At 34.7% G+C, this 72,089-nt stretch overlaps 1 pseudogene; it reads left to right on the top strand.

Moving 5' to 3' along the window:
- Positions 1-12,414: 12,414 nt before the first annotated feature.
- On the top strand, positions 12,415-30,455 carry LOC101154426 (pescadillo homolog; annotated as a pseudogene).
- The last annotated feature ends 41,634 nt before the right edge of the window (positions 30,456-72,089 follow it).

Raw genomic sequence — 72,089 nt, forward strand, 5'->3', positions numbered from 1 at the left:
AAAATTTGTATAGGGACTTGTTTATAAGCACAATAAACTATTCTGCGTGTGAATTATGGGGTAATAATTCACACCTTGTGCATTAAATGGAGCTCAGTATGATCTTATGTCTACCCATGCAAAGGATGTGAATTATTACATCATCATTCACATCCTGTTGTGTTGTGCTTCTTAAATATCATCTTTTTGCAGAAAAAAATGCTTTATGTGTTTTATTCTTAAATTTGTGTTTGGGTATATGGCTTTGGAAACTGTACAAAAATGCAAGGCAAACAATACCTTAATGCTGTATTAGAGGCATTGTTTATTTTACATTTGAAATGTTGTTGGCTAAGTTTAATCAAGCTATATCATCATACTAGCAAAGGCACTGCATAGGTATTACACATTTCTTTTACAGAGCAGACGTATTCATCTGTTTGACTACCTTGATTATCGTCTTTAAAGTTAAATTTGTCTGTTTGCCTCTTATCTTGTAAATTGAGGCAAGAGTTGTAAATTAATTATTTAATGTTATCCAGATGGTAGAGATTCTTTCACATTTAAGGTTGCATCTAGGCAAATACTTCAAAAATTTCTTTTACTTGTTATTTCTAGAAGTAGAAGTACACAAATTTGGTAATTCTACCAATTTTGTTAAATATTTTTATCTAAATATTTAGTAATGAAATTAAAAAGTGAAGATTAATTTTGTTGTAGAAATTCTTATTTATATGTGTCCATGTTTATCTTAAACAGAAATATAGGATTTCAAAATTGAGGCTTGTTAGATGTTTCATTTTATTAGAATCTACAGAAAGCAGCAGACCTAGAATTTGCTTGGACTCACCTGTTTTTTGTCTAATTATTTACTTGTTTAACAAACTAACTTAATCCTAGGGAGATTAAGCTTATCAAATTTGATAATAGAAGATTTAAATATTTCAATTTTTCAATTGTAAGTTTTGTAAGATTTTGTAACAGTGAAACAGCAAAATAACTAACTCCACTTTTGTCTAAGGGGCCTTTACTCATTCCTGCAGGTAGGCTAGTATAATTTTAGAGCACTAAGATAATATGTCAAAACAGCCATTATGTAATTTTTAAAACTAACTCTGAGATTAAAGGAGAAGTATGTAAACAACTATGTTTTGGGAAAGGCTTATAGGAGCATTGTGACCTGACCAAGGGCAAAAATGTTCCCAGCCTCCTCAGACCCTCCCTGGTGCCCAGATGTCTGTGTTTGTCAATCACCTCTTGATCCCAACCCCCTCTTCTTCCCCCTGCCCTTAACATTAAAAAAGCCTAAAATTTGTTCTGACTTAAGATGGTATTTTAGGATACTAGTCCACCATCTTCGTGGTTTGCTGGCTTTCCGGATAAAAATGCTTTTATTTTCTCACTAATTCTCTTCTCTTGTGTTTGGCTTTTGAGTGGTGAGCAGCTGAACCTGGACTTGCCTTATTCTGTTGTAACATGAACCTGTGATTATACTGTTTAATATCATTAAATAAATATACATATATATGCACATATACATATAAGCATATACCCATACATTATATATAAAATACCAACATAAATTTAGATTATATATGTACATTTTATACATAATTACATATATAATACCAATTTATAGACAAGTTTTGCTCTCCAATATGATATTCACTAACTCATCTGTTATTTAAATTCAAATTTTGATTGATTTAAATTAAATTAAAATTTCAGTTACTCAGCTACACTAGGCACATTTTAAGTGCTCAATAGTCCTCATCATAGAAAGTCCTATTGAACTGCACTTAATATATATGTACACACACATATACACACACGATATATATATACACACACATACAAGCTTATATATATGCTGTTTAAATTTAAATATAATCCATACATATACATGCACACTACATAAATATAAGTTTTATAGCAGATTCTTCTATTTATTAACCAAGTTGAGTAGGTCACAAGAAATTACTAGAAGCTCTACCAAAAAAAAGCGAAAGCTCTCTTGAAGGCAAATTTTATTAAAAAAAAATTATTAAAGAATTTATCTCATTTGCCAGTATGTTTCTTTTGTATGTTTGTTTCCTTGTTTGTGTTTGAACACTTCTTTTTAACCCAAACTACCATTGAAAATTGTTACTGTAAACTGCAAATTATTTACTTTTAGAAAAATAAACTGAAAAATATTTGGTGGATAGTTCTCTCTCCTAATTTATGTCAAATGTAACCATTCTCCTTGTCTTTATGTTGTCTAAAATATTTCTATGCTATTATTATATAAACTTATTTTTGTTAATTTGTAAATATGTGTTATAGTTTTGATTCCATCACTTAAGTAGGCTATAATTGAATTTGACTGCAGTTGTGTTTTTATAATTAATTTTCATGTTTATTTGCAGAATGTATTATGTACACTTTTGAACAGTGTGCCACATGCAATTAATTGCAGAAGATTTGACTTGGTATGCTCTTTTTCATTTAATTAAAACTCCAACTCATTGCTATGATGAAGACTGGCACAATGGGAAAGGCAAATAATCTAGAAAAGAGTGAAAAGTAACAAACTTCAATGAAACATATGCACAGTGTGGAAATAAGTGAGAAAATGTTAATATATTTTATCTTGTGCTCTAGTTTATGAAAATTGCCATGGCATATATTCATTCAAGTACCCATTCATTAGTCACTTATTTAATACCTACTATGCATGAGGTACCATGTTAGATGAATGCAAAACTAGAAAATCGTGGTGCCGGAAGAAATCCAGAGAAGCACAAAGTTATTAGAAGAGAACTCTTTCCACGCCATTTTCAAGTAGATATGTTTTGCTTAATCAAAGGAAAACTAAAAAGAGGCAAATTTTTAAGTGTATGCTCAGTGACTGTTCTCCAATTGTTGATTCCTGCTACACAGTCTTTTTCTCATGTACAGGCTTGAATGCAGCTGATTGAGAGTTGCAGAGAGGTCACTGTTGTAAAACGGTATGTGTATAAACATCTAATGAACAAAAAGCATTTGTTATGTTGTGTATTCATTTTCTAGGGCTGCCATAAAAAGTACTGCACCACTGAGGAGCTTTTATCTCACAGTTCTACAGGCTAGAAGTCCAAGATCAAGATGTCAGTAGGGTTAGTTTCTTCTGAAGACCTGTCTCCTTGTAAATAGTTATATTTTCCAGGTATCTTCACATGATCTTTCCTCTGTGTGTGTGTATCCTAATCTCTTCTTCTTATAAGGACACTAGTCCTATTGGATTAGGGCTCACACCAGTGACCTAATTTAACCTTAATTACCTCTCTAAATACATTATCTTCAAATAAGAGTCACATTCTGAGGTATTGAATGTTAAGATTTTAACACATACATTTCAGGGCACACAATTTAGCCCATAGCACACTGCCAGACAATATACATATATATTATTAGATTCTTCCTAGTCTTACCACCAAGCCCCTGTTCCATGGTTACCTTAGTCCTGCATCCTTATTACCCTTACTTTGTGGGACTTTTACCTTCAGACTTTAACTTAAATCTGATTCTCCCTGGAACAGAGTGCTTTTCCTGTATCCCTCAAAGTGGAGGGTGTTTGGGCTATCTGACTAAAGCCTCTCTCTCACCTTAGGCACTCTTCATTTCACTAGTGAAGCGGCATGTAACTGGCAATGTTCCCTTTCAATATAAGTCTCATCTCATTCTTGCTAACTGTGCTGCCCATGTGGGCAAGATATCTAATGATTTATTTCTTATTCATTGAACTCTGCAACTCCAAAGACCTCATCTACTTCAGCTACAAACTCCCATGGACTTTCATCACCAAAATTACTCTGTCTTAAAGTTACAAATTATGTTTGTATTCCCCCTGTATCTTTCTCAGTAGGTATTCACTCAACAAATTAAGAGTGAAATATCAAGGTTAGGCTTTATTCCAGGGTCTTAAAAACATTAAAGGACATACTTATATCTTAAAAAAGTAAACTGCACTATAAAATACTAAACTACACTATGCTAAATGAAATGTAGTACTTTACAAACAAGAAATTTATGAAACAGTGACTATTCACCTTTCTAGTGTTTCACATCAAGGGGAGATAAGCATATTAAGAATGAGCAAAACTAAAACTCCAGATATTATAAAATTTACATGAGGCTATTAATTTCTGAAACTTATTTATTTATTTATTTTTTGAGATGGAGTTTCACTCACTCTGTTGCTCAAGCTCCAGTGCAGTGGCATGATTCATGTTCAAGTGATTCTCCTGCTTTCAGTCTTCCAAGTAGTTGGCATTACAGGCACATGCCATCACACCCAGCTAATTTTTGTATTTTTAGTAGAGATGGGGTTTTGCCATGTTGGCCTGGCTGGTCTCAAACTCCTGGCCTCAAGCAATCCTCCTGCCTTGGCCTCCCAAAGTTCTGGGATTACAGTCGTGAGCCACCATGCCCAGCCAGACTTTTTTATCTCAGTGGCTTTAAAGGTACAAGTGATTTTTGGTTACATGGATAAAATACGGGATTTTAGTGTACCCGTCACCTGAAGCATGTACATTGTACCCAATAGGTGGTTTTTCATCCCTCACCACCCCCCCAATCCTCCATGCTTTTGAGTCTCCAATGTCCTTTACACCACTCTTTAAAATAGAATCTTGCAATAGTTGGTGAGCCTTGTTCTTCCAAGGCAGTGCGGAATTAGGTTACTTATTTACGTGCCAGTCCATTTGCAAAATTTACCCCTTTCTGCTGTGCATGTTTTTTGCTACCACCCTTGGCAGATGGATGACTGTGAGAGCCACAAATGCCTCCCTGCTCCCTATTTTGTACCCCAGCTGACTCCCATTCTTTCTCTACATAGCAGGAGTTTGGTCTCGCTAAATGTCATATATTTGATTGTTTCCCCACACTACTTACAGAAGTTCAATAACTTTCAGTGGCCTTCGCTTATGAAAATGTATTCTATAAAATGAAAGGGATGTGTTACACAACACCTAAATGTGTCTCTTTTTTAACTTTTATTTTAGGTTTGGGGCTACATGTGAAACTTTGTTATATAAGTAAACTCATGTCACACAGGTTTGGTGTACAGATTATTTTGTTAACCAGGTACCAAGCCTAATATGCAGTAGTTGTTTTTTTCTGCTCCTCTCCCTCCTCCCAATCTCCACCGTCCAAAAGGCCCCAGTGTCTGTTGTTCTGTTCTTTGTGTTCATGCGTTCTCATCATTTAGCTCCCACTTATAAGTGAAAACATGCAGTATTTGGGCTTTTGTTCTCTTGTTAGTTTGCTAAGGATAATGGCCTCTAGCTCCATCCATGCTCCTGCTAAAGACATGATCTTGTTATTTTATATGGCTGGATAGTATTCCATGGTGTATATGTACCACATTTTCTTTATTGAATCTGTCATTGATGGAGATTTAGACTGGTTCCATGTCTTTGCTATTGTGAATAGTGCTGCAGTGAACTTTTGCTTGCATATGTCTTTATAATAGAATAATTTATATTCCTCTGGGTATATACCTAGTAATGGGATTGCTGAGCTGAATGGTGGTTCGTTTTTAGCTCTTTGAGGAATCACCATAGTGCTTTCCACAATGGTTGAACTAATTTACACTCCCACTGACAGTGTATAAGTGTTCCCTTTTCTCCACAACCTTGCCAGCATCTGTTATTTTTTTGCTTGTTAATAATAGCCATTTTGACTGGTGTGAGATGGTATCTCATTGTGGTTTTTGATTTGCATTTCCCTAATGTTGAGTGATATTGAGCTTTTTTCATATGCTTGTTAGCCACTTGTATGCCATTTTTAGAAAAGTCTCTGTTCATGTCTTTTGCCCACTTTTTAATAGGGTTGTTCATTTTTTTCTTGTACATTTGTTTAAGTTCCTTACAGATTCTAGACACTACACCTTTGACAGATGCATAGTTTGCAAAAAATTTGCTCCCATTCTGTAGGTCTGTTTATTTTGTTAATAGTTTATTTTGCTATGCAGAAACTCCTAAGTTTAATTAGATCCCATTTGTCAATTTTTGTTTTTGTTATGATTGCTTTTGGCATCTTTGTCATGAAATATTTGCCCGTTCCTATGTCCAATATAGTATTTCCTAGGTTGTCTTTCAGAATTTTTACCCTGTTGGGTTTTATATTTAAGTCTTTAATCCATCTTGAATTTATTTTTGTATATGGTATAAGGAAGGGGTTCAGCTTCAGTATTTTACATATGGTTAGCCAGTTATCTCAGCACCATTTATTGAATAGGGAATCATTTTCCTATTGTTTGTTTTGGTCAGCTTCCTTGAAGACCCGGAGGTTGTAGGTGTGCAGCTTTATTTCTGGGCACTCTATTCTCACCACTGCTATTCAACATAATTATGAAAGTTCTTGCCAGAACAGCCAGGCAAGAGAAAGAAATAAAGTGTATCCAAATAGGAAGAGAAGAAGTCAATCTATCCCTCTTTGTAGATAACAAGTTTCTATATCTGGGAAATCCCATAGTCTTGGCCCAACAGCTTCTTAAGCTGATAAACAACCCCAGCAAGTTTCAGGATACAAAATCAATGTGCAAAAATCACTAGTATTCCTATACACCAACAATAGCCAAGAGACAAATCAGGAATGCACTGCCGTTCATAGTAGCCAAAAAAAGAATTAAATACCCAGAAATAATGCAAAAGATATCTACAATGTGAATTACAAAACACTGCTGAAAGAAAACAGAGATAACACAAATGGAAAAACATCCCGTGCTTATGGATAAGTAAAATCAATATCATTAAAATGGCTACACTACCCAAAGCAATTTATACATTTAATGTTATTCCTATCAAACTATCAATTACATTCTTCACAGAACTAGGAAAAAAAAACTATTTTACAATGCATATGGAACCATAAAAGAGCCCAAATATCTAAGGCTATTCTATGCAAAAAGTACAAAGTTGGAGGCATCACATTACCCAACTTCAAACTATACTACAGGGCTACAGTAACAAAAACAGCATGGTACTGGTACAGAAACAGACACACAGACCAAAGGAAAAGGTGTTTTAAATTACTATATTTGTTGATCTGTATATATGAATTTTTGTTATGTACTATGATTTTCAATTTTGATTTGTAAATACCAGATATTTATTACTTGAATAAAGTACTCGATTTCAATTAACTTGGTTAGTTGTTGCTTTGTAATTTGTAGAAAACCAGTTTATATAGAACATGGAAATATACATACTTTCACTTACGTCATTCTCACAACAATTCCATGAACTAGGTATTATTATACCATTTACAAATGGAGGCACAGAAAGTCTCAGCAACTTATTCAAAACCATACTGCTTAGGATGGAGTATTATCCAAATGAGGCTAGCCCACTTTTGGGGCCCATAACTTAACCTTCATCCAAAGATCATGGAAGAAGGTATAAGAGCAGTTTGTTTCCTCTCCTCAGTTTTTCTCTTTTTCCAAAAGAAAACTTTAGTATTCTTAAGGAAAGTATTGACTTCCAAAATTACTACAAGAACATTACTGTAAGAACAAAATAGAAAGAATAACATAAAATATTGTCTACTTTATATAATTAAATTGAAATAACTATGCTTCTTTAAGGCCACATACATCTTAACCCGCTCAAACTCATGTTTTCAAAGGTGCATTTATCCCATATTGCTATTTATGTTCGTTTATACATTTCTTAATTATGTGGACTCCCTAAACATAGTGCACTTAGTTTATTAATATAAAATGAGAGCTGTTACAATTTACTGCTTACTTGTCTTCTCATATAGCAACCTATCATTCAGGCAAAGAAAACATGTCTAAGATTAATGAAGGTCACCCTAACCCAAGTATTTTGATATTTTTGGAGCAAACAGAACCAAAAAGTAAACAGGCAAAAAGTCAGTCTTCAAGCCAACAATGATAACAGGATATGTGTAAATAAATGGTTATTATAACTTTTTTTTAATACCAAAACAGGCAAAATAAAAATTTCAAACCCTTTCATAAGGCCATGGGGCAGATAAAGACAGGAGAAGTCTAATTGCAATATATCCTGTAATGGAATCACCATCTGTGTAGAAGCTGATTAAGGTTAATTTGAATCACATCAATTTGAATTAATGTGGCCTTTGCAGAATGAACAACACCTTAGCGCCAACATGATCAATTAGTACTTTTAACTCCATACATCCGCCTAGAAAGGTTAGATTTATTAGTTTTCAAGATAACATATTAGAATGCAAATCCATGTTACTTCATTTTTCTCCAGCCCACCTTACCTGAACACCTGGAATTTCTCAGGACAGATGTGTCTTAGAGTGAATTCATTTATAATGTAAAGCAAAAAAGGATGTACGGAGAAAAACAGCCAGATAGTTTTGCCTGTCTTCCAATGCTGGACAAACAAGTTCAAGTTACCCAATTAAGTCAGAGATCATAGTTTAGAAAAAAAATAACTGGTTATATTAGGTATAGAGTCATGTGTTACCCATATGGATTCCAAATCTTAGAGCTCAAAGATCCTTTATGGTTTTATGGACAATTTATTTTAGTTCCCTTATTTTATGGACTAAAACATACTGCAGACCAGCAAATTTAAGTAACTTGCTTATAGTCACACAACAAACTGGACCAGAAGTTTAGTCTTTAGGCCACACTTTACACTTTATAATCCCTGCTGAATTGGATGTTTTACATTATTTGCACACACATGCAAAAACGTGTCACTGGCAAGATACAGTATTTCTATCAATTGTTGTGGTATCAGCAACAATCTTAGCAATTAAATTTTCAGAGATGAGATGTCATCTCTTTACTCCTAGAAAATTTACTTTAAAAAAAAAAAAACCTTTTCAAGTTAATCATCTTATCACTAGCCACTTTGACTAATAGGCTACTGGAATGTATTCAGGCATACACAGTAGTTTCATGCTTGTATGCCTTTATTTCCACTCTTCCCTCTGGAATGAATGCCCTTTATCATTGTATCTTAACTGTCTACTCGCTTTATTCCTACATGGAATACTCACATTTTCACTGGTTTATTGTTACATAACAAATCATCACAATCAATTCCTTCAGATGGCAAAAATATATTTGCTCATGATTTTGCAGCTTAGGCAGATAAGCATAGTTCATGCATGTCTGCTTCACATGGTGAAATCTGAGACAACTCACCTAAAGCTAAAGGATCCAAGATGCTTCATTGGCAGGTCTGTTGCTTTACCTGGTATTAATGAAATAGTTGTGGGACTGGCTGGGCTTGTCTTCCTTACTTCTTAGTCTGTTATTATACAGGGCCTCTCTGTTTCCAAAGTCTAGCTCTCAACCAAGATATTCAGACTTCTTTATGATGACTGCCTTCCAAGAGAAAAGAATAGCTGTTAGGCCTCTTAACTTCTAAGCCTAAAGGTCATACAGTATGACCTCTGCCACTTTCTATTGGTCAAAGAAAGACTCAGAACTATACTGGATCCAAGGGATGGGAAATCAACTCCCTCTCTGGCTGGAATGAGTGGCGTATACTTATTGGAATGGGAGCATTTGATGATGGCTTCCTTCTGATCAGTTGACATCAGCTAGACTAAGCCGAGTCCTTTTCCAGAAGCACCCCTAGCATACCCATAGTCAACTGAAGCTAAGCCAAGAGTTCCCATTTTGTACCTTTTAATCCCTTATCATTTTACTTATCACATTCTTATATGATTTAAATAATATAATTTATATAATATAATGATATATTTATATAATGATTTGAGACTGCTTCCTTGCAAAATAATAAGAAACCAGAACATGATCAGTTATTAATCATTCTTAAGTCATTGGTATTTAGAGTATGTCTGGCAAAGAAAGAGCTCAATAAAAGATTGCCAAACATAACTCAAAGTTTTAAAAGTACTGAAAGGGGAAGAAGCATGTTTTTCCAATATATTCACATGGCTGAGGAAAGTTGAATTTGAGAATAGGGACACTTAAAAAGATGTAACTATGTAGCTAGAATATTTTATGGGAAAAAATTCATAATAAAATGAAACAATGAGATAAAAGGTGCCCAGAAGTTTGTTTCATAATAGTTTACTGCCCTATGTGGCGATAAACAAGACATTTGGTTCTATTTATTTTATTTGTATCTTCTTTTTTTATCTTTTTGTTGTTGTTGTTGAGACGGAGTCTCGCTCCATCACCCAGGCTGGAGTGCAGTGGTGTGATGTGATCTCGGCTCACTGCAACCTCCGCCTGCCGGGTTCAAGCGACTCTCCTGCCTCAGCCTCCTGAGTAGCTGGAATTACAGCTACTCAGTGGCATGGCACCACCACGCCCAGCTAATTTTTGTATTTTTAGTAAAGATGGGGTTTCACCATGTTGGTCAGGCTGGTCTGCAACTCCTGACCTCCTGATCTGCCTGCCTAGGCCTCCCAAAGTGCTGGGATTACAGGCATAAGCCACCTTGCGTGGCCTATTTGTATCTTCTTTAAATGAAATAATTCATATTGGTTCATTAAATATGTCTATCTGCATGTGGCATTTGTTTGTAAGTATTTATTCTTATACTGGTAAATTTTCACAAATCTAAAAATTTTGGGAAATCCAAGAAAGGCAAATATTGCATAGAGTGAAATTTTCCTGAGGGCAAAATTCCAGCATGAAATCTTTAAGGGAAAATTATTTATCAAAATCCACAGTCTGAATTAGTGTATTTGAAAGATGTGGAGGCTTCCTCTCCCTCTAACATTTCCATCTGTCTCTTATTTCCTATCCCCACTTTGGTAATAGCTGTGAACTTGCTGAAACAATCCAAATGGACTATTTCAAAGCAGTAAGCTGACTCTGCATAAAGCCATTTCTTGAAAATGCTCAATAAACACCAACGCTTTTATTTCCCTTTTTTAAAAGGCAGTAGAGGACTTGCTAGAACCTAGCGATGGCTTTCTTATTCCTTGTCAAACCACACGAGAAAGAGAAATAGAGATCTGGGCATGACACCATCTCTAGTCCTGAATAAAACTTTTGTCAATGAATGCACTACCTGTGAGCTCATACAATGTTTTTACTCTGGAAAACCATGATAATAACGGATATTATATGAGCACATTTAAAGAATCTTTTATGTGTCAAAATTGCTTAGATAAAATAGAAATTTTGTTTTCAACTAGGAATCACAATGAAAAATAGATAAGTCATTACTCTCCTTCAATGGTAGCTTTATTTATACTCACAAGGATTTAAGTTGTTAGTTTGTCAATTAATTTCATTAGCTTTGTATTTCTGTTCATTATGTTGAAGGCTTTGAGAAAGGTCTATTTGAAATGTGTCTCCAGAGATATCTTTTTTTACTAGAAAATTAATGTGACATTTATCTGCTAGACAAAGAACCATGAACACAGTAAATAAACTTAAAATTTTCTTTCAAATATTCCTATGTCTAAATCACATGGTTAGAAACTATAGCAGACATAGGACAAAAATGGAAAGCAGGAAAATGTGCGTCCACAGATTTTATTAGTAAGGCAGGAATTGTTAAGCAGGCTAAAAGTAGAACAGCAGGGAAGCTAGGTAGGCCCTTCCCACACAGTTGGTACAAAGGTTGAGATAAATGAAGAAGCTAAAAGCACAGGCTTATTTTTCAAAACTACTCACTAAAAGCAAAGTGGGAAATGAGAGAGACTTGCCTATAAGGAGGCTATTTTCTGAGACTCACTCCTGTGGTTGATACAGGAGAAAAATACAGGGCTACACAATAATATGGGTAATACTACTCCCTCTCAAACACAGCTTTTCTAGTGTTGGTCATTACAATCAGTTTCAGTGGACAAATGCCCATCTTTGGAAGCATCTAAGCATATAATTACTTAATAAAAAATAAAACAAGTTACATGATTATAACTGTCTTTTACTAACATTACATGTTTTATTACATTGTCTAGCAGTGAATGTGAGTGCTATAAAAAATATCACAAAAATATCTTTTAGCAAACATTGGTCTGTGAATTTAAAATATTGACATCTAGTGTTAAAATATGTTGACATAAACTTACTAAAATTAAAAATGCAACAGATATTCATCTGCATTTTCTTTAGCTGAATATGTCTGTTTTCTTTTTAACTTGTGTCCAAATAAATTCTGGAGGGTTTTAAAAAATCTATTTCCTGTCATTTCCATTTAATAATTATGTTTTGTGTTTGTTCCTCTTAGCACATTTCATATTCATCAATTCAAATAGCCTGTTTTTATTTATGGAATTCTAAACAATGTTAGAGTAAACTATTGGATGCTCCATTCCATTTAATAAAAGATTGCTGTGCATATGTCTGCAGTTGATATCCTATTTGAACATGTACAATTTATATGTGTGTATATGCATATTGAGTCATGTGTCATTTCACAACAGATATGTTCCAAGAAATACATCGTTAGGTGATGTTTTTGTGCGAACATGATAAGGTGTGTTTATACAAACCCCCAAATTATATTACTACACACCTAGGCTACATGGTATAGCCTATTGCTCCTAGGCTACAAACCTGTACAGCATGTTACTGTACTGAATGCTGTAGACAATTGCAACACAGTATTAAGTATTTGTGTATCTAAACATAAAAAAAGAGTAAGAATGCAGTATTATAATGCTATGGGACCACGAGGACATATGTGTTCCACTGTTACTGAAAAGTTATTATGCAGCACATGACTGTATATACATATATATTTGTGCGTATATATATATATATAAACACACATATATACATTTTAATGTATTTGTGTTATGTTTTCACAATTTGCATTTAATATATACTATTTGGTATAATATGATTTGATATAGCAATACTATAATAGTAATGTGAAATATTTGGAAGATTTAGGATGAAATGAGAAAAGATTTGACCTTATACAAAAATTTTAAAATTAGCCTGGAAAAAATAATAAAATTGAGAAAGACAACAAACTGTGGTGTTCAAGGCAGTTGTTAAATTTGTCAATTGTGTTAGCTTAAAAAGTGATTTAAACTCTTGAGTCTAAACAATCTTTAGATTCGAGAATATAAAATTGTCTCACATGCTTCTGTGATTAAATTCATAAGAAAGTTCTGGCAGATAGGAGATGCTCAATAAGTAGCGGCTTCTTTCCTCAGCAATTTTTCAAAATTGATGCAAGGCTTTGCTCATTCTTTTTAATCTAGGAAGAGAATAAAATCCAGAGGAAAGGAACAAGAGTTTCTATGTTTGGGAAATATAAATCGAAATCTCAGTCTGTGCTTAGGATTTAACGTGAATGATTTAGATGGTTAAAACTGAGTGTCAACTTGATTGGATTGAAGGATACACAGTATTGATCCTGGGTGTGTCTGTGAGGTTGTTGCCAAGGGAGATTAACATTTGAGTGAGTCGGCTGGGAAACGCAGATCCACCCTTTATCTGGGTTAATCTGGGTGGGCACAATCTAATCAACTGCCAGCTAAGCTAGAATATAAACAGGCAGAAAAATGTGAAAGGGAGACTGGCATAGCCTCCCAGCCTACATCTTTCTATCGTGCTCCCAGCCCTTGAATATCAGACTCCATGTTCATCAGTTTTGGAACTCAGACTGTCTCTCCTTGCTCCTCAGCATCCAGATGGCCTATTGCGGGACTTCGTGATCATTTGAGTTAATACTTAATAAACTCTCATATGTGTATGTGTATATATATATATATATATATATATGTGGGTGTGTAGATACATACACACACACACGTATATGTATACATATATATATTCCATTAGTTCTGTCCCTCTAGAGAACGTTGACTAATACAATGATCTTTTCATGTCTAATTTCTGTATCTGCAAAATGCATTTCAAGTTTTCTGTTATATAAAAATGCAATGATGGTCGATGGGGAAATATATATCACTCATCCAAAATATTATTTGACATATAATTGGCAATAAACATATATATTATATATACATATATATACATATATACAGCTTTTGCTTTCTAACGAACACTACACTAAGTACTTTAAATGCATCATCTAGTTTACTACTCAATAATTTAATCATTATTATCTTTATTAGTTTCTCAAATTTTAAAAAAATATTTAAGCAAGTTCAATAGAACTTTCTTCAGTAATAGAAGTTTGGTGGTTTTTTTTTTTTATCTTCTGATACAGTAGCTACTAGTTATATGTGGAATATAAAATACGACTAGTACAACCAAAAATTTGTTTTTACATCTAATTTTATTTAATCTGAAACTAACTTTAAATAGCTTCCTGTGGCTGATACATATTGGACAACATGAACATAATCTATATAGATATAACACTAAGTTTATAAATAAAAATTAAATTTAACTTGGAGCTGACAGGATCTCACTCTATTCCCCAGGCTGGAGTGCAGTGGCATGATCACAGCTCACTGCAGTCTTGATCTCCCAGGCTGAAGTGATCCTCCTTCCTCAGCCTCCCAAGCAGCTGGGAGGACAGGTGCACATTACAGGACCTGGCTTTTTTTATTATTATTACTTATTTTGTAGAATTGGGCTTTCACTATGTTGCCTAGGCTGATCTTGAACTCCTGGGCTCAAGCAATCCTCCTGCTTCAGCCTCCCAAAGTGCTAGGACTACAGGCATAAGTCACCATAACTGGCCTTGGAGTTATTTTCTAACATGAAAAATACTTAAAGTTTGTACCGTACAATTCACCACCTCATCTTACATTATTCTGTTCAATATTTTTTAGTGTATGTTAGTGTTATCTCCCCAGATTGTGTGGTGAATTCCTTGAGAGTAATAGCTATGCTTCTTATTTTTTCTTTTTTTCCTGCTACATGCCTATGCCAGAAAGCCTTTGCACAATCCTGCCCAGTTAGGCTGAAGGCGCTTCCTTGTCCATTTGCCATATGACAATGTTTCCCTCATCCGTGAACATCTGGACTGGTAAAACTACCATGGTTTAGGCTATTGATTCGCAAGAGGTAATTTATAACAAAGGAGATCAATTGTGTGATTTTTTTTATATAATGACATAAAAATATTAACAGAATTTTTACCTTTTTTGTTTACTTTGTAACACTTTTTTCAAGAAATACATATATATATAAAAAAACCAAAAACCCTGACACTCAGTGGCCCAAATAAGAAAAACAATTAAAAAGTTAAAACTGGGTGGCATCACTGTTCAGCGTTTCATGTTTGAAGGATCATGATATCCTAGGAAAGAGAAAATTGAGGAAAAAAATATTGGTCCAGAGAGCTTGTCTGGGATCAGATCCCCTTTTTGTTTATCAAAGTTGGGAAAGGTATCAAATATCTTTGATTCCATTAAAGAAGAGTGAATTTATGAACAGAGCAAATAAAATACAATAGGAACTATATCTTGTATAGCAGGTCACGATTATAATGGTGTTTTGCTACAGAGCCATTCTAATTGATGCCTTCCTCTTAAGACATTACTCACTGTCCACTCATAGTTTTAAAAATAACCCACTAGCTTAGGGGAGAGAATTGTCTAGCCAAGAAAAGTACTTATCCCTTCATCTTAGACCAAAATTTACCTAAGATATTTTAACTTTTACTTAATGTTTAGAAAAGCTTACAGAAAAATAAATTTTTAGAATAGGAAGACGGTAGGAATTATTCAGTCCAAACTCTCTTCTATTATACAAAATAAACTATGATCCAGAAAATACAGACTTGTTTAATGTAAACAAAATGCTTAGCATCAGAGTCAGAATAATACTTTTTTTCTTTGTCTGATGTTCTAAGTAATAGTGAATATTAAGATTACACTTGAGGCCAGGTGCAGTGGCTCACGCCTGTAATCCCAGCACTTTGGGAGGCCGAGGAGGGCTGATCACAAGGTCTGGAGATCGAGACCATCCTGGCTAACACGGTGAAACCCCGTCTCTACAAAAAATACAAAAAAATTAGCCGGGCGTGGTGGCGGGCGCCTGTAGTCCCAGCTACTGGAGAGGCTGAGGCGGGAGAATGACGTGAACCTGGGAGGCGGAGCTTGCAGTGAGCCGAGATCGCACCACTGCCCTCCAGCCTGGGCATCAGAGTGAGATTACGTCTCAAAAAAAAAAAAAAAAAATTACACTTGAAACAATACTAAATATCTGAAGAGTATAGAACTTTTAAAACATTCATACAATAAATAAGCAAGATGTATTGGATAAACAGAAAGTGATTGCTGCAAGTTATTTGAAAAACCTATCAACTTTATTCTCATTCAAGATGGCTATGTGCTCTAAATATAGAACATTGCAATCCTCTGACCTTAAAGTTATTATAAGACACGGTATGTGTCACTATGGAAGTGTTTAGTCAAGCGTATAAAACTCTTAGAAAATCCAACTTAATTTTACCAGCAAATTATTAGGCCTACTAAAATAGGTTTTTACTTTTTTCAAGAGCAATCAAATCAAACAGCATATATCAAACTTTGATCAACACATTTTTTTCATCTACAATACTGCCAATAGATAGAAAAATGGAGACTGACTTCTCTACCATTCTGAAAGCTTCTTGCCTCTGCTCTCCACACTGTATTATTAGGTATCACAGAAACACATAAAAACCATGCTAATAGGTGTCATGGAGACACAGAGTAAAAAGTAGATCGATTGCTCAAATGACACTTCACAGCTGCTTAAAGAAGCTTTAAGGCCTCCCAGGCTATGCAGGTGAAACAACTCATTTTGCCAAGCAGTTTCCTTTTAGGGTCCTCAGCCTTGTGTGACCATCTAATCTGATTTTATCTTCAGCAGAAGTTATTGATTCAAATCAGACAAACCTTCATATATGGAACATGGGCCAGGGAACACCTGCATCTGGCTAGATAGCACATTTAAACTTCATTCTTGGCAGCTAGAATCCAGGATTTTTTAATATGATTTTTATAAATTTATAAGGTGTGACCACACATAATATTTTGTATTATGGAAAAAAAAATCTGGAAAACAGCCATGTTTTTAAAGCCCATAGGGACATGATGCTGTGACATTTATAACTCTCATTTAGATATAAATAATCAAGTATCTATTTAATAATGTAAATAGAATAATTTTAAAAAACTAAAAGTTCCTTTTTGTTTTATTTTCATAATTTCTACCAATTATGGTTGTTACTCTAGGGAGAGTCCGCAGAGCTCCTGCTACCACCATTCCAAAATACTGTCTTTCTCTATCAATACTGTATACCAAAATGTAATTGGTATACATTTATTTCTTAACATGTTTCAAGCTGAATTTATTCTATGCTCTAATTTAGGGTCACCCTTTTACCTTGTGCTCTTTCTTTAATATCATTACTTGATAAAATATTATTTATTTTCTAGATGAAGTTTAAGCATTGTTTTCTTTAAGGCAGGTTCGTGATTTCTCAACTTGGTGTGTTCTTAATATCTTAATCCATGAGCCTTTTATTTCAAATATGTCCAGTCACTTACCTTTGCCTTAGTTTGGAGTTGTTCTTTTTTATTCTTTTCCCTGCCTTTGATTTTAAGTTCCTCCAGGAAATAAATTATGTTTTATCTATCTTTGTATTTCTTATCTTTTTTTTCACATTTTAGCATCTATAACAAGTAACATGTAAATAGTTGTCAATACATACTTGGTTGTAGAAATAAATTAATGAATGAACAAAATGAAAATAGCTCACAATATGAAATATCATATCATAAAACCACACAGATCAAACTGCATCTCACAAGGTTCCATAACATATTATTTTAGACTTCTTTTGTCCTAATGTCAGCTTAGCAACATTCCATATTCATTTAAAAAGTGAGTTGAGAGAAAAATATTACTACTATAATGTATTTAGCTTAGCCTTAATGTAGGAGGGGATTATTAAGCTATTAGGAAAACATAAAATGTAAAATTTATATTTAATAATTCAAGTGAAAATCAAGAAGCTTAATAAGATTTGTCAGAAAAAGATATTAAATGGTACAACAGTGCTAAATGTTTTTAAGTGAGGTCTGCAAACACATATTTTAAGTTATATTAGAATATTTTAAATTTGTCACTGAATGTTTCCCTCAGTTTTATTTATCATCTTGGAAATCACTCAAAACTTTAATCTCACAAAGGGAAGGAGAAGGCAGACAAGGAGGAAGAGAGGAAAGACTAACTTTTTTATTAAGTCTGATATTATGAAAAAGATTAACTGAGATATTGTGATTTCAGATTCAGACCACCACAATAAAACAAATATCACAATTGAGTCACAGAATTTTTTTGATTTCCAATTACATATAAAAGTTATGTTGGCCAGGCACAGTGGCTCAGGTCTGTAATCCCAGCACTTTGTGGGGGCCGAGGCAGGCAGATCACGAGGTCAGGTGATCGAGACCATTCTGGTTAACATGGTGAAACCCCGTCTCTACTAAAAATACAAAAAATTAGCTAGGCGTGGTGGTGAGTGCCTGTAGTCCCAGCTACTTGGCAGGCTGAGGCAGGAGAATGTCATGAACCCAGGAGGCAGAGCTAGCAGTGAGCCGAGATCGTGCCACTGCACTCCAGCCTGGGCGACAGAGTGAGAATCCATCTCAAAAAAAAAAAAGTTATGTTTACATTATACTTTATAATAACTGTGCAATAGCAGTATGTCTTAAAAAATACATACCTTAATTAAAGTGTATTTTATTATTGAAAACACTAATAATCCCCTGACCCTTAGGCCAAGCATAATATTTCTGCTGGTGGAGGATCTTGCCTCGATGTTGATGGCTGCTGGCTAATCACCATGTTGGTTGCTGAAGGCTGGAGTGGCTGTGAGAATTTCTTAAAATAAGACAGTGAGGTTGCCACATCAACTGACTTTTTCTTTCATGAAAGATTTTTCTGTAGCATATCATGCTGTTTGACAGAATTTACCCACAGAACTTACCTCAAAGTTGGAGTAAATTCTCTCAAACTCTGCCACTGTTTTATTAACAAAGTTTATGCACTATTCTAAATCATTTGCTGTGATTTTAACAAGGTTCATAGTGTCTTAACCAGTAGTAAATTCCACTCATGAGATCATTTTATTTGGTCATCCATAAAAAGCAACTCTTTATCCATTAAAGTTTTATCACAAGATTTTAGGAATTCAGTCACATCTTCTAGTTCTTTTGCTCTTCCCACCACATCTATAGTTATTAACATATCCTCTACTGAAGTTTTGAACACCAAAGTCAACTCTGAGGGTTGGAATCAACTTCTTCCAAATTACTGTTAATGTTAATATTTTGTCCTTCTCCCATGAATCATGAATGCTCCTAATGGCTTCTACAATGGTGAATCTTTTTCTGTAGGTTTTCAATTTACTCTTCCCAGATCCATCAGAAGAATCACTCTCTATGGCAGGGATAACCTGAATAAAGGGCATTTCTTGAATAATAGGAGTTGAAAATCAAAATTATGGCTTAATACATGGACTGAAGGATTGGTGTTGTGTTAGAAAGCATGAAATCATATATGTATCTTCTTATACATCCCCACCAGAGCTCTTGGATGACCAGATGCAGTGTTGGTTAGCAGTAATATTTTGGAAGAAATCTTTTTTCTGAGCAGTAGGTCTTGACATTGGATTTAATACATGTGCTGTCTTTCAGGTTTTGTTATTCCATTTCTAGAGCACAGGGTAGATTTAACATGATTCTTAAGGGCCCTAAGATTTTCAGAATGGTAAATGAATATTGGTTTCAACTTAAAGTCAACAGCTGTAGTAACCTGTAAGAAAAGAGTCAACCTGTCCCTGGAAACTTTGAAGACATACACTGACTTTTCCTCTCTAGCTATGAAAGTCCTCAATGACATCTTCTTCCACTATAAGGCTGTTACATTCACATTGAAAATTTGTGGATAAGTGTATCCACCTTCATTAATTATCTTAGGTATGTTTTCTGAATAACTTGATACAGCTTCTACATCAGCATTTGCTGCTTCACCTGCACTTTTTTGTTATAGAGATGATTTCCTTAAACTCATGAACCAACCTCTCCTAGCTTCCAACTTTTCTTCTGCAGTTCTCACACCTCTCTTAATTTTCATAGATTTTAAGAGAGTTAGGGTTTTGCTCTGGTTTACGACTTGGCTTAAGAATTTAACACTAAAACTTTCTTCATATCAGCAATAAGGTTATTTCACTTTGTTATCATTTGTGTGTTCACTGGAGTAGCACTTTTAATTTCCCTCATGAGCTTTCCCTTTTCATTTACAACATGGATAATTGTTTGGTGCAGGAGGCCTACCTTTTGGTCTGTCTTGGCTTTCAACATGCCTTCCTCATTAAGCTTAATCATTTCTAGCTTTTGAATTAAAGTGAGAGACATGAGACTCTGCCTTTCACTTTAACGCTTACAGGCCATTGTAGGGTTATTAATTGCTTTAATTTCAATGCTGTTGTGACTCCGGGAATAGAGACGTCTGAGAAGAGTGAGAGAGATGGGGAGAACATCTGATCAGTGGAGCAGTCAGAACACATGTAACATTTATCGATTATTTTTCCTGTCTTATATGGGCATAGTTTGTGGCTTTCCAAAACAATTACAATAGTAACATCAAAGATCACCGATCGAAGATCATCATAGCAGATATAATAAAAACTTTTGAAACATTCCAAGAATTACTAAAATGTTATACAGAGATACATAATGAACATATACAGTTGAAAAAAATGATGCCAATAGACTTGCTTGACACAAGTTTGTCACAAATCTTCAATTTGTGAAAAATACAATATCTTCATAGGGCAATAAAATGAGGTATGTCTGCATTCCCTACAATCAAGTGGAGCAGAGAAAAATAAGCATTCTTTGTTCAGTTGTAATATCACATATAAATTAAACTATTCATAAATTTTAATGTAGTATCAGCAATATGAATGGGATAGATGCTACCTGTTTATGAGGGTGGTGTCATAGAAATTCAAGTAAGAAAAAGAAACAATAGTGTAAGGAATAATTCTATAGCCACTATTTACTTACACCATTCATCATTTTCTATATGTATTATCTAAGGCTCTCTTCACACAAAGATAGCAGAGTTGTGTAGCTGTGACTAAGATTTTATGGTCTATAAAGCCAACAACATATACTACTTGACCTTTACACAAAAAATATTGATGACCCCATCACAGAACATGTGCTCAGTGAGTCAGATAAGTAGGGCTTTATGAGGACTCTTCACAGCATCAAACCAAGAGAGAACACAAGAGAAGGTCTGAGAAAGGGCTCTGTGCTAATATGCTGTATATTCTGTTTGATGACAAAAAATATGCATGTTGCTTACTTCAGGAAGTAATAACATGTATCTTAGATTAGGATATCTAAAAGCAGAGGCTGAGACAGAGATTTGGGTAGTAGTTATATACTGAAGGATAGCTTTTAATAAAAAAAAATATAGTCTGAAGTGAGTGAAAGGAAAAGGGAAGGGTCAAGCAAGACTATTAATCCTGGTAAAGTATACCCTGGGCTGAATCCACATTGGAGGATGAGGCCTCTGAAATAGAAATCTTACTGTAGTGTGTTGCCCCTTTGAGGGAAAGTTGCCCCTGTATCAATAGTTCATGAATGGACACTGCCTCAGTATGAGTAGGTGTGTACATAACATTCCAACAAAGTTGGCTTCTGCTAGCTGAAGCAATTATCTAGGAACTGGGGTAGCTGTGAGCCATTAGCAGGCAGCACTTACAATAGCTGGGGGATAAGCACATCATCCTGCTAACAGGAGATCCAGTGGAGAACAAACAGCACCTACTACAGAATCTTACTCAAATAACAGTCAACTAAATGTCTACTGGATTTCAGTCTTGATTACTACCAAATGATGCATCCAGAATGATCTTTCCACAGTGAAAACCTCAGCAGCTATTTGATTAGAAACCTTTGAGAGTCCTGTTAGGATATCTGTTGAGTCGCCACCCATGGGCTGGCCTTTCTAGATACTCATTACTTATTCATGGACCCAGCAGCATTTTCTATGAATAAACCCTAATCTTACTTCCTTTACTAGTACAGTATAAAAATATTTGAATTTCCCTAAAAATGTTATGTTGCCTTATTCCTTACAACTCTGCCCATGCTAAAACCTGTGTCTTACGTCAATATGTTGACATATACATTGAAGAATTCAGTGCCCCTCCTATCCTCAAGTGACCACTTCAATATAGGAACTCCTGAGACTTAAATATTAAATTCCTAGTGGCTTTATTCAAAGGGAATATGGTAGATTGGGGAAAAAAAAGATAAATGCTCTGCAGCTCCAGTTATCAAGAGGTCAAGTTTACATTAAAATCTCTTGAAAGTTGGCAAGGCTTATGACTTGCTTAGGCCAGTGGAACAGGAGAAAACCTGACGCAAGTGGATATTTAAAGTGCTGGCACAATGAGGCTTTGGAACTCTAGGGCTACCATGGGAATGAGTTTAGGCAAGGCTAATGTAGGATAAAAGAACACATAGAGAGAAGAGCAAGTTGGTCCCAGATGTCCCACCCATCATAACCAACCAGTCACAGCTGGCCCACCATTTAACTGCAGATGCATGAGAATGAGATAATCCATGTCTGGTTCAAATCAGAACTGCCTAGTAAATCCAGCCCAAATTATCTACCTACAGAATCATAAAGTCAATTTTTTAGCCTCTAAATTTTTTTGGCAGTTACTCCTATAGAGAGAGTTGTCCAATAGAAGATGCTCCACTCCTTTATCAGGCTCTATCAAGTATAACTAAAATATTGAGAAGCCCTTAAAACTGGAGAGAAAAACAAGTTAAAGTGAAAAATTAGGAAAAAATATTCTTAGAGACTAAATGAGTGAGTTACATTATTCCTCTGAGAAGGTTTATACCCAAAAGATTATAAATCATTCTACTATAAAGACGCATGCACATGTATGTTTATTGCAGCACTATTCCCAATAGCAAAGACTTGGAACCAACCCAAATGTTCATCAATAATAGACTGGGTTAAGAAAATGTGGCACATATACACTGTGGAATACTATGCAGCCATAAAAAAGGATGAGTTCATGTCCTTTGCAGGGACATGGATGAAGATGGAAATCATCATTCTCAGCAAACTACCACAAGAACAGAAAAACAAACACCGCATGTTGTCACTCATAAGAGGGAGTTGAACAATGAGAACACATGGACATAGGGAGGGGACTATCACACACTGGGGCCTCTTGGGGGGTTGGGGGATTAGGGGAGGGATAACATTAGGAGAAATACCTAATGTAGGTGATGGGTTGATGGGTGCAGCAAACCACCATGGCACATGTATACCTATGTAACAAAACTGCACGTTCTGCACATGTACCCCAGAACTTAAAGTATAATAATAAAAGAGATAATGCAAGAATATTGACTCCAAAATGTGTACATCTGTTTTCAGATAACCTATTTTCAACATTGTCCCCATTGTGTTCCATTCCTAAATTCTATTATCATTCACTCAATCAAATCTGGGGACTGAAATTCCATCAATCTCATTAATTCCATTGGGTCCTCGCAAACAGTATGTTAAAGAATCACACCAAATGTCAGAGCTCTTCCAAAAGAGTTGAGTTTTTTTGTTCCAATGAATATGGTTCATATGAGAAATACGGTTCATACGAGAAAAAAATAATTTAAGAATAGAAGGCTTCTAAGCTCTATGAAACTGTTTATAAGAAACATTTGCAGGTAATCATCATTATTGCTACATAATAGGCATTGGGTGTTTACCATATAAATTAGTTTATCATCATCAGATAAGTGAAGTTACTTTATTGCCTCTATAATTAAGTAGAAAGATGGCAGGATGAGAAAGTAACTCTTGCTTCTTTGGTTTGCAAAATTCGAAATGTTGAACTTGATCAATTTGCTTGCAATGACCAAAAACTTTAGTTGCAATAACATTCATAAAACCTATCCCTGCCAATGCTACAGTAATGCAAGTATAATATTTCTTTTATCTTGTTTACACTTGGAAAGTAAAAGAGATAAAAATTGTCAGAAAATCTCAGCAGTTCAAATAAATTTATGTCTTCTCAAACATCTTTTCCTACAACATAACAAAAGCACAGGGAATCATGCTGTATTTTATTGACATTGTAAATAGTGATTTTTAAAGATTTCTGGCTTCATGATTTCCTCTTTCCTGTTGCTTTCCACAAGTTTCAGGAATAACGTAAGAATATATACAGTCAAATATTTATTCCTTCCACACCCTGGACCATACGATATGTCTTCAATGTTAACACTGTGTTAGACTGTGAACAGAGATGACAGCCTAAAACGAAACAAACAACCCCCACCCCCAAAAAACCAAATATACCTAAAGCAAGGATTTATAAAGTCATTGCAAAGAGTCCAAAATTGCCATTATTGGATAATATGGGAGTCTGGTGCATGGATTTTAAAGCAATATACAGACATTCACTACATATGTCTTCAAATGTGCATAGTTTTTCTTTAGTTGTGACAGCAGTCACTTGATATTGATGAACTCTGAATGATGCCCAAATACAGAAAGATGCTCTTAAATGTGGCCAACTGAAGACAAAGTATCTTGGTCACTATGGTGCTTATTATAATATTTGCTATTACCTATATATTTTAGTACAAACAGAAAATATCAGAACATGAAATGTTTTCTATGCCATGCTAGAATTTAAGTTTCACATATGTACAAACTGTTGTTTAGCTCACCAATGTATTTAGCTCACCAATATATCCCAAGGATATAGCCTGATATGTAACAGGTGTTAAATTAGTGACTGGATGAATATATGATGAGATAGATTCTGGTTATTTTCTGTACTGCTGAAGTGTTAGGGGTTCTTTTCTCCTTGAGTTCTTCAAATTATTTGCTGTTCTGTATATTTTGTCATAAACATAACAGAGGTCAGCTTAAAATATCTATTGAGATGTATTTTATAGGCATTAAGAGGAGCAGGACAAATACTTGAGGAAACTTTGCAGCACAGGACGGGAGTCTGAACAGCTATCAGAGTATAATTTTAGGTAGAATGCAAATCAGTAATGCTGTGGTCGGGGCCTACTCTTGCTTTTAGGTTTTCCTGTAATGCTAATCATTCACATTCAGAGTCCTCTTCAAGAAGAGTGAATTCTCTGTGTCAATTTTAGACAACCAGAGAGGCTTAAAACAAAAATGATTGACTCTTTATCCTTTCTTTATTCCAAGAATGCATTGTTCCTTTTATTTTACTGTCCATTATCCTTAACATATTCAGCATTAGAATTTCAGTTACGAATCTCCAGTGCGTATTTTAAAAATTCAAATAACTGATACTTTGATCAAATCTTCAACTTGTATATCAGAGCATTAAGGATGTTAGCTGAAGTCTGTTCTCTCTCTAACCTCATATAATACACACACACATGCACACACACACACACATATAAATATACATAAATGTAAAAAATCTCATACATAAATATATAAAATAGGTGTGTGTATATACATAAATATATAAAATGTGTGTATATGTAAATATATCAAATGTGTGTATATATATAAATATATAAAATGTGTCTGTGTGCTTAACACTTTAGGAAAAAACATAAGGCTGTCTTTTCAAAAGGAGACTCAGATTTTTAAATACAAATTCCATTCCTTTGAAGAAGGGTCAGTTGTATTTCCTATTTAAAATTTAAAGTGAAATCACCTATTAAGAAGAAAAATACTTTTTCTTCAAATAAAATACAGTTCTTACTAAAATATTCTTGATGAAATCTAAATGAATAAAACTGTAAATGAACCAATTACCTTGTTCTTTTATTAAAGATTAGTAGACGTCCCAGGGAGCATTAAGCTTAAATTTGAACAAATTATTGAAACTTGACCAGCAATTTGAATGGAAACTGTATGTGTGGAAAATTATACAATGTAAAAAGCTAGTATTTTTTGTACCTTTTGGGGAACTATGTGGCAGTTTTTATTACATATATTTTTGCATTATTACCCTGCAACAAGTCAGAGGGATATAATGCTTCATGGAGGGTGATGACACTGTGAGACAGCAGTCATAAATAACAGAAGTGAAAGCACACTTTTGACTTTTGAATAAAATGTCTTTCCACTGATTCAGAGTAAGCATCAAAGCTCTGCTTTGAGAAATCCTATCTTTGAACTACTCTATATGGAGTAGAGTAAATATGGCCTTATCTGGGTTCAGTTTTCAAATAAAAGTTAAAAATGAAATCATCCATGCATTTCTAAATCGTTATGTAATATTATCCCCTCACCTTTCTTCCTTTTCATCAATGTACCATGAATTGAAGGTTATTTTTGTTGTCATAAAGTCATATTTATGAAATGCAAAATACCAAAGAAGGAACTCCATAAGGTGGGCTAAAGCTTATTTTAAAAACACAGCAAATAAAAATAAACGCCAAAACTTTATATTTTAATTTTCTTTGTCAAAAATTCAGACATGCTAAAATAGTACTTTAACATTCTCTAATTGTTTTTATATAGACTTTTTGACAATTACTTATCTGTGGAAAGTTTTAGAAGGAACCATAGTTTCACAACTGTATGGATAATTTTGTTCATACTGCTAATCCTTCTCCATTAATTATTGTTGTATATTTCAGTTTTTGCTATTTCTTGAAGCTAGAGTTTTCAAACTCCTCTCATGCATATGAAAACCTACTTAATTTGAGATCAGTGTATACAACTACTTATTAAGTATCTACAACTTGGATTCCTTAAAGGAACCCAAAACCCAACTACATATCTGGGCTCATTATCTTTTCAATCAAACCAATCTTTGTTCTGTCATCTATTCAGATATTAAAGCCAAAATTTAAAAAGGTGCAGGCTATCCTTGCCAAATTCTCTTTCCTTGATAGCCCCCTATTTAGTCTCATATCAAGTCCTGCCAATATTACCAATGTATTTAAGAACTTATCTCCATCTCCATTCTTACTACTTGTATCCAAACTATCATCCCATTTTTTTTTCTGTATTGATGCAACATCCTCCTACATTCCTACATTTGTTTTTACCCTTTTCAGCTTCTTTTATATATTACAGCTGGAGTTATATTTTCAAAATGACAACCCGAACATGTCCCCTCAGTGTATAAAAACATTAAACTGATCTCAATGTTATTACCATAACCCCCCCAAATTTTTACATACAAGGTTTTGCACAATATGGTAACGGACAAATTATGTCTCCTTGTTATAGGTTACTATAATGCTCCAGTTTTTCTTCATAAAATATATGGACATTTACACATACATACCTATGTTTTTATTTGTCTCTCATCTCTTACACTTAAGATTATGAGGACAGAGAGTTTGCAGTTCTGACCCTAGCCTGCTTTCTCCAGCTTCTAGTCCAATTGGTTCTGAATGAATAAATGAATTTCAAAAACACAGAGGAGAAAATTACCAGGCTATGCATAAAGGAAAAAGTAAAAATAAGATAGCAATGGTTAATTTTGACAGCCTTAACTAAGAGAAAATGAATAAAATAATTTGACAACTGAACAAAAGTAACTTGGCAATGAGAAATTCATTTATTCATTTACCCTTGAACTCAAAATACATTTCCTGAGAGTAGACAGTGTTTTGGAAACTCAGTTGCCAAAAAACAACTCATTCAATACAGCAGCATATAAACTTATAAATATATCATTGAATTGAAGTGAGAGATGTTTTAATGGAGAAATTCAGAAGAAACATTGAAAGCATAAATGAGAATAAGGGAATCCTACATAGGATTTGAGAAATGTTTAAGAATTTGACCATATAAATTTTTCTAGTTAATATTGTATAAAAAATCCTGAATGTTTGGTATAGAAAATAAATATTTATAAGTAGAGAAATGATTCAATAAAGTATGCTCTGGTCATAGCAAGAAATACTCTGGAACCATTATACACAGCAAGGTAGATGGGTAGTACTGACCTGGAAATATATCAGTGGCATTTTGCTTAACAAAAAAGAGAAAGTTGCAAAATAAAATATATGAGCATATGTGTACAGAAATCGTGTGAATGCAATTTAAATGGTCTAAAAGGTAAACATTACATGCACCAAAATGCTAACAATGGTTAAATCTGAGGAGAAGATTTACATGGCAAATGAGATGTCTAAAGGGAACTTTCTAATTATTGCATGCTATATATTATTTTCTTGTTTGTGTTTCAGTATATGCATTGTTTTTGCTTTTGTATTTGCGAAATAATTGTTCTAAAAATAAGTTAAAGGTGCTCACCTATTGGGTTGGATATAAAGGGAAGAGTTCATCATTTGTAGATTTGACTTTTGCCCACATTTGTTCTGTACTGTCCTATGGCTGTCTAGTTATCTCTTTATGTGCCCAGTGGGATAGAAAACAAAAACAAAAACAAAAACTTCTTGCAGTTTCAGAAAGACCATGATATTGAATAACACGTTGTTTGAACTTTATAGGAATGAGACCATTAAATAATTTTTTTCAATAAAGTAATAGTTACTTGAACCATAATAGAGTAGCCTATAGGTCATTAAAAGGCAATGTAAACATTTTTTGTAATACATTTTTATCCCCGAAGTTGAAATATATATTTAAATGTTAAAACTGAAGACTGAAGTTGAAATATATATTTAAATGTTAAAACTGAAGACTGAATGTTACGAAATTAATTAATATAAAGTTTGGTTTATATTTAGAGAGTAAAAGATTTTTACCAGAGGACAAATACAGACTCGCGGAGGAAGTGTCACTGTCAGTCCGCGGCACTCGTGGGCTCCTCAACATGGAGCTACAGGAGGCCTTGAGAAGCAGCAGCAGGAACGAGGCTCGCCAGCCAACCACATCACCGGAAGCAAAGCCCGAAAGAAGCTCCCCCTGACCATGGCTGACTCGAGGCGGCCGTGCACCCTGATGGGCATTTATCCCCATGAACCCAAACACGAGAAGAAGGTTAATAAAGGTGCTACTGCGGCCCAAACTTCTTACCTCATCGAAGATATCAGGTTTCTCCTCCAAGAATTCATCGTCAACAAGGTCCGGGAATGCAAGGTGTCTGTCCGGAAGCCCCGGGAGGCCTATGAGAAGAGAGAGCGGAACACCGTGGAACATCTAAAGGACAATAAGGCCGACTACAAACATGACCACATCATCAAGGAACGGTACCCCACATTCATTGACGCCCGGGGGGACCTGGACGGCGCCGCCTTCTCCATGTGCTTCCTCTTTTCCACCTTCCCCCGGACTGACAAGTGCCATGTGCAGATCGTTCCGCTGTGCTGCAGGCTCGCGGCGGAGTTCATGTATTACATCATCGCTGCCTGTGCCCCGAGCAAGGTCTTCCTGTCCATCAAAGGCATTTACTACCAGGCTGAGGTGCTGGCACAGCCCATCGTGTGGATAACCCCCGTGCTTTCTACCACGACCACCGGACAGACGTGGACTACAGAGTCATGGCCACCTTCACCTAGTTCTACAGCACCCTACTGGGCTTCATCGATGAACTTCAGCCTCTGCCAGTCGCTCAACGTTCACTATCCCCTCAAGCTGAGGGTCAGGCCCAAGCAGAGGTGAAAGCCAGTGAGGGCACCTACGCGCTGGACTCAGAGAGCCCAGTGGAGAAACTGGAGGCCCTCAGTGCCAGCCTGGCCCGCGCGGTGGTGCCTACCACAGAGGAAGAGGCCGAGGTGGATGAGTTTCCCGCCAATGGGGAGTTGGCGGTGCAGGAGGAGGACCACAGGAAGGAGCTGGAGGCGCAGGAGAAGCACAAGAAGCTTTTTGAGGGCTTGAAGTTCTTCGTTAACTGACAGGTGTCCCCTGAAGCCCTAGCCTTCGTCATCAGGAGTTTTGGCGGGGACATATCCTAGGAAAAGCCTTTGTGCATGGGTCCCACCTATGCAGCACCCACCAGATTGTCGACTGGCCTGGGCAGCAGACCTCAGTTATTGGCAGACACTACGTGGAGCCCCAGTGGTTGTTTGACTCGATGAACGCTAGACTGCACTTCCCTGGAGCAGAGTACTTCCCTGCAATGCAGCTACCCCTACATTCTTCACCCTTTGTGACTGAGGAGGAAGGAGATTACATCCCATCTGAGAAGCTGAAGCTTCTGGCTCTGCAGCGGGGAGAGGACCCAGGAAACTTGAATGAGTCAGAAGAGGAGGCGGAGGAAGACAACCAAGGTGATGGTGATGAAGGAGGAGAAAATGAAGGGGAGAGTGGTTCGGAAACGGAGGAAAAGGCGTGGCTGGCAGCACCGAAGGAGCAGAGAACGGAGGGGAAGAAGCCCAGGGTGATAGCAGGACACGAGAAGCTGGAGAAGAAGCAGCAGCTGGCCCAGGAGGAGGAGAGCGAGGCCAGGCGCCTGGCCATTATGATGATGAAGAAGCCGGAGAAGTACCTGTACCAGAAGATCATGTTTGACAAAAGGCGAAAAAGCCAAGAGGCCAAAAAGCTACCAGAGTAGCAGAAAGCCCATGATGAGGCAGTGAGATCTGAGAAGAAGGCCGAAAAATCAAGGCCGATATGAGTGCCAGTGGCCCCTCAGAGGGCCGAGGCCAGCTCCCCAGCAGCTGGATGTGGCAGAGGCAGGCCAGAGCACCGAAGTGTGGTGACAGATCAGAGTCGCTTCTTTTCTCCTCTTCCTTCCTCCAGCCAGGCCTGGCGCCTCATGCTCCTTGGCTAGCCTGGTGGGGAGCTCTGGCTTCCTTTGGATGGAGCTCCCCTGCTGGTGCCTGGGTGGAGAAGAGGGCTCTGTGCCCAGCCTGATTCTGTGCTCCCAGAAGCCAGTGACACGAGGTGCAGGTGCCTGACCAGGCCCTCACATGCTGTCCCTGTTCATCCTGGCTTTCCACGGCTCTCTCCCACGCAGTGTGTCCCATGATTCTCAGGCTGTGATGGGTTAAGGGTGTGGATAGCAATTGTTATTAAACGACTGGACTTTTGCAGCCAATTGTGAAGAAAAGAAATAGATTCACTAAAAGTAAGTCATTTAATTTATTCACCCAATTAATTTAATTAATTCATTTCCCTGTTATTGAAGTATAACAAACCTGTAGCATATTGTATATTTTTAAAGAATAGAGTACAATAAAAGTTTAAAAAATCTAAGGACTTATATAACCATGATGGAGGTTAAGGTAAAAAAAAATCTATATTAGATGAATAGGAAAAAATATTATGTGTGTGTGTATGTGAGTCCATTGGGTGCAATAGTAAGATAACTAAATTTTACCTTAGCCCCCAAATAGTTGATTTTCTATCTGTCAAACTCTGCAGTGAACTCAAAAAAGTTATTAAATATATTATTTAAATATGTTGGAAGAAATTGTCTGGACATACAAATTTGCATGGCGAATGGAGTAGCCATGTGAAATTTTTGGACTAAAATGTATGAATATACATTTGTTTAACAAATTTAAATTTTAAATTAAAATACAAGCAATGCATATTTGTAGTTTGTAATAAAAATACAAAAATATTAGGTATGGTGATGAAGTATATTTAAAAGATTAAAAAATAGGAAATATTTAGTAAAAAACTAGCTTGTCTTGGCACATATACCCACCAAAAGAATCATTTTTGAAATGCATAAATTACTAAGGTAATCCCAAAAGTGCATTTAGAATCTAAAGAATAAATTAGATAAAAATAAATACATTTAAAAAAATAAGATTGTCTTTGAATTGACAGTGTTGTAAAGACCAAATGATTCTAAAAAATAAGATATTATGAATATTACAAGGATATAAGTTTGACATAATTATTAATTTTATGGCTATATCAAAACTATGCAAAAGCTTTGCAAGTTATAAAAGTAAAACAAATATTTTCATAGGTACAAATAAAATAATCAAACCTGGACTAACCTAAATATTCTCAAAGCAAATATTTTAATTAGTTGTTCAGAACTATACAATTAGTTCTGTTGCTAATAATTTACTTAATTATGTAATTTATCATTGGAAAATGGTGAGTCATGCTGTCCATATGATGTTTTGGCCAGTGATTGACTGCATAGGTGACAATGGTCCTATAAGATTATAATGGAGCTGAAAAATTCCTCTTGCCTAGTGACGATATAATTGTCAGATTGCTGTAGCAGAAACTCATGTGCTTGTGGTGATACTGGTGTAAGCAAACCTACTGCCCTGCCAGTCATATAAAAGTATAACACATACAATAAGGCACAGTACATAATACTTGATAATGAAAATAAATGACTATGTTACTGGCTTATGGACTTACTATACTATGATTTGTATTGTTATTTTAGAGTATACTCCTATTTATTTAAAAAAATTAACTATAGAATAGCCTCAGACAAGTTTTTCAGGAGGTCTTTCAGAAGAAGGCATTGTTATCATAGAAAACGATAGCTCCATGTATGTTGTTGCCCCTGAAGAACTTCCACTGAGACAAGATGAGGAGAGGGAAGACAGTGACATTGATAACCCTGGCCCTATGTGGGCCTAGACTAATGTGTATGTGTGTTAATTTTTAACAGGAAAGTTTAAGAAGTAAACAAAAAAAAATCAAAAAATAGGAAAATGTTTATAAAATAAGGAAACACAGGAAAAATAATTGTATAGCTGTACAACATATTTGCGTTTTAAGCTAAGCATTGTTGTAAAAAAGGCAAAAAAAATTAAATACTTTATAAAGAAGTTACAGAAGCTAAGTTTAATTTATTATTAAACAAAGAAAATGTTTTTTGAATAAATTTAGTGTAGCCTCTGGACCGTGTTTATAAATTCTACGGTAGTGTAAAGTAATGTCCTAGGTCTTCACATGCACTCATCACTCACTCACTGACTCACCCAGACAACTTCTAGTACTACAATTCTCATCCATTATAAGTGCCCTATACACGTGTACCATTTTTTATCTTTTATATTGTATTTTTACTGTACTTCTTCTATGCTTAGATATGTTTAGATTCACAAATACCATGCCATACAGGTTTGTAGCTGGGAGCAACAGGCCATACCACACAGCCTAGTTGTGTAGTAGGCTATATCATCTAGGTTTGTATAAGTGCACTCCATGATGTTTACATAAGCAAGGACGTCATCCAAGGATTCATTCCTCCGAAATTATCTCTGTCATTAAGTTACCCACGAGTGTACTTGTGAGTGCATGTGTATGTGTGTGTGTATATATATATATATATGTGTGTGTGTATATATATATGCATATGTATATATATGCATATGTATATATATGCATATGTGTATATATATGCATATGTATACATATGCATATGTGTATATATATGCATATGTATATATAATTACCATACACTGATAATGTAATTTCGAATTTCTAATAAGAAATCTATGAACTCTAATACTGCTTGCTTTCACCTTATCCTTTCATTTGTTTTTACCTTCAAGCTAATAACTGAATTTATTCTCCTTACTTTTTTTTTCTTTGAAGATTAAAGGCATGCCTAGCTTTGTACTGCAGTTGCCTGGACAGTTGACAGCCTATTTAGCTGAAGTCATACGAGCTGTACATTTTAACCCCTGGATCCCAAAGTGCAATCAAAATGACTTTTTTATATGTAAGAGCAGTGCACTTCTGAAATATTTGTAGATGGATACATAACAGTTTCATAAAACTCTCTTGGCCTTTTGCCTTTTAAAAAAACATTGAAGTCAACTAAGCTGATTAAAGAATTTTTAAGTTGGGAATTCTGGAGAGATTTTAGTGCATATAAAACATGTAATTCTGGTTTATTATTAACTCTAAATTAACTTTAAGAGTATATATATATAGTAACTGAATAATCCTGTATTGACTATAGGATTGCCTAGTAATGGTTGAAAGCAATCACATCAAAGAGGTAACAAATTTTAAAAATAAGTAAATAAAAACCTGGAGATTATCTAGTCTAATCACATTATGTTATCATGACTGTTATCCTCCTTCCTAACTCATGACATTTAATTATCTTTTTATTATACATTAGAGAAAATAATGTCATTTTATATGCATAATTTAAGTATGCTTTATACCATATTTTACCTATTAGGGAAGGTATTTTTCTACTCCGTATCCCAAATTCTTCATTTCACAGAAACTTACAGGTCAAGCCCCTTAACATGTAAAAACAAAAATGCCCTAATGTTGTAGGACAAGAGGTTTGCTTCCTGGTGTCTCTGTCCTACTCCCTTTAGCAATGCTTTAGCTGGAAATCAAATCAGCAATAGAAAAAAGTCAAATGTGCATAATTCTGAGGTGTTCCTAAAGTAAGGATAGATTTTTTTTTAGCATGGAGTTAGCTTTTATTCTCTAATTATCTTCACATATAGCAATTATAAACCAGCGAAGAACTAACAAATTAATCCTTTCCCAGAAGTATTCTGAAATTTGTATTTTTCCCAATCCATGATTCTTCCTAAAGTAAGGACAAATTTTTAAATGGAAACTTTTTTTTTAACACCTCTTTAACAAGAAATCCCTATTTTAAAGATGGCCAAAGTGTACATCCTAAACAAGAGCTCGCGCAGATCACTGTGTATAACAGTGATGGATGCTTGTTATTATATGGTCAGATTGCTTATTCAGATCTGAGCAAAACAGCAGTATATTCTACCTCTCCTCCACTTAGACTCTCTAAAGTAAGAATAAATGGCATTGCCCTTGATGTGCATATTTTTCACTTAGAAGCAGCCTGCATCAATTCAAAAGTGTTAAGTTTTCATGTTTTGGCAATACATAGATAAAAATTTAAATAAATGGATAAAAGAAGCTGTTTGTTTTTTACTTAAATGGAGAAGTGCTAAGGAAACAAGTAAATTTGACATGAATAGCAACACTTGTAAACACATATTTAACAAGACTAAATTGTAATAGCATACTTTCCAAAGCAAGGGAAAACACAAATTATTTTTTAGTGCTCAAAGTAAATTGAGGACTTAAGAAAATGAGCTAAATATTATGCAGAGAATGATCAAAGCAGAACATATTTCTATTTTCATTTTTATTCATTTAATTAATCAAAGAGCAATGATATGAAACTATTGAACACTAACTGGAATTTAGTGTATGTTAATTGTCACATGTTATTCCTGGCTAAGAAATTTCATTCAGAGAGAAAATATGTTTTTCATTTTGAAAAGGCGGTCACATTTTTTGACTCTATCAATGTATTGACATTGATATGTAGTTTCACATCAATTCACTGTATTAAGCTCCATTTATAAATATTTTCTGAGTTGTTACTTTGTGCAAGTCATAATGTTCAGAAAATTAACTACTAAAATAGGTCTTCTCATTTACTTGCTTCTGTTACAAAATTAGGTAGCAATTGCAATTAATGTTAAGCATACTTGGCAGTCCACTTTTGTGTGCAAATTGCCACAAATCTTATTCTCCCTGCAGCTTCCTTAGATTATAAAATAACCTAGATTTTTCAAAACAAATATAAAATTTTGCCATGATCGCATTTTATCTATTAAAAGTAAAACTAGGTTTTAAAAATTGCATTGAATATCCCAAGATATTATTTTTTCCAAATTACACATGGGAGGATTTCAAACAGTTTCTTACCTTTTCGATGATTAACTAATATGTTACCAATTGATCATAATCATTTCTAGATATCTAACCAAGTGCCCCAGTTCAACAACTCATTATTTTACTCTTTCATTTTGATATTATTTGGTACAACTACATAACGCTGCTGAATGGAATATACTTATTAGCATGCAACTTTATGACTGTCATTTTGTTTCTGTTTTCTGTACTATTATTAGATTTAGTGCTCACTTGATCCTAACTCAGCACCATTCTTTTTGAACTTTGCCACTTCAGGTGCTCCAAAATCCTAGGAATTAGTCAAATTACCAAACTCAGTGGCCAAACCTTCTTTTAATACTCTAGAAATTCACTTGCCAACCAGTTTTCTTCACATGAAAATACAAAAACTACCAATCAAACGAAAAGTTTTAACAGGCAATAATAAACCTTGTATTAATATTTTGTGTATTTGCATACACATTTCATAATGTCATGATTTCATGACATAAATACTGTTTATTAATTCATTTGAGCTATTGTCTACCTATTGTTTTATGTCAAAGCTGTTCCTCGCCCTCCCACCCCCAGAAACATGCACCTTCCTTTAATTAGCAACATCCTTCTTACAGAGAGTGTACCTTTTCTCACTACAATCTGTGAGTTTTGTGAATTCTGCCACTTTCATACTCCACTCTATCCATTCTCTACCCTCGCCTATAGTGGACAGGTTCATTCATCATTAGGACATCACCCAAAGTGCATCTTCTCACTGAGTAAAGAAAATGACAGGCCTCTCTTTCTACTGGAATTTAAGGTATACAATGTGTGCCCTCTCTTCAGCCCTATTCTTGACAAATGAAGGAAGACACAGAAAAGCAGTGAGAAGGGAGGGACTTGACTAAGCAAACAGAGAAGTAGGTGTGGAACTGAAAGTCTTGGTACAATATGAGTCATAAAGACCAGTTGTTGCTGAAACCAAGTATATTCCTGCCCTTTCAATGAATGTGCAACCTTTCCTTGCAGTTCATGAGCAATTATGTCAAGGGCCATTCAATTGCATTCCTATTATTTTTAATACACCTGCTATAACTTCTTCATCTCAAGTATTCTTCTACCAGATTAACTTTTCTAAAATATCTCCTTCATAGTGATAACAATTTTCTGAAATTAGGCAGTTGTGATAGTCGCAGAACTCTATGATTACATTAAAATCACTAAATTGTACATTTTAAAAGTGAATTTTATGGTATGTGAATTTTATTTCAATAACATATTGAAAAATATGTTATTAAATAATATATAAATATATAGTATATTGCATCTTTTTTCTATATATATATACATATCCACTTTATTATTTTGTTTCTTTAAACAAAATATCAGGTTTTCTACTTGTCTTTTAGATAAATTCCAAATTTTTCATTCTGTCATTTAATGCCCTTCCCCTTAAAACCAATGTAATCCCCAAATGTAAATTTTTTTACTGTCCAATATGGTCTTTTCATTTTTCTACAAGCATCACATGCTATTTCTCAACATCTTCCCGATTGAACCATACTAGTTTTTTATGATAATCTCTTAATTATCAAAGCAGCAGGCACTTTTATTTTTATTTTTATTTATTAAATGACTCAAGTAGCAATGATCTGAAACTATTGTATGTCAAGTAGAATTTAGTGTATATTGCCACCTTATTTTATTTTTGGCTCTGAAATTTCATTCAGAGAGTTTTTTTTTGGTTGAATAATTTTAAAAGGCAGTCAGTGTTTTGACTTCATCATTACATTGATATTCATATGTAATTTTTTCCATTCATTCTATTAAGCTGAAATTATAAATATTTACCAAATATTTAAAGGTTATAGAAGCCTACAGTTATTTTGCTTTAATTTCATCTCAACCATAGATTTATCTGTGCCAATTTATTTTGATAAAGTATTATTTATCAAATATTGTTTAAAAGTTAAGAGAAATAAGTATAAATAATTAATTTTTTCTTTTAAAAATTATTATTTAGTTGTTTGTGGATGGTAAGTAGTCTAGCTCCAGACCAAAAACTATGTGTGTGTGTGCGTGGATGTGTGTGTGCATGTGTGTATGTGTGTGTGCATGTGTTTTCAAGCCCCTCTATAGGCAGTTGCAAAAGCTTTACCCGGCAGGCCTTCTCTAGGGAAAGCTGCTACCTGCCCACCAGACTTGGTACACAGCCATTTAGTGCAGTCTCTGAAGAAAGTTGCAGTCAAGGATGCAGGCACTCCTGTACTCCTATGTCATACTATTATGTATGTCTGTATTCCTAGCCCAGCTGCCTCTCCAGCTGCCTCCACTCAGAGGCTTCTTTACAGAGGGCTTAGACCAAGGTCTTGCTCAGGTTCCTTCCCTGAGACCCCCTTACTGGAGGAGTAGGGAGGTGGCGACATTTTTCTCCACTCAGTCTCAGTATGTTTCTCCTTGTAGCTCACCTCCCCTTCCTCTGCCCCCTCAAGGCCTATCAAATGGCAGGAGGAGAATGTTTTTCTGGGCTCCTTTATTAGTGAGACGTTCTCTAGGTCTGTGCAGATCCTTCTGATCCTCATCTCCAGTCCATGTAGAGAAATGGAATGGTGATGGAGGAACTTTTTCTGTGTAGCCTCTTGCCCATAGTATGGCAGTGATTAAGGCTTCACTGTCCCTTCCATGCTGGCTTGGTGCTTTAATCAGCTACTCTAACACTTGGCAGCTCAACTCTCTCCAGCTCACCTCGGCTCTTGACACAGAGTATCGTTGTGTAATAGTTAATTTTATTTCCCAGCATATGAACAGTAATAATTGGTACTTACTAGATATGGTTTGACTGTTCCTCACCCACATCTCATCTGAAATTGTAATCTGAATTGTAATCCCCGCACATCCAGACAGGGGCCTGGTGCACATGATTGGATCATGAGGGCAGTATCCCCATGTTGTTAGTGAGTGAGTTCTCACGAGATCTGGTTGTTTGATGAGTGTCTGGTGCTTCCGCCTTCTCTTTATCTCCCGATGCCACGTAAGATGTGCCTTGCTTCCCCTTTGCATTCCACCATGGTTGGAAGTTTCCTAAGGCCTCTCAAGCCATGCAGAACTGTGAGTCAATTAAACCTTTTTTGTTTATAAATTACCCATTCTCAGGTAGTCTTTATAGAAGTGTGAGAATGAACTAATACATTACCAGATTCAAAATAAATAATTTCTGAAAGCATGGAGAGGTATTTGCTCTTGTTTAATACTTTTTAATTTGTCTGTGCTAAGCTTTCCCTAACTGTGTATTAGCTGGATTTGTACTATATTATTGGGGTGAACAATATTAAAAATTTTCTTTTCTACCATAATAGGTCTATTTTCAGCTATAGTATTTTAATTTAATATGAGTTTTTAACCTACTTTTTAAAAGAGCACTCGTATCATTCTTTTTTAAAAAATATTTTGTTATACTTTAAGTTCTAGGGTACATGTGCACAACGTGCAGGTTTGTTACATAGGTATACATGTACCATGTTGGTTTGCTGCATCCATCAACTCGTCTTTTACATTAGGTATTTCTCCTAATGCTATCACTCCCTTAGCCCCCTACCCCCTGACAGGCCCCAGTATGTGATGTTCCCTGTCGCATGTCCATGTGTTCTCATTGTTCAACTCCCAGCTATGAGTGAGAACATGCGGTGTTTGGTTTTCTGTTCTTGTGATGGTTTGCTTAAAATGATGGTTTCCAGCTGCGTCCATGTCCCTGCGAAGGACATGAACTCATCCTTTTTTATGGCTGCATAGTATTCCATGGTATATATGTGCCGCATTTTCTTAATCCAGTCTATCATTGATGGCCATTTGGGTTGGTTCCAAGTCTTTGCTATTGTGAATAGTGCCACAATAAGCATACATGTGCATGTGTCTTTATAGTAGCATGATTTATAATCCTTTGGGTATATACCCAGGAATGCGATCGCTGGGTCAAATGGTATTTCTAGTTCTAGATCCTTGAGGAATCGCCACACTGTCTTCCACAATGGCTGAACTAATTTACACTCCCATCAACAGTGTAAAAGCGTTCCTATTTCTCCACATCCTCTCCAGCATCTGTTGTTCCCTGACTTTTTAATCATCACCATTCTAACTGGCATGAGATGGTATCTCATTGTGGTTTTGATGTGCACTTCATTCTTATAGCTGAGATTTGCTTAAGTAATATAAATTAAATTATATTCACTTATCCATGGTGATGATTTTGCTAGTCATGTTAGCTTATTTTGGTTTATGTTATTCATACACAATGTTTTAGTACAGTTCAATTCTTTTTTTTTTTTCTTGAGATGGAGTCTCTCTCTGGAGTGCAGTGGCATGATCTCAGCTCATTGCAACCTCTGACTCCTTGGTTCAAGTGATTCTCCTGCCTCAGCCTCCCGAGTAGCTAGGATTACAGGCATACACCACCACATCCAGCTAATTTTTGTATTTTTGGTAGAGCCGGGGTTTCACAATGTTGGCCAGTATGGTCTCTATCTCTTGACCTCATGATCCACCTGCCTCGGCCTCCCAAAGTGCTGGGATTACAGGCTTGAACCACTGCACCTAGCCTAGTACAGTTCAATTCTTAATTCTTGCAGAAGTGCATTGAACTAAGGTGATGTAGATATCTGTCTTCATGTGTGATCTAAATACAATGGAAAGAAAAAAAGCTTATGTAAGAACACTGGTGTTAGAGTTTCCTAAAATATTTAAAAATATATATCAGATTCTGGCTTTCATTCAGAATAGAGAATATGCTAAAGTTGGTATTTCTGGATGGCTTACGAAGTAAATAAAGTTTAGTAAAGGAAAAAATAAAGGAAGTACCTTTAGTTAACACTTCCAGTTGAAAACTGAATCATGCAACAATTTGTGCTATACTTTGATAATTTGCCCAAAGTCAACAAGAAACAGAATGTGAATAACAGCGAGAAAATCTTTCAGAGAACCTTTCAGCTATGTTGTCTTTGGCTCAACATGGCAACTGCTAAATATAATGTTTGTGTCAAGCAATCTATATCCTGTCATCTACTTATTCAATAATTCTAATCATCCAATATTTTTCAGAAACATACACATCAGTTTACATGCAGACACACTCACACATACCCAAGCATGATTGTGTCAAGCAGTCTATATCCTGTCATCTACTTACTCAGTAATTCTACTAATCATCCAACATTTATCAGAAACATACACACAGTTTACCTGCAGACAGACATACACATACCCCAGCGTGATCTTTAAAGCTCCATAGTGTTTTACATCTGCTCTCAAACTCTTTGAAGCCTTTGCACTCTTCCTATTAAAGTGTTTAGGACATCATTTCAATGAAGAGTCTGTTTCCAGCTCTCCGGCTGACACTTTAATGTGTACCTGATTTTGTGTGTGACTCAGCTGCCAGCTGTTTTCAGGAAGTTTCTTTTTAAATATTCGTTTGGAAGTGGTTATGACAAGTTATCTTTGCTGTAGTTTATTTGATGGGAGCAATTGTTGCTCATTTATATGAGGAACAATAGCAAAAATACTTATTAGAACACATGAATCTTTGCAACATCTTTCTAATTTCATTCTGCTTTTCATATTATCGAAAGAAGCCCAATTTTCTTTGACTGTTTCTAATAAAGAATGGTTTGTTTTTACTGTACATTAAGTACCATAAACCTGAACCATCAAAGGTCACATATAAAAATATGGCCAAAATCTTTATAACTGAGAAATTCCTCATTCAGAAAAACCCCTTCATCAAACCAACTGTTTGAAGGTTACTTCAAAAGATATTTTTTTCCTTAAGGGTTTTCAGTGTTTATCATTTAACATTAAAACATTGATTTTTAAAAATTAGAACTAAAGGTCACATTTATAAAACAACTGTATCTTAAATTAAAAAGAAAATCCAATGCATACAAAATCTTCATATCAGATGTAAGTACAAACAGAACATCTGTTCAAGGCTCATATGTCAAATTACATCTTCTATTAGCTTAGTGTTTGAAATGTATACTTTCATACATTATGGTTTATTCAGGAGACAGCTACATTTAAAAAATAAGTTGGCCAGGCACGGTGGCTCACGCCTGTAATCCCAGCACTTTGGGAGGCTGAGGAGGATGGATCGCTTGAGGTCAGGCTTTCAAGACCAGCCTGTCCATCATAGTGAAACCCCGCCTCTACTAAAAATACAAAAAATTAGCTGGGCCTGGTGGTGGGCACTTGTAATCCCAGCTACTCGGGAGGCTGAGGCAGGAGAATCACTTGAACCAGGGAGGCAGAGGTTGCAGTGAGCGGAGATCGTGCCATTGCACTCCAGCCTGGACAAGAACAAAACCCTGTCTCAAAAATATGTATATAGTAATAATTAAATAAAAAATAAGTCAAGGGTAGAAAGATATGAAGAATTAATTTATTATCTATATATAAGTTTGAGATAGTGCTAAGCATGTATTAAATATGATCTTTTGCATCACAGGAAAGAATATGCTTTTCGACTTCTTATCTCAACTCTTCCCCTCACCCCTGTGTTACTTTAAATAAGTTACTTAATGTATCCATAACTTAGTTTATTCACCTATAGCTTCTTAAAACCAGCTAATACATTTGAAACACTGACAAATAAATTGACTATCTCTGTGCATTTGTGTCGATACAGTATGAAAATAACAACATGAAGTACTTATACATGAAAGTCCCTATTTCATTAACCATACTTAAAATCAGTATGTGTACATATAGAGATCAAACTAAATATGCGCTTTCATCCAGTACATGGTAGCTGCCATACCACTGAAACCATTTACTAACAGGCTTATGATTAATGCACATAGATGTAATTCTGTGCTTAAAAAAGAAAAATAAATATTAGGAAAACAAGCAAAAACTGACATTATATGACATACTGCATTTGGAAATCTTGACATGGATTTCAATATTTATCAGAACCTCAGGCCTGAAAATTTAGCTTAGTTATTTTTGTTTGTGTGTTGTTTAGTGATATGCACTTCAAGCAATGAGACATAAATCTAATACACAAGATTCATAAGCTATTTTTTGGCAAACATATAATAAGATGATTGTGTCATTGTTGCTTTAAAGCCCAAGATCTCCCTAATATCCAGTGTCATCCTGTCCAGTGCCGTATCAGTCTGTGAAATCTAAACTAATGTCTGTTTTAGGGTATCATTTATTAGTACAGGTTAAGAGCAATTCTATTGAATCATAAGTGGCAAAACAAGGCTCACCAATTTCTGGATTTTCATCACGTTTTTGCTTATGAAATATAACTAATGACCTTCCATGCTTGCTGGGCTGGTCATGGATGAGAATGGACAATAGTTGAATCTAAAACTGAAAACTAAGTTTGTAGTTTCCTTGATGGGCAGCCTCAAGCAATGTGGCCTCTCTATTAGCTTGCTCAAAAACAAATGGTAGCCCATATATCATTTTATTTTTCAAGCATGAAAAGTAAAACCTTTGGGAAAGTATCTTTGCCTTGGTTTTAAATACTCTTCTCAGATTCTGCTACTAAATATATTTTAGTAACATGACTATATTTTTTAAAATAGCAATCATTTAGTCCATTTATTATGAGAAGCATTCTATCTATAACAAATTATATTAATATGTACTTAAAAACATACAGCAACTTCCTAACCAAACCTTGGATGCAGTCTTCTTAACATAATCTAGAATTTTAGTCCAAAATAGCTCGTGATGAGAAAGGAACCAGGGAATTTAGTACAAGAAAAGAAATAGAGACCTGAAGGACAACTAAGTATTATAGTTATGATTTCTTAAATAAATGAACAGCAGCAATCAAAGAAAGGGTACAGATATATAAGTCATACATGTCATACATTCAGATAAAATCAAACAAATCACATGTAACTACTAATGTTTGTATCAATGATCATCAATTTGAAGCACCCACTGCAATGCATATGAAAAATGGAACGACAGTATACATTCTCAAACTATATCCCTACTCAGATACAATAAAATGGACAATATGAACAAACAATGTAACTGAAATCTAAAAATCAACATTTTACATTTTTTTCCAAAGTGAATTATTCCTTCAGTTCTTATTATTAATTGACCAAAACCTAAAACTAACATTTTTTTCTTAAATTTTCCCATAAGAGCAAAGTCTTAGCACCTATTTTGATTTTTTCCAATAACTCTGTTTCTTGCCTAGAAAGAACACATTAAGGAACAGATAATTAAATTAAGAAGACCAAAAGAAAAATAAAGGCAGTTTTAAACATTTAGTATTATTAATAGTAGATTAAGAAAATCAGAATTAATACACAGATAATGAGATCTCCAAAACAAACTACCCACATTTGATTTTAATAGCTTGGTTGAGAAATGGGAAATGATGGGAATAATTAATTTTGAATTTGGAAAGTCTGTGGGTGATGTCATCCTTTTTAATCTGTGAATCAACAGTTAAATTCGAGATTAGTGGTTCCTCCACTGGCTGATATTTCAAAAAATAATGTTTTCTGGTTACAGATACTCTGATTCATTAGATTTTAGGTGGTTCTAGAGATGCAGGGAATTCTGATAGCTACATTGGGGGATGTTCGTTTAGAAACCATAACTGCATTACCTGGGTTGTGCATGTAGCAAACATATTTTACACTTTTCTAAGTATTAATGAATCCTCTTTAATATGAACAGGCGTGAAAGTTTTTGTTTGTGTTTTGTTTTTATTTGTTTAGTCAGTTTTTTTTCTGCTTCGTTTCTAATGAAGGTTCTTGTGAAAAGTGATACAAAATTTGTGTCATTGACGAAGTCTAGAGGATATAATAAATAGTTAACATGAATAATTATTATTCTCAGACTTTGTGATTATAATCACTAGCTCTAAGGTTCTGACAAAGTTTAGAAAAATTAAATGAGAATCTCAAAGATGATTAACATCTTTGAAATATGACAATCAAGCAAGGTGAAAATTATTCAGTATTACATTTTTTAAAGAAAAATAACTGAAGGGAAATTTAAACAGTCTCCAAACATGGTGGAGATGGAAAGCTAACCCTTTCCTCTCTGAGACTTAAATTCATCACTTATAAAGTGGTAGAATTGAAATAGGTATTCAGTAGAACATAAATGCTTACAGATAGGGAGTTGGTGTTTTTTACGCCTGTAACTCTAGAGCCTAGTATAACCTGTAACATATAGCATGTTCTTGATAAATATTTATTAAATGAATGAAACTATATGTTGTTTAGGTACAAAAAATGCATGGTTGCATCTTTATCCAACGTGAGCTAATGAGAAAAAATATATTTGTCCTGTGTTTTGGAAAGTTGTATCTGCTTTGTTTTTGTTTTTGTTTTTTCACTCCAGCTCTGTTGCCAGACTGGAGTGCAGTGGCACAATCTCTGCACACTGCAACCTCCGACTCCCTGGTTCAAACCATTCTCTTGCCTCAGCCTCCCGAGTAGCTGGGATTACAGGCATGCACTACCATGCCCAGCTAATTTTTGTATTTTTAGTAGAGACGGGGTTTCACCATGTTGGCCAGGCTGGTCTCGATCTGCTGACCTCGTGATCCACTCACATTGGCTTCCCAAAGTTCTGGGATTACAGGTGTGAGCCACCATGCCTGGCCGTATCTAGTCTTTCTTAAGAAAGAGTGATAAATTGTATCAGTTATGTTATTCACAATATACAAAATTTATAGATAAACTTAATATTATGTTTGTTTCCCAAATTATATTTTGCCATCTGTATTAGTCCATTCTCACACTGCTATTAATATAAAGAACTGCCAGAGACTGGGTAATTTATAAAGGAAAGAGGTTCAATTTTCTTTACAGTTCAGCAGGGCTAGGGAGGCCTCAAGAAACTTACAATCTTGGTGTAAGTGGAAGCAAACACGTCCTTCACATGATGGCAGGAAGGAGAAGTGCTGACCAAAGAGGGAAAAGCCCCTTATAAAACCATCAGTTCTCATGCGAACTCAGTCACCGTTATGAGAACAGAAGCATGGGGTAACTGCCCCCACGATTCAATTACCTATCACCAGGTCCCTCCCATGACACGTGGGGATTATGGGAACTAAATTTCAAGATGAGAGTTGAGTGGGGACATAGCCAAACAATATCACCGTCCTTTTATTCAAAGTTAAAAGATAAATGTTTAAAGGATATAAATATACATATATCCACTTTGCAGATTTATTGTGCTACTCAAAAATTTTAATGTCATACTTGACATTTCAAAATGCATTCAGAAAAATCATTTGAATATTTAAGCCAACACATTTATCTCAAATATTAAATTTTATTAACTAAGCAAAATTTATATAATTAATTTAACGTGTTCTAGTTAAGTGGGAGGAATTTAATATGACTTGTAAACCTATGCAGAAGATGATAAAGAATACCAAAATCCCACACTCCCCAAATTATTTATTCCTCTTCTTGGCCACAGGAATTCTTGAATTCTTTCCAATGGTGTTATTGCTTGCATTCTTTTGGAAAAACTTTGTGTTGTGGCTAGGTTAATTATTATAACACTCTTAAACAGTAATTAATGTTGGTTTGCTTTCAGTTTATTAGTGCTCATTCTCATCTGATAGGCTAAAAGAAGGGGGAAAAGTTGAGAAACAGGGATGGGTCTGGACCAAATTATATAGAAAGAGTGGATAGTTATCACTGCTAAAGAATCATTAAAGAAATTGCTCACTCCTGGCCAGGTGCAGTGGCTCATGCCTGTAATCCCAGCACTTTGGGAGGCCAAGGCAGGTGGATCACAAGGTCAGGAGATCGAGACCATCCTGGCTAACACGGTGAAACCCCGTCTCTACTAAAAATACAAAAAATTAACCGGGCGTCGTGGCAGGCGCCTGTAGACCCAGCTACTCGGGAGGCTGAGGCAGGAGAAAGGGATGAACCCAGGAGGCGGAGCTTGTAGCAATGAGCCGAGATTGCGCCACCGCACTCCAGCCTGGGCAACAGAGCAAGACTCCGTCTGAAAAAAAAAAAAAAAAAAGAGAGAAATTACTCACTCCTTTCCCCTGTTACCAAAGGCACGCAATAATTTTATTTATGTATAAAGTTGATGTGTTAGTAAATGTTTTACCACTTGGCTCTCTGAAAGAAAAGCCCTCATCTGTAGTGTTTGCTGATTTCCATGGAGAAAATTCCCCAGGACTTTTCCATATTAACTATTGTCAAGCAAGCTCACTTACATTATGGACTGTTTTTCTACAGATTTATCATTTAATGTCTTTCTCATACTACAGTATAAATGATAAACCCAAGGGAAGCACAATATAGATAATAAAAGAGGAAATAAAATCTCACTGTTAGAAAGGTAGAGTTCCAAGTAAATGATCATACAGGTACATTATTATTTTATGGTAATGTAGCCTTGAAGGCATCTTTAAAAGGAATAAATTCCAGAAAAATATCCTGCAAAACCAGCAGTGCCTGAAGGAGTTAGTAATTAAAATGTGCCAGAAAGACTACACTATAGAATTTCCTACATATTCACTCTAATAAATGTTTCCATTCAAGGAAAAAATGTTAGAAAGAAAAAATCAAATAATAATTGACTTGAAAACTTGTAGGCCAATTTTTAGCTGGGAGCAAATATGTAATACAGATATATAAATCTCTCCAAAAGGATGTTTGATGATGGAAGTCCTTGGGGGTAAAGTATACCTATGGCAATTCGTTACTCCATTTAAAGCATTGCATTGTACTTTATTTACAACAAATAGTGTATAAAATGCTCTGACATTCTGTGAAAAAAGTAAGGAGAAACAAGAAATATAGGCTGTTTTTTTTCTGCGAGTTGTATATAATTTTACCCAAAAATATACTGGTTTTCCTTTATTATAGTTTTCCAATGAAATTATCAAGAGTATACTGGAGAGAAAAGATACAGACTTTGTTGAATTCCAGTCTAATTATTTGCATTGTCACTTTAAGTTGCCTAACATATCTAGCTTTCAGTTTCCTTAACGGTAGAATGTGAACAGTAATAGTAATAGATACTATGTAGTGTACTCTTTCTATTTCTTAAGTTATGCTAATCATTTCAGAAACTTTTCTCATTAAACTTTCAAACAACATGAAGATCCAGGTATTATATACCTATTTGTAATAGATGAAAAATCTGGGACACAGAGCATCTTGAATTCCTTCCTGAGAGTCACAGAGCAAATGCGTGGTCTAGAAGAGATTGTACTTGGATATTTGTTTCCTAAACTCAGACTTCCAACCTCCTCTCTAACTTCACAATATTTGCAAAATAATTAAATGGATATGAAAAGCTAGCAATGTGCTGAGTATCTAGTAGGAGGTCAGTAATTATTAAATGCATCCAATTTTTCCTTACATTTCTAAAGATACTATGAAGAAAGGATGTATAGCTTTTTTAGTCAAAAATAATTAGCACAAGTATTCTGCTGGGTATTTTGTATCCTATTGATGAGTTTCCTTATTGGTGGGAGTGGAGAAGAATAAAGAGAATTAGGAGAGAGAGAGAGAAGAAATCTCCAAATTGAACTTAAATAAATAGCAGGAGCTGTCCTTCAGAACCAAGCCTGCTATTAAACTAAAAAGGTGCACACTGGATGCACATCGATCTTTACTGTCACCTTCTACAAACTATGATTGAGTAATAGATGAGTATTTGTATACAGCACTATATTCCATCATTGGCATGTCAGCTCTCAGTGCTGACTAAGTGAATTGTGTTGCTCTCTGATTAACTTGAAATAAAGAGGACGATCATTTCCATCAACATTTATCAGAGCTTTGTGGTACAGGCTAAACAGTTTGTGCCATAACTCTTCTTGAAGTTAAGTTCAGAAATTCCAATTTATCAGCAGAATTAGTTTCCCAGATTTTCAGAGCTGTATTCTTGAGTATATTTTCTGATAATTTCCGTAGAATATTTTCAGGTACATTCGTTGAAAATTTATCTTGATACATAAAATTACCTTGGTCAAATATGTAATACAATTTTGACTTTCTTTTCATCGTCATTTAATAATAACAAATTCTCAAAATAGTTTTCGAAGCATTTTTTTTCTTTTTTTTGAGATGGAGTTTTGCTCTTGTCTCCCAGGCTGGAGTGCAAAGCCACAATTTTGGCTCACCGCCACCAACACCTCCCAGGTCAAGTGGTTCTCCTGCCTCAGTCTCCCGAGTAGCTGGTATTACAGGCATGCGCCACCACCCCAGGCTAATTTGTGTGTGTGTGTGTGTGTGTGTGTGTGTGTGTGTGTGTGTGTGTGTGTGTTTAGTAGAGACATGGTTTCTCCATGTTGGTCAGGCTGGTCTCGAAATCCCGACCTCAGGTGATCCACCCTCCTAGGCCTCCCAAAGTGCTGGGATTATAGGCATGAGCCACCGCGCCTGGCCCCTATCAAAGCATTTTTAATAATGTGTTGTTTGTGGGGAGTGGAAGAGAAACAAGTAAATGCCACCAACACTGATCTGCATATTTGTTAACAATCAACTAACAAATGATAAAATACAAATATTATTACAATGACAGAATAACCATTTCTTCTAGATTTTACTAAACTTCAAATTATACATGGTTTGAGTGCCTATTTTAAAAGCAACAGGAAGAATTATACTTGGAGATATTTCAGAGATACATTTCAGAAATGAAATCTGAGGGTACAGATTCTAACTCAATCAAAGGTCTATGCATCAGACAAAACAATCTGCCCAGCTAGATCAAGATGATTACAGTCTCTCCAAAATCCAAAGTGGTAGCATATTCCATTATCTCACTAAAGTCTTGTGTGATCTCCTTTAACCTTTTCTTCTAATATAACTCACTTAAGTCTTTTAGTACTTTTCTTTCCCTCAAATCATATGGAATATTTCTTTTCTTTCTTCTTGGAATGTATAGTATCTGACATTCTTATCATTTATTTAGAACCATAAAAATACTAAAAAGGGGTATAGGGATCCTCTAATTATTAGACACTTATTTAATTTTTTACAACATGTCTGATATTAGTCAATGAATGAAGAGGCTTGGTTTATGGTGACAAATGGAGCTGATTATTATGATCAATGACAGCAATAAAATGGAACAATGGAAACCATTGAAAAAAATAAAGCTCCACCCCATCTGAAGGTGGTCATCATACACAGTGCTTGCTGATTATTGAACAGACAGAATGCAGGTTCAGGACATCCATTGTGGAAAAAGTTGATCAATACATCTTTTTTTAGTAAGATGCTGTGTTAGACGTCTCAACACAGTTTTAAATACAGTATTGGTACTAACCCCGCACTTTAAAATAGTCCAATTTAGGGTAAGCCAAATAACTCCCCAATGTCAAAGCAGGAAAGGCATGTATTCTATAAATAGCAGATTTTAACTTTGAAAATTCTTTAGGAATGTCAGCTAAAATAAAATCATATTACATAAGTATTCAAGCATACATGAAGTTCTGATATATTCTGAATTTTCCTGAATAAACAAGAAAGTCAATATTTGATATTTAATTACAAACAATAAAACGTAGGTTTCTTTTAATACAAGAGAACATGAAAACAAAATTCACAATTGCATAATCCCCGTGACACTGAAAACAAACAAAAAACATTAACAATTCCAGAGGTAAAATTACATTATCTGTATTGTTCTCAGTATTTTACGTGCATTATGTCATTTAATCCTTACAAAAATCCCATTCAATTGCTTCTATTCTGACCTCCAATTTATATAAGAGAAAACTCAGGCCCAGGTGAGAAAAGTGGCTTGCCCAAGGCCAGACAACAATAAAGTTCTAGAGTAGAGTAGGATTTGAGCATGCTCTCTCTTTCCTTTCTTTCTCTTTCTCTCTCCAGCGATTTGTCCTTTCTTTCTGTCCAACTTAATTTTAAACAACTTGTACATATTATATACACCTGCATCTTGTTTTTTCAAATGGAATTAAATTTTGGAATTATTTTCTATCAACCTATCCAGATCTACCTCATTTCATAACAACTACATGGAGGAATCATAATTCATGCAAAATATTCACAGTAGCAGCATAGTGTTGTGTTTTAAGACACAGACTCTAGAGTTCAAGTTCTGGGTTTTGGATCTTAGCACCGCACTCACATCACCATTGCCCTTACTAGCTCTATGATCATGGTGCAAGACGGGGACAATAATAGTAATAGCTCACAAGGTTATTATGAAGGTTGAACAAATTAATATTTCAAGTCATATTGAATAGAGCCTGATGTAATTAACAAACTATATAAGCATTGTTAATAAACATTAAGGAATTTTTTTTTTTTTTTTTTATTTCTAAGTTGTTGATATCCCAAACAATTTAAGTTCATCAAAGGACATAGCATTTTTAATTTTGAATATTGCCAAATGATCAAAAGTGTGCTGCCTTATAGAATAAACATTATCAACATTTTTAATATTGGTTAATTTTTAAGTGGAAAATTATAGTTATTTAATTATGAGAAAGGTGAAACGCCTTTTTGGTTATTTATTATTTGCATTTACTTTTTAAATATTATCAGATCTATTTCATACTTTTCTAATGGATTTCTTCTCTTTACTTAATCTTTAGAATATTTTTACAAATGTGTATCTTGTATTCCCAATTTTATCCTTCATAGTTTTACTGTATTTATGTATTGCTATGCTGAATTTTTTTTTAAATGCCTATTTCTGTAAAATTTAATTTATTTATCCCGGAAACCTAGCAGAAAAAACAATTTAATTTTTTTACTAACAATTTTTTAAATTTCTTTATTTTCTCAATAATTATAAATGCAAAATAGCTCTGCTACTTATAAAAATACTTCGTGGAACTTAAATGCTCATGGATTATATTTAATTTACTGGTCATATATAATCAACTCATTGTAAAAGACAAATATTTCATAATGAGACACTTTAAAATATATGCGCACCTTTTTTAAAAAAAGTATACAATAAATTTGTTTTCTTTAGTTTCTCTTAATCTTAATCTAATAAAAATAGAAAACCCAAAACTATAGATTAAATATTTGAAAATCTAAGTGGACAATATGTATACATTTTTTTCTCAATCATGATAAAATAACTCAGCTGAAATTCAAATGTATTACAAACAGTTCTGGTCATTTTTCACTTGTCAATGAGCCATTAGGCACTACATTAATTTATTAGAATCTGTTGTTGCTCTTTTGTGATACTTAGGTTCCCAATAATTCTTTTTTGCAGTTGACAGTCTCATCATTCCTTGAAACAAATGATAATTGTAAATCTTTGGCAAAGAGTGTATCATGATCATACCTATCCTTTATCCTGTCTTTCATTAGTACATTCCTCCTCTGCCTTGTTTTAGCAGAGTACAGGAGAAGAAAGATTTATTGTTTATTGGGTATAATTTGAAGGACAATCAAAAGATTCATTTGTGATATAGTCAACACTAATTGAAGTTACAGCAAATTCTTCTTATTTGGAATAAGATGTTACTTCACATACTGTTATATGGGATAATTTTATGATAAAATAATATGTTGAAATTATCCACAAAACTACTCTTAAAATACTCGAGATAATATAGAATATTTCAAGATCATTTTCTAATAGCTGTAACCTAACATTGAACAGAGGTAGTGCTAGATTATGAAATCTTCGATGTAACATTGAGCATTCAAGTACCAAAAGAAAAATCTGGAGTACAAAATTCTAATATCAGAATGGCTACAGAGATGTAGGAGGAGAATAAAATAAAATTAATTGTTTGTGTAGGGCAATAAGGGAGCTGAATCATGACAAGTATGTGAGATGTACCTACAAAAGGAGCTTAGAAAAGCCAACTATGACAAAACATAGAGGACTGGGGCATGTTAAAAAAATAAGTATAAATATAAAATAACAGTCCAAAACATCATCAGACAGATGAATTTTAAGACACATAAACAAGCAAACAAACTTTGTATTAAAGCTCAATTTAGAAATTGGACTAAATATAGAGCATATTCAGTCACACAAAAATATTAATTGCTACAACAAAGGTCAAGATAATTTATAAAATGAAAAGAGAAATCTTAAAATTTTATTTGTGCTATAGCTCTTCATATTAAACTACCATGCTTATGCTTCATTTACTTTAAAAATCTCATTTGCAAAATTTTAGGTACTGTTTCCTTATTTTGACATGCTATGTTACTAATTTGTACTCTTTTGTTTAATCAGTAGTCCCCCAGTTGAAATAGAGATGAATTTTAAAATAATTTTTATAAAGGAAAGAAAAAATGAAAAAGTCTGTCTACAAGGAATTTACTCTGTAGTGAATAATATTTGTGTGTTTCCATTTAAAAAACACACATATTTATAAATACTCTAAAGTCTTATGTACCATTTTATATATTATAAAGATATACGTAATCACTAAAGAAAATTTGGAAAATATACAAAGAGAAAAAAATACATATTTGCACAATCTGTAGCCTGTCAATCGTCTGTTGTTTTTCTTAGTAGTCTTCTAAAATATTGTAGGAAAATTCTCAAAATAGGGAAGTACAAGCGACAGAGGAGTCACCTAGATGAAGTCATCTCTCTTGATTGAAGAGGCTTATGAATCCTTTATGAAGGAGACACATGAGCTGTGTCTTGATACTAATCAAACAAAGAAGGGAAATGCCCAGTAGGCAAAGGAAAAAATAATGTACAGAAATGTAAAGGCAGAAATAATATCAAATATAAGGCAAAGGATAATTACTTGTTTGGTCTATGTATAATTTGGCAGGGGGGAGTCATAGTAAACAGGTTCAAAATTGACAAAAAGATTCCTAAGGGAAGCTGTTGATGGCAATTTACTGTAAGGGTAGAATAACTCACACTTGTTCTAGGCTTATGACTTTGAGAGCAAAGAAAATTATTGTCAAGTTTAAGATGAGAAACAAGTGGAAATAATAAAATTTGGAGACAGTGAGACAATTTAGAGGACTGTTATAATAACTTGGTGTGTTAGATTATGCAGGTCTGAACTCAAATAAATACAGAAAGGATGAAGAAGAGAACATTTACCTGGCACTTCAATACTCAGAAAACAGAAGAGACTACCTACATCTTAAAAAGCAAACAAAACAAACAAACAAACAAAGAAAACAGAATACAGAGGAGATGAAAAACACTTACACTACAGAATTAGTGACCAACTGAATTTTGGAAGAAGAAAAGGTATAGGAAGCAAGGATAACCCCTATGCTTCTGACTTAGAAAACGTTGGTATTACTAACAGAATAAAGAATAATGGTAGACTTTTAGGTATGAGAGGAAGTGATTAATGCATAAACACACATAAATATTAAAAAGTGGAGTTTTACTTTTAATTATAAAATATATTTTTTCTAAATGTAGATATTTATTATCAAAATGAAGACAAATTTAAAGCCATATGCATTTGGAATTTTCATGAATAAGAATAAAATGTATAAAGAAGTACTAATTCACATAAATTCATTTAAATAGTAGACAGAGAAAGATTCTACTATGAAAGAAACAAAGATTGAACAATCAGAGACAGAGGAAGTTGACTAGAATTTTGAAATATTATGAAAGCCAAGGAAGGAGAAAATTTAAGAGGTGGAATAATGAAGTGTCAAATGCCACAGAGAGGTATATAAAATAAAATAAAAAACATGCCCAAAGGCATTGGCAATATTCCAAGTCTTTGGAAACCTTAGTAAGAGCAGTTAGAGCAGAGTGATGAGGACAGAAACCAGGTTGCATGGGATGTAGAGAGGATGTAATCTTATAAGGCAGAAACAGTAATGTATATTCCTTGTTGAAAAAGCTTGCTTCTGAAGAAAAGAGAATAGATAAGACAGTCATTAGAGTTCACAATGGGTCATGAACAATGAAATAAGTGAATATAAGTGAAAAAAGGAACAATTAGAAAGCAAAAGTTGAAAAATATCAAATAAATAACAAAGCAAGAATTTCTGATAACACAGAAGTTAGAAGGAAAAGTCAGTTTTCCCCTAGAGATGGGGTCTCACTATGTTGCCCAGGCTGGCCTCAACCTCCTGACCTCAAGCAATCCTCCCAACTCAGCTTTCCTAGTAGTTGAGATTACAGGTGTGAGCAACCATGCCTGGCCAAAAAAAAATCTTGAGAAAAAGAAAGTGTACTTATCTAATTGAGGCAGGAGAAAGTTAGGTAAATACGACTATATGGAGGCAAACACATTTGTAGATAGTAGAGAAAAATTGAAATATTGTGTAGCATATGACCAAAAGAAAGAGAATCCCAGAGTTAATTTATTTTCCAATCCTAGTATGTTACATTGCAGATGTTATATCATCTCCCACACGTTTCTAAATTGTAATTAAAGGCTGATTAATAGCAGAAGCTGAGAGAGAAAAGAAACATAAAAATCTAAGACTGTCTGATTTCATAAGATTGACTGAATTCTTAAAGAAACAGAGTAGAGAGCAGTTTAGGAAGGCAGACAAGGGCCCTGAGGGCACCATCACCAAATTGATATCAGCTTGGCTCAGGTTCCCTTAGCTCTTTTTAGATTCCATTTCCAGTTGAACTAAATATGTTTGCTTTATCACTATTTTCGTCTGTCTTTTCAATGTCCTCAATACATTTTCACCCTGAAACTTCCTCACTGATCTATAACTGACATCTGTTGGGACATTCCCGAACGGATAAGCATTTGATTGTTGCATGTCTGCTTTTTTTTTCTCTAAAATGTTTATTGTGTATAACATCAGAAAGAAGTGTGGAGTAGTTGTCTAGGAGCAAATAATAGTGGATGCTTGTCATCCACAAGTTATCAGCTTGTCTCTGGATGAAAAGACAAACTTCAGTGAATTGGGTAAGACATTATAAATTGAAGACACATGCTTCCAAATGAAACTGGATACTTTATGTTTAAAAAGGTACAAGAAATATGTTGTGATACTTCACAGATGAATGTCAAAGTAATAATAGATCTTTTAAGTCCACATTTTCTAGGAAAATGTTAATAATTATGTCATCTTTCTTACCTTCTTTCATTTCTCTCTCTCTGTTTCTCTTCATTTAGAAAATGAAATACTTAGGGTTTCATCAATTGTTCTGTAAAGAAAATTTTGTGTTCAAAAGTATCCAAATAATACATGCCATGTCAGACCGACACAAGAGACAGACCCCTTATTGAGCAGGGGACCTATCCAGAATATTCAGTCAACATATATTTTTTGTCCTTACTTTACTCAAAAAACAGCATTAGAAAAAAAAAATTACATGGCTTTTTGTGTCTCTGTATTTTGTTACAGTGCTGAATCATCTATGCCTGCAGCAATTGTAGCAAAACTGACTTCAAAGTGCCTGCTTTTTAGATTTAAACTGACGAGAAGTAAAACAAAGCTTGGCCGTGATGAGCCAAACAAAGATTAATCTATGATCTTGATATAATCACAGTTAAATTTTGTGCATTGGTGTAAAAAATGTCTCTAAATTAAAACACAAGTAATGATAGAGGAAACCAAATGTCAATCATCATTTTATATAACTTTTTAAACAATTTAAATTTACAAATTAATGAATCACAAAGGAAAACAAAGAATAATGTTGAAGGTAAAATTAGTAGGAATCTAGATCTTATTTTTATGTAAACTATTATTTAATATTAGCATGTTTCTAAAATACATTTATAAATTAGGTAATATATGTGGAAGAGCATATAAAAATACAAATATTTAATCAAATGTGAAGGCTTATTTTGAATCCTTGGTTGTAACTCAGATTTGGCCTTCATGTGCGTGGAAACGAATCCCCTGTATCTGAGTTCAGGGAATTTTAATAAATAAGATTATATTAATAAAATCCTATTTTGGGAGGTCCATGTTTATTGGAAGCATCATCTGCTGAAATCCACATCAACATTCATTCAATAATAATCACAAGTAACATAATTAGTTATTATAAATTAGTTATTCTAATTCTTGGAATATTTGTAAAATTAATAACAGCAAATATTCAAGGCTAAAGAATAATTATTTAGTGGGGAATGATACCTCATCGTATGTATACTTATCAAATATCAAGTCTAATCTCTTTTTTGTGTTTTCTCTGATAATCCTGCAATCATTAGGCATTTTGCTCTTACAGTTTTTGCTTTTACATGTATCAAGACATGTCTGAGCAGTACAAGCTTTATCGAGTTTGAAAGTTCAATAATGAACATTAGATTGATAAAAATATATTATTGCATTCAGTAGTGTTCTTTTTCTTTGCTTTATTTTGTGGTTGTTTGTGTTGTATAAAATTGTGTCATACTTCTCTTCTTCATTCACAGAAATACATTACTTGAGTACATTGACTTTATTTGGCAAACCTGTTTCATGTAATATTAACAAAATGAGAACCACTTATTGTTAGTTGCATTAAGTCCAAGCTTCTTAAATGAGTGAATTTATGACCTTTCAACCTACCAGTTAATATTATATTATTATTATTATTTTATAAATGGTGGGCACCTCTAGGCTGTAATAATAATAAAACAAAAAACTATCTGAAGAACCTTAGAGTTAAGGAAGGTATGCAACCAAAATAAAAACATATAACTAAATGTAATAAGCATTGAGGCAAACACATAAAATATTTATAAACGTGCTATTGGAGAACAGTGGAACCATTGTCTGTTTTCCTGAGGGACAAAAGTAGACTTCCTTGAAGAAATGGCATCTATCCTGAAAGTTAAAGCATGACTAGGAATGCCCCAAAAGGGCCAAAGATAGTGCTAATAAGGAAGAAGCTGTGTACAATCGCAGATATGTGAAGCAGGGTGCAGATGACTCAAAGGTAGTTGAAAATATGTCAGCCTTAAAAAATAGAAATCAGATGATCATTGTCACTGTGTTATATGCTTAAGTGTTTGGAGTTTAGCTCACGTATCTACCTCCTAAAACCCTCACACACAAAACTTCTTGTCTAAACAATAAGTTAATAAATTATATGGAATTGTAATAACTGTAATTGTGATAAAAGAGATTTGGGAATCTAATACATGTGATGAACCTCAACCCTATAATATCAGGACTTAACACCCAAAACCAAACTATCCCCCTAACAAATGTGCACTCTTCTCTCTTGCTCTCTCTCTGTCTCCCTCTCTCTCTTTCTCCCTTTTTCTCCCCTCTCACTTACTGGGTGTCTTTTTGTTTCACTTAGTTACTTGCACATGGCAAAAGGCTATTAAGCCTACCATTGTTGTTATACGTAATGAAGATGTGACCTGTAAAAGACAGACAAAAGTAAGCAGGGGAAACACAAGTATTTTGCTTGAGAAATAATTTTATCATGATATTGGGAAGAAGGAATGTATAGAAGGAGAAGTGTAAGGAAACCTACCCAAATAAAGAATCTCCAAGAGAAAAAAAGAGGAATGCTGTATCTCAGAAAGACATGTGACCATACATTTGTTGTTCCTGAGACAACTCATAGAACTAATGAAAAGTGGTGCACACTATAAAGAACTGCCATAGATCAATACCAGCGGAAGGAAAGGGAAGAGAAGACAAGGATAGAGGAGGACAAATATTTGGGCAGGAGAAGTTGAGTGGTGATATAGGTCCAATACTTGACTCAGGTGACTCCATAGGAAGCTCCAAGGCTTAAACGGTCAGCAGTAGCTGTGTTATGTTGGTCAAAAAATGGCAAGATTTCAGACCTCTACCTGAATGAATTGAGTTCGGGCTCTCCCAGTTACAGTGTGACTTTTAGATGAGAGTGCTCTTTGCAGCTGAGGTAATCTATGGAGGAGCTGAGAGTTGATGGCCATCTACTGACAGTGTTCCTAAAAGCTGGAGAGCTAAGACTTTTCTTGAAGGGAGACTTGAGTGGGACACTATGCCCAACTTACTCCCCTCTACTAATCTGCTCTTCAGTTAGTTGAAGATGGTTATTGAGTTCCTTAGCAATAATATCTTCTCCAAAGCAAGCGTTCACATCTTTTCCATCTCGTTTGCCTTTTATGTTATTCTTGGTCGTAAGTTCTAAAATGGTTTTTCCCTTCCTCAGTTTAGAAGCCTAAGACTAAACATGGAATTCTAATAATATGTAAACCATAAAACACAGCATGGAAGGCTACAAAGGATAAAACAAACAGTTAGCATTAATCAACTTTCTTAAGAGATATAAGAGAAAATTCCTAAGTGAAAAACAGGAAAAAACAATTATTTACATTAAGCCTAGCATTTTAAGGACGTTTGAGTTAAATAGACAAAAAAGATAGGGTTCCATATAAAAAATTAACTATGTGCTTAATGGCAATCTGACCCTTGTAAAATCCTTCAACGAAATTAAGTAGCCTTGTTAGCATCTCATTTTAAATGTGTGAATGAAACTACTGAACTAAACTAGAAAATAAAGGTCACCGATCTAAAGAATGTGTTCCATGGGAATATAGGTTATAGTGTTGGTTGGTGTGGAGTTATAGGTCATTTTCCAGAAAAAGATATAAGCTAAAATACATTTCTATCCAAGGTTGGGCTATATTTATGTAACCACTGATCTTCAGAACATGTCATCTGCCATCCTGCAGCCATGTGGAAGTTCTGGAAAGGCTTTCATGTTACCAAAGAAGAGAGGACATTTATAAAATATATTACCTTTTGATCTCTTTTTAAAATGTTTCTGTCACCATTTTTTTCTCTGCTTATCTGAACTTTTACAAGATGAAGATCATACTCACACTTAAGCATGTGATAAAGATTGTTAATTTATAAAATTAGTGAATCCTAATTCTACAAATGCTGAGCAGTTTACAAAATTTGCTAGAGATCGCAACTATAACCTTTCTCATCTATTAAAGCACATAATGTATCATCAAAAAGGAAAAATACATAAACCAAACACAACTACTGAGATCAGAAACCTTAAGCAGTTATCTTCTGTGCATACTATCTGAATCTTCTTTAATACATCTGGCTTCCAAAATGCCAACTAAGGGAACAAATGCCAGCAGGTGTAGCTACATATTATGCATTCAAAAATAAAACCTCACTGAAAAGAAACATACTTTCTGCTTTGTGATTTAAACTTCTCTTACCTCACGATTTATACCAGGTTTCAAATACATACTAACATTGAATTTCAACAGTGAAAAACAAATGAGATGCATATCGCTATTAAGTTTGCAATGTTAGTTTGGTATATTGCTTGAACTTTTGGACCTCTTTTTAAATATAAAGCTTCTGGGCCTAGACAACTACTTTTATAAGTTATCCTTACTAAACAAGGAGATTTCCGTACAATGATGTCACTGAGTCTGCTGATACTAAATGAATTTAGTGTTCTTCAGTTTGTCTTAGTGCTATATGATGTGAAAGTTATCTATCCTCCTTTTCAATGATAGCCTCACTGATATATTGGTCTAAACATGGATGTGTAGATGACGCAAAGATACTACCATTTGTTACAAATAAAAGGTAGAACAATGGGTAGAGGATTGCCTGTTCTGCAATGACGAATGACCAGTAATCTACACAATGAATATATTCCTCTGAAGTAAAATATTTCTAATATACCATAAAGTATGAATTTATTAATAAAAAGTAAGAGGAGGATAGGTATTCATTAACAGTTTTATTATTTATAGATAAGGAATTCTGCCTCTGTTATCCAATACAAGCTCCTTTTTTCCATCCATGAGAGAAATCACTAATCAGCGATGGACATTTTCTCAACACCTGCAGAATTAACCCCATAATCCTTTTTCACCTGGCTTCTATCAACTGATCAAAATTGGGACATGATTTAAAATCTGTCTTTGATCTTTTTCTGCCTGATGGCAGTCATCACTTACAAATACAGCTTCTCGTTTAAAGCTGGCTTTATGTAAAATTGGAAAATAAAGTTTATGGAAATTTCTGATTTTCTTCTATACCTTGTAGCACAGTTTTATTTTTTGCATGTTCATCTTAAAATTTCATCCATGTCCCTTTCCATATATCCTTCTATTCTATCTTGTAATCTTCATATCAAATGTAAGATTGATATGTAAGTAGGTCTGAAAGCTTCAGAAGCCACTGTCCCCAGTAAAGGGAAATATCTATAGACAGTTAGTTCCTTGTGCCTGGGTCCTCAGGATGTAGCCTATGGCCTCATTTTCCTGGCCAAATCAGAAGAATTCTGAAACAAAGGTAACAATTTATAGGTTGGCCCCAGGTTTGATCTGAGATTCTTGGTCATTACAGTTCTGTCCATCAGAGCACATTTTCATGGTTGCTTGTAATCTTCATATCTATTCTATTCTATCTTGTAATCTTCATATCAAATGTAAGATTGCTTAGAGAAATGGCTACTTCCAATCGGTTACATTATAATCTCTATTGGAAATTTATTTTAAAAAAATATTGTCAGGTCCCTGTCTCAAAATATTATTATTTAGCAGGCTGGATTCTATTGAAAACAGACATTGTGATGGAGCTTATATGCAACAAGGAAATGTGGGAATGCTCTTGGGAACAAGAGCTATAAAGGAGGGAAGGAAGCATGATGAGCAAAGGGAGATGCTAATAGAATGTTCTGTAGCTAGTATGTCCTTTCGGAACTACCCCAAACTGAGGTAAGATGCTGGCCTTTGTAGGCTCACATTGACTAGTGATGCTGGCTATCCCAGGAAGAGGCATGACTTAAGGTAAAACATCTCCTGCTGAGAGCAATTCCCAAAGCGGGGATTTCTGACCTTCTCCATTGTTCCTGCCTCATGACTAGCAAACATGAAAATGTGCTCTGATGGACAGAATTGTAATGACCAAGAATCTCAGATCAAACCTGGGGCCAACCTATAAATTGTTACCTTTGTTTCAGAAGTCTTCTGATTTGATCAGGAAAATGAGGCCGTAGGCTACATATCCTGAGGACCCAGACATAAAGAACTGTCTATAGATATTTCCCTTTACTGGGGACAGTGGCTTCTGAAGCTTTCAGACCTACTCAAGCTTTTCTCCAAGACACTCAGCAATCTCATATAAATAAAAATAATTTAAAGTATACACATAGCAAAAGAAAGAAACTATTTTTATGGTAAATGATAAAAACTAAACATTTAGATTCAAAGATAAATTTTCAAATGGATAAACAAGTTTATTTCTTCATTCATTCAACAATTATTTACTGAATATCTTCCATGTGCCGTACATGGTTCTAGACTCTGGGGATACCACACTGACAGAACAAGTATACAGACAAACTTTTTGTAGTGCTTACTTTCTACTAGGATATATATTATTTAAATGAGTTGATAGATTGGGATATATATTATTTAAATAAGTTGATAGATCAATGGAAAATAATAGGAAACATAGAAATAAAGCTGCGTGCATATCCGTTTAATCTTCCGTAAAATTGAGAAAAATAAGCTATGGGGGAAGGACTGTCTATTCAATAAATGGTTCAGGGATAGCTGACTAGCCATGTGCAGAAGAATAAAACTAGACCCTTAATTTTCACCATATACAAGCATTAACTGAAGATGGATTAATGTAAGACCTCACTCTCTAAGAATACTAGAAAAAAATCTAGGAAACACTATTCTGGACATCAACCTTGGGAAAGTATGACTAAGTTCTCAAAAGCAATTGCAACCAAAACAAAAACTGACAAGTAATACCTAATAAAGGAGCTTCTGCACAGCAAAGGAAACTATCAACATAGTAAACAGACAACCTACAGAACGGGAGGAAGAGATTCACAAGCTGTGCATACAACAAAGCTCAAATATCCAGAATCTATAAGGAACTTAAAAAACGGAACAAGCAAAAAACAAATAACCTCATTAAGAAGTGGAAAAAATACATGAACAGACACTTCTCAAAAGAAGATATACAAGTGTCCAAGAAACAAAAAAATCCTCCACGTCAGTCATCATCAGAGAAATGCAAAGCAAAACTACAATAAGATACCATCTCACACCAATCACAATACTGTTATCAAAAAGTCAAAAAACAACAGATGCTGGCAAGGCTATGGAGAAAGCAGAACACTTACACACTATTGATGGGAATGGAAATTAGTTCAGACCCTGTGGAAAGCAGTTTGGAGATTTCTCACCGTACTTAAAACAGAGCTACAATTCGACCCAGCAATCCCATTACTGGATATGTATCAGAAAGAAAATAAAGTGTTCTACTAAAAAGACAAATGCACTCGTATGTTCATCACAGCACTATTCACAATAGCAAAGACATGTAATCAACCTATGTGGTCATCAATGGTTCACTGGATAAAGAAAATGTGGTACATATATATTATGGAATACTATGCAGCCATAATAAACAATAAAATCCTGTCCTTTGCAGCAACATGGATGAAGCTAGAAGCCATTATCCTAAGTGAATTAACACAGGAACTGAACACCATACTGCATGTTCTCACTTATATGTGGGAGCTAAACATTGGGAACACATGGACATAAAGATGGAAAATACTAGAGGATGGAGAGAGAAAGGGGAAGGATTGAGAAACCAACTGTTGGGGACTATGCTGACTACCTGGGTAACAGGATCAACTGTATCCCAAATCTCAGCATCCCACAATATACCCAGTTAACAAACACGAAACCATGAACCTAAAATAAAAATAGAAATTAGAAAAAAAAAGAATAGAATATGACATACTACTGAAAAATAAAAGAAAAGCATGTTGTGCCTTAATCTCCTCAATAATAAAAAATAATGCTGGCTTTGCATGATTAATATAAAGAGATGTGTGTAAAGTACTCAGACTCTCTTCCTAGTTGATATTAATTAATCAAAAAGCAATGCCTATTATCAAGGTAGCTGATGGGATGGTACAAATGTGGATGTTGGAGTAGTTTAACCCTGTCTTTACTATAGCTTGTACTCTACTGTTTTTTTTTTTTTTTTGATTAAGTGAGAAATTTACCTAAGCTGTCTCAGCATTGAATTTGAGAGATACACGATGTTAAGTAAATATAGATCATGGATATGGAATGACAAATATTGGTTTAACACAGACATTTCTGAATAAAAGGATGTATTTTTGACTTTCTACCCCAATCAATTTATAGCTCAGAATAGGCATCATAACATTATTTATTGAGAAATGAAAGGCAACATTGTTTATCATGGCATAGATTATTTTACTAAACTAAACTATGCCACAGTTTTCTCAGTTGTCTTCCATATTATTAATTTCATATAAGATGCTGTCTTCAACCTGCCTGGTCACAGATTCTTCATGTGTGAAAAATACCAAAGGTTTGAAATGTTAACAGCATTTCTACCACAGAAATGAGTAGACTGGAAAGAAAAATAGTGTGCTGTCTTCAGTGTAAGAAGGCAACTGGCATCTTGTGCTGACATTGTTCTTATGGGACAGAGGGTGAGACATTTCATGATGAAGATCAGAGAAATAGAAAATCTCTCCTCCATGTGCAGACATGCAGGTTTGGTTTTGTTTGTTTTTTCCTTGCTTTTTGGTAGGAATATGTAGAGATTTTGCTTTGGAACTGTATTTGTTTAGGGTTGCCAAGATTCTAATTTTGAACTGGATATTTGCTTTACATTTCAACCTAATAAAAATTAAACATTTTAGAAGAAATCTAATGAGATGTATACATTTCTAATCATTAAAAAGTGTTGATGTTTTAGTAGAGCAAAATAATTCTGAATTTGTAAAACCTGTATACAGATAAAGCAGGGACAAAACCATTATTCTAAAACTGAAAAATATGTATTCCAGCTGCACTAAATTTGAAGAAGAAATGTGTATACTTTTATTTAAGAAAGATTATTTTGGAGACATTTTCAATCATATGTAACAAAACAATAATAAAACAATTATAGAAAGTGTGATTTTCCTGTGGAGAAGTGGGGTGGGTGTTCAAGTGAAAAGTCTATCTTTACAAAAGTATGATGCAACTTGACTTATGGTGGGGTTACCTTCGACAAATACATCATGAGTTGAAAACACCGGCCGGGCGCGGTGGCTCATGCCTGTAATCTCAGCACTTTGGGAGGCCGAGGTGGGTGGATCACAAGGTCAGGAGATCCAGACCATCCTGGCTAACATGGTGAAACCCCGTCTCTACTAAAAATACAAAACAAATTAGCCAGGTGTGGTGGAGGGCGCCTGTAGTCCCAGCTACTCGGGAGGCTGAGGCAGGAGAATGGCGTGAACCAGGGAGGCAGAGCTTGCAGTGAGCTGAGATTGCGCCAGGGCACTCCAGACTGGGCGATAGAGCGAGACTCCATCTCCACAAAAAAAAAAAATATATATATATATATATATATATATATATATATATAAAGCCGAAAATGTACTTAATATACCTACAGAACATCATAGCTTAGCCTAGCCTACCTTAAATGCGCTCAAAAACACTTGCATTACCCTACAATTGGGCAAAATCATCTAACACAGAGCCTATCTTATAATAAAATGTGGAGTATCTCATGTAATTTATTGAATACTGTACTGAAAGTGAAAAACAGAACAAAGCACGGCTTTATTGGTGCCTATAGCTTTCACACCATTGTAAAATTGAAAAATTGTAAGTTGAAGCCTTGTAAGTCAGGAACTGTCTGTACATTTTTTAAAACTAAGCGAATTGAAATTTCCTCTATTGTTCTGTGAAACACAGGTAGGATTTGGGAAAGGAGAGCTTGTTCAAAGACTGAGGAAAAGAGGACATGTATATTTAAAAGGGCCTTTTCCGCTTAACTTTTATAGTTCGACTGTATGAACTCATCTTCTCTTGGCTGAATTGGTGGGGAGCATTTTAGAGGACAGAAGACAGCTGGTCACTATACGCAAAACTTCTCAGAGATATCACAGACACTTGAGCTAATACAGTGTAGGAAACATCTCAGGGGGAAAAAGGTTGAAAATGCTAAAGGACAGACCTCAGGATTTAAAACTAAGAAGTAAATGCTAGATCTTGAGCAAGCAAACAGCCTTAGAGTTAAAACATCAGTTCTATTTAGAAATGTATATATACATTCCTAGCTATCCATATAGCTAGATAATAGTTTTGATTTCTCAGGATCAAATAATAAAACAACAAAAAATCAAACAACTTAAATATATGAGCTGTACTGCATTTTTTTTTGTTTACAAAAGTGGAATTAGAATGCTTTTTGCAGTATAAAGTTTAAGAACACAAACTTCAGGATTAGTCTGATTTCTCCCCAGGTGTGCCTCTTACCACATGTATGACTTTTAATATATTATTTCACCTTTCTGCATCTCAGTTTTCTCATTTGTCCACTAATAAAACATCCCTTTCATGATTATTGTGAGAATTAAATTAAGTAATTTAAGAGAAGCAAATAATCAGGTTAGTGCCTAGCAAATTCTTAGCTATTGCTTTATTACTACTATTATTAGTAGTAGCAGTTACTTTATCTACGCAGTTATGGGGTTTATCAATTTATTAATTGAAACAGGTTAACATATGATTTCTAGCTACACTCAGTTAATTTGTTTCAATTGGCAAAAATTGTGCAAATCCAACCATTTCCGATTCTCCTGTTATTTCTCATTTCTTTTAAATAGATGAAAGGAAAAGATATTTCCTTTCTTTCTTTTGTGGAATCTTCTTCCTGCAACAGAAGAGAGAAAATTGATGGGAAGAGGAAAGATACTATGGCTCCTGCAATAAACCTGCCCAGATGGTATCAGTGCTTGTGGGGAAAACAGAAGAATGAGAATGTCCTTGTTTTGGTCCTTTACTGGATATTTAACAAGTATGTGGTTTAAATGAGTTTGTTCTCCATTCAATGTACTAATTGGATGGATGATAAAATGCCATTCAGTGATGCATGAAATGTTTCACATTCAGAAACTTATTTATTTATACATAGGAAAATATTTTTGTCATCCCAAAAGAATGAGTCTGACAACCTTCAGTAGTCATTCATCATTAAGAAAATTACCAAGTTAACAAATACAATACTGTTTCAGAATAGAAAGCTAATTGCTGAACCTCTAAAGCTTTCCTCACCAATCCAGAATACTTAATGTCTAATATTTGAGTTTCTGTTTCAGAAAATAAGATAACTGTTTTAAGTCTCCCAAAAATTCCTCCCACAAATGCTTTCTAAATTAAACTGTAATCCCTGCTACCTCCCAACTATTTTTCTTCTTTTAGAATTATAAGGAAAAAACTGCTGCACTTACACATGCTAAGATATAATTTTCCAAAGCCTGTGCCCCGTCCAATTTTTCTAATAGCTCTGAAAACCTAATATAGTTTCTATACTTAAGGTATATAAAGCCTGTCAACATTAAAATCATCTCTTTCTTTCTCTGTCTGTCTCTTACCCTAACCTAACCTTCTTCTCCATTCTTAGTTTAAAATATATTTAGCTCTTAGGACATTTCTCAGACTTTTATTCTTTTCAGTATCCTAGAGCTCAAGAATTTAGCTCTTCAAAGTATTAAACTCATTAAACTCACATTTGCTTTGCATTTTAAAATAAATCACTGAATAACTTACTTAGATTTTTTTGATTAAAGTAGAATATTAAAAGTGCTGCTTTTCATTATATTAACATATATGTTTTACAGTATTTTGACTTCTATCTTGACTTCTGTATTAGTTTATTCTCACATTGCTATAAAGAACTACCTGAAACTGAGCAATTTGTAAAGAAAAGAGGTTTAATTGGCTCACAGTTCCACAGGCTGTACAGGAAGCATGGCTGAGGAGACCTCAGCAAACTTACAATCACGGCAGAATGCAAAGGGAAACCCAGCACGTCCAACATGGCTGGAGAGGGAGGAAGAGAGAGAGAATAGGGAGTAAACTTTTAAACAACCAGATTTCATAAGAACTCACTCCCTGTCACAAGGGAACAGCAAGGGGAAAGAGAACAGCAAGGAGTAAGTCCACCTCCATGATCCAGTCACCTCCCACTAGGCCCCTCCTCCAACACTGGGAATTACAATTCAACATGAGATTTGGGCAGGGACACAGACCCAAACCATATCAACCTCTACTCTGCTGTTTTTGACAAATATCTCTAATTTTACTTTATTAAATAGGTTGTCTTCGATAAAAGTATACTCCTATAGTTAACTATTATATATACTTAATAGCAAACATATTCTTCACTAAATTGTATAAGGAAAGCTTCCATAAGTACTTACATAGATTTTAAGTATAATTATTTTAAAATATATTTTTGAATGTTTTCTTTTTAGATTTCTTTTATAGTCCCAGACAAAAGAAATGGTAACTATTTTATCAGTAACATGTTATTTATCACACACTTTACCAGTGATTTCCAAAGTTATCCTTTATCATAACATTAGTGTCAAGAGCTACATTATATGACACAGGTTGTGTAATATACATAGGGATTTTAGATACTCTGTGAAGTGTGGTAGGCATGACACCAATCTTGTTTAGTTCAAGGTGTATAACCTTATTGAAAGATAAATTGCTTTATTAATTTATTGTTAATATTTATTTAACAGATATTTTTAACAATTACTGTGTGTCAAACTATATTCCAGGCAGAAGAAACAGAGAGATCTATAAGAAATATGAATCCTGTCCTCATGAAGTTTATGCTATAATAGTAATAATTAATAATAAAGAGGGCTCTTAATATAAGTAATCTCAGTTACCAAAACTCAGTTTTATACATTTAAAAAGACACCATTTCTTAGATTTAAAAAAACACTCTGAAACAGAGAAAGTTTGTAAATTCCCAAGGTCACACATTTCATAAGCACTAGAGCTAAAGTTCAAAACCAGTGATATGGTTTGGCTCTGTGTCCCCAACCAAATCTCATCTTGAACTGTACTCCCATAATTCCCAAGTGTTGTGGGAGAGACCCAGTGGGAGATGACTGAATCACCGGGGCAGTTTCCCCCATACTGTTCTGGTAGTAGTGAATAAGTCTCACAATATCTGATGGTTTTTATCAGGGGTTTCCACTTTTGCGTCTTCCTCATTTTCTCTTTGCCTGCTGCCATGCATGTAAGACGGGACTTGTTCCTCATTGCCTTCGGCCACGATTGTGAGGCTTTCCCAGCCCCGTGGAACTGTAAGTCCAATTAAACCTCCTTCTTTGTAAATTGCCCAGTCTTGGGTAGGTCTTTGTCAGCCACGTGAAAATGGCCTAATACAACCAGGTATTCCATTCCAAATCCTGTGTTCCTAAACACTAGACTGCATCTGCTTTTGGAGCATGACTTTGCAAATACTGCAAAAAAAAAAAAAAAAAAAAAAAAAAAAAAAAGTTGATTGCTTGAGATCAGAGGTCTGTTGTATCCTGTTGAAAATTGTATCCATTCTTCCTAAAATAGTTCCTAACATACTGTATTGCCATAGATACTGCCCAATAAATTAGTGAATAATTGAACAAATATGTGTTCACTACTGGACTAAGAGACAAGTAACTAACTGCTGCTCAGTCAGATCTTGTTTCTTATTGCATGGAGACAATTAAGTCAAGGTTAGTGCCTTTCATATTCTTGCTTTCCTCTTTCCTATTTCCATGTCCACTGATTTATCTGAAAACATACCTGATCGTCAATTGTTTTTCTAAGACCAAAACCTGTTCAAGGACAATCGCATCACCTATCACCATGAACTGATCTTTGCCCGTCCATTACTGTCTAGCTCTTTTGTACCATCGACTAGTTCCTTGCTACTGGCTCCACTCTCCTCTTAGTTCTCTCCAAACCTAAAACAAGCCTTTATTCACCATAAACTTTCAACTCATTTTCATATTCCTTCCTCATATACGTTTATTAAAAGGTAGTTCATAATCCCACTTGCCTATTTCTTTCCCTTAATTTCCGTTTATAATCAGACTCCGAGTCCTGATGACTTCACATTTTTAAATATTTTGCAATCAAATCAGCATCTACTCATTCACTCACCTTGTTTATCAAATAACATCTGAGAGTTTAATTCTTCCTCTCTCTCACTCTTTACATAAAATAAATCACCAGCACTGTTAATTTTCTCTATTTTACTGAATCTATCCACTTCTTTCTGTTTTTAATTCTATGATTCTGTTTGAAGCCACCTTTTTCCCCCTGAATTATTTCCATAGCCTCCCTACAGGTCTCACTGCATTTTCTATTTCCACCTTCTCACTGTAATGAGAGGAATATGTGCTAGAATGTGACTAAGACACCCTTTCTCCTATTCCTATCAGAAGAACATCTAGAATGTGTAGCTATATTGTGAAAATAATTCAACATTGCAAAGTAAAACACCATGCTTCATATGGTCTTATTTCTGGTGTTAGAGCCAGATGTTCCATATCAACTTACCTACTAAAATGTATTAGTTTGTTGGCTTTTTCAGTAAGAGAGAGCAGGATAACAAAATAGCAAGAACTGTTACATTGAAAAGAGTATTTTATGCAGCATGAATACTTTCCCTCCCTTTCAGTAATGGGTAGGTGAAGTCAAGTGTTCCTACTTCCTCACCACTTTACTCCTAAACTCAGAAAGCCCCGTTGAATTCTCATAAGTCTTCATACCACTGATGGATGTTGCAATATGGGCATGTAAAATAAAGAAGAGACCGTGACACTGAGTGTGCAGCAATTGTGATTTCCACTTCGTGGTGTAGCAAGGGTGGATGTGTTTCTCAGAGGAGCAGAAGAGGTGAGCTTGCACAAAGTATCTGCAACAAGAGGGTATGGGATAGAAGGAAAGTTGTAAAAAATGTGGTACAAAGAGCATTTCACTTTGCTAAGCTCACTCAAATCAGAGAACAGTACAGGGAGCAGTGTTGTGGGACAGGCTGAAAACCATCAAACATATCCAGAGAGAAAGACAGCATTTTGAATGCCAACAGCACTCTGAAAGCCAATGGCAAGGCAGAGGTAGATGAAACAAATCAGCAAAGAAGAGATCTGAAAACTTGCAACCAATATGTTTTTCTTATCTATCTTTGACATTTTTCTCTTATTCCTCTCCTGTTCCCTGTTTCTGCAGCAGACAGGACATCCATACAAAGAACAAATGGGAATGAGAAGCAAGAAAGTAACTGGGTCACCAAGCTCCCACTTCTGCCCTGCTGGTGACTTACCAAAGCCAGTAAGAACCTGGCTCTTGGAGTGCTTATCATGACAGAAGGAAGAGATAATATTTAAATATTTAAAATAATTAAAATTTACCAAATATCTGCCAAAATTAGTATCTTAAAATATGAAAATACATGAATAAGTGTATGTAATGTGTATATATATGTATATGCATGTATATGTGTGTATATATATGTATATGCATGTATATGTGTGTATATATGTATATATGTATACACATACATATATAATGTTTTTTGGCAAATACTAAGGTCCCATTATTTGGCCCATTTATGTTCCCTTTTACCAGCTACACAATCAATAAGGTTTCAAATGTTAAAGTTAATATTAGTTAATCTGATTTAAATATTGCGGCAATTTTTAAACATTATTAAATCACTAAATCAAGATTGTTTAATTTGCATATGTTAAATCATTGTAAAAGAAAATCTATAAATTAATTCTCTTGCTCACATTGCTTCTATTAAGGCTATAATAGAATCTAAGCAATTTTTTTCTGTTGTAGACAGCCCATAATTTATTCTATACCTGTTTTCATAAGCTTCATTTTCCTATATCTTCCATTTGCATTGTGTGGTCTAATTGTACTGATTTCTAACTCCTTCTTGAATAATATGCCTTGTTCTTGCATCAGGTCCTGACATATGCTGTTCCCTATGCCTGAAATACCACTTTTAATCCAGCTCACTCTTCCAATTTACAGGTCTTCTTTGTTTTCACTTAGAGAGAAATGACTTTCTTGAAACTCTAATCTAGATTACCTCCCACTTTTATGTTCCTCTATAGCATCAAGCACATCCTTTTTGTCAAATTCATCATATTTGAAGTTACTACTTCAGTGTTTTTCTTCCCAGCCAAACTGTAAAGGAGAGGAAAAATATCATCCCTTCCTTATTATTAAATTCCCACTTTCTAGCATAGTGTCTGCTAAATGATAAGCGTTTCACCAATTTCCTGTTTTACAAATTCATTAACTGTGGGTAATTGAACAGTACTATTTACCTTGGGCTATCAAAGATCACAAACAGTGCAAATTGAGACAGAAACAAAACAAAACACAGGTATCAGAGACTCAGTAATCAGAAGGAGTCACCCAGTGAACTGATATTAAAGCAACGTCATAGAACAATGTGGAGATTTTTTTAGGACAAAGTATTGTTAAACTTCTCCAAAGAAATGTCTAAAGAGTCATTAGCATATATTAATTGTTGTTTTAAAGGGTGCGTAATTTTACAATTTCCAAGTCTCACCAACCTCTCAGTAAAAATAAAATCACATTAGAAAGAAATAACCCAAATATCCCTAGAACTTTGTGCACACCTACATGAAAAATATTTTGGATTTTTTTCTCTTAAATTTTTTCATTTCTGAGGGTCTCAAGTTGCTACTATGCATAAACAGTCCCTATACATTCTTTCAGTTCTGTCCACCTTACTGCTGTCTGTTATCCATGAGATCATCTGAAAGCAGGGCCTCTAGATAGCTACAGATTTCTATCCCCTCCATGGGAAAATAGTAGAACTAAGAGCTTCAGCTTCAGTCTGAAGACTATATAAAGGGATACAGTTAGGTGATTAAATAT

Source organism: Gorilla gorilla, chromosome 3 (assembly GCF_029281585.2).
Source record: "Gorilla gorilla gorilla isolate KB3781 chromosome 3, NHGRI_mGorGor1-v2.1_pri, whole genome shotgun sequence".
Classification (NCBI taxonomy): domain Eukaryota; kingdom Metazoa; phylum Chordata; class Mammalia; order Primates; family Hominidae; genus Gorilla; species Gorilla gorilla.